We start from the raw sequence: 72,089 nt of genomic DNA, 5'->3' as shown, positions 1-72,089 counted from the left end.
ACTTTAAGCTGGAAAACTAGCATGTTATTATTACTCTCCAGAGTCGAAGTTAAGTATTCACTGTGCAAGATTTCTCACAGTGTGTTCTTGCCCCTGGTTGGGTGGGTGGGTGGGTGAGTCAGGTTGGAGGACACAGGAGGAGGAGATAAGTCATTTCCTCTGAGACCAGCAAAGGGAAGTTGAATGCCAAGTCCCTCATGTTCATCTGCTACTCATCAGGGGCTTACGTTGTCCCCTCAGTAACCTCTCTGCCCCACAAAAATATCTCAAAGCTATGAAAGGCTAAAGAATATCAAGAAAACACTAAATAAAATAGATGTTTAAGATGCATAAATGAACGAGCAAAGCACTGGGTAGGTTCTCCAATCATGGAACATTCATTGAATTGATTTTTCAGTTCTTGAGAGTCAAAAGCTGAAACCTCACTTCAATGAACTTTTCAATTGAATTGACCTACCTCAGGTCATCTCCCCTTCCTGGAGGTAAAAGGAATGGAAGGTTGAAATTCAAACCAGGCAGATTGACCCTGATTGGTCAAGGCATTGCCCTGAGGAATGAGTCAGCGGAGGGCTGTCACTTATTTTGTTTAGCTGAAGCAGGCGCAATGCGTGTACACACAACAACTGGTTTCTGCAGCTTTCTTTGTTAAATTTCAAATTTGGAGAAAAGGGCCAGAATTTTCCCATTGGCAATTTGGGGGCGGGGCCCGCTCGCTGATGGGAAAATGACGCGGGATAACGTCGGGAGGAACCCCCGACGTCATCCCGGTCCCTTTAAATATTCAGGAAGGCGGGCGGACAGCGAAATCAGCTGTCCGGCCGCCGACCTGTCAATGGCCAATTAAGGCCATTGACAGGCTAGTTAAGATAATTAAAGACCTGCCCGTCCAAGCTTAAGGCTGGCGGGCAGGCCAGGAGTCCCAGCGGGCTCCAGATTATTCATAAAACTTCATCCATTGGCGGGATGAGGTTTCTTGTCCATTTTTTAAAAATGTAATCAATTTTAAGTGTTTATTATTAACACGTCCCATCTCATGTGACATTGTCACATGAGGGGGACATGTTAATAATGTTAATATTTTTCCATTTTTAGACTTTACTTACCTGTCATGAACCTCCCCGAGACAGCACTTGGTCTCAGGGAGCAGTGCGCTATTTCGTGTGCATGTGTGGAAAGAGCGCACTCTGACAGTTGGGGATTCCCTCCAGCCCCCCACACACAGGATGTGCATAGCGCTACCCGTCGGGCAGGCCGCTGGGTGGGCCTTAATTGGCCCGCCCACTCAATATGGCGGCAGACCCCGTTTTAGTGGAAGGGGTCGGCTGTCTAGCCACTGCCAAGCTGGTGGGGCCCACACACCCACCATTGGCTAAATTCTGCCCGTGAAGTCTGGAAGTGCATTGATTTAGAGTTTTTGGTAAAACACAAAGAACAGCAGGTGTAAATTCCACAGGTGGGTTGCGTCTGGGTCTATATCCATTCAAGGGAGAGTCTTCCACCTCCCCCCCGCCATGCTCCCCTGCCCAGCTCCCCACCCGGTACATGGTTATTCAAATCAGGAACTTTCCAGACACTTGAGGCAGAAATTGCAAAAGTCACCTGACCTTCAGCAGTCATCGAAGCAGTTTTGTTGGTTTCCATTTTTAAGTAAAAGACAGTTCCAGAAAATTATATACTGAATGCAGTCCATGTTGAAAGTTCTGAATCGGACCTGCTTTCACTGGCAGGACAGTGAACAAAAAGCGTGATGAAACTCCAAAATGAAATAAAAGATTAAACAGAAAGATAGACTTTTAGAATGAATGGCTGCAATTATTTTGTGGATCTCTGCTGTCTTTTGGACCCAAATCTGTGCCAAGGTTAGCATAAGAAAGAAGGAAAGAAAGCAAGAAAGGGAAGAAGGGACGAAGGAAGAAGGAGAAGAAATGGAAGAAAGGGAAGGAAGGAAGCAAGGAGGAACTTAATAAAAAGCATGAGCACAGAATCACAGAATCACACAGTGCAGAAGAGGCCCTTCGGCCCATCAAGTCTGCACCGACATGTGAGAAACACCTGACCTACCTACCTAATCCCATTTACCAGCACTTGGCCCATAGCCTTGAATGTTATGACATGCCAAGTGCTCATCCAAATACTTTTTTAAAGGATGTGAGGCAACCCACCTCCACCACCCTCCCAGGCAGTGCATTCCAGACCGTCATCACCTTCTGGGTAAAAAAGTTTTTCACCACATCCCCCCTAAACCTCCTGCCCCTCACCTTGAACTTATGTCCCCTCGTGACTGACCCTTCAACTAAGGGGAACAGCTGCTCCCAATCCACCCTGTCCATGCCCCTCATAATCTTGTGCACCTCCATCAGGACGTCCCTCAGTCTTCTCTGCTCCAGCGAAAACAACCCAAGTCCATCCAACCTCTCTTCATAACTTAAATGTTTCATCCCAGGCAACATCCTGGTGAATCTCCTCTGCACCCCCTCCAGTGCAATCACATACTTCCTATAATGTGGCGACCAGAACTGCACACAGTACTCCAGCTGTAGCCTCACTAAGGTTCTATACAACTCTAACATGACCTCCCTACTTTTGTAATCTATGCCTCGATTGATAAAGGCAAGTGTCCCATATGCCTTTTTCACCACCCCACTAACATGCCCCTCCGCCTTCAGAGATCTATGGACACACACGTCAAGGTCCCTTTGTTCCTCAGAACTTCCTAGTGTCATGCCGTTCCGTGCACTTTGTTAAAACAAAGCAAATAGTTAGTCTTCGTTGACAGTAAACTGAATGATGGAACTCAAACATATCCTACTCCAGAGACGTGGGGCTGGATTTTTCCATGCGTTTTGGGACCTGACTTCAGGACCTACCTTCGGGATGAAATGCAGTTCCTGGTGAGCCTGCGCTAGTTAGGAATGGGACTGGCTTGATGATTTCACTGGAGGTGGCCTCCTAATTGGACCATCCACAGGGCCACCATCCAATTAAGGATGGCTGCGGGCTCCTGCTGCTGTTGGCCCAATCAGATGTTCCGGCAGCCTCAGCAGCATCACCAGGAGCAGTGGGCACTATTACACTCATCATGTCTACTGATACTTTATGACCCATCAAAAGAATTAATATTAACCTATGATGCATCTCCTTACGGAGCTGCATTGTCACACAGGATGGAAGATGGTTCCGAAAGGCCAATAGGATATGCCTCCAGAACCCTCTCTGCAGCTGAGAATGGTTACTCACAACTTGAAAAGGAAGGTCTATCCGTAATATTTGGAGTCATGAAATTCCATCAATATCTGCAGGTTGACATTTAATTATAGTGTCAGATCATAAGCCACTAACGGGTTTATTTAGTGAAGATAAAGCAACTCCACTGATAGCCTCGGCCAGAATTCAATGTTGGGCTTTGATTTTATCAGTGTGTGAGTACACCTTTATGCACCGTCTGGGTGTGAATATTGCAAATGCAGACACACTCAGTCATCTTCTATTACCAGATAACATTGTACATGCTCCAGTGCCACAAGAAATTGTGCTTGTATTGAATTTCTTGGACTTTTCACCGGTTTGTGTGAAGCAAATAAGGAATTGGACAAACCAGGTTATCAGAAGTCCGAGTCGAGGTATTGCAAGTATGTTCGAATGCACCAGTCTCTGAAGGGATAAGACCATTACATGTCTGTAAAACTGAGTTAAGTTGTCGAGATGGAATATTGCTGTGGGATCACGAGTAGTCCCTTTGCAAGGAAGAGAATCGCTTTTGACAGGGCTTCATAGTGCACATCCAGGCATTTCGAAGATGACGATGCCTGTGCGAAGCTATGTCTAGTGGCCAGATGTAGACAGTGATTTACAAAAAATGGTTAAGTGTCAGCAACAACAGAAGTTATCTGTTTCAGCTCCACTGTATCAGTGGCCTGGTCAACCCCGGGTTAGACCAGATATAGACTATGTAGGTCCATTTTTAGATACCATGTTTTTATTGATTGTAGATGCACATTCTAAGTGGATGGATGTGTATGAAGTTAGATCACCGACATCGTATGCAACTATTGAAAAGCTGAGCCAATGTTTTAGTCTACATGGTTTACCGGAAATCATTGTTTCGGATAATGGGCCTGCCTTCAATAGTTAGGAATACCAGAGATTCCTGAGTTTAAATGGAATTAAACATATTCAAACAACACCATATCATCCTTCATCCAATGTGTTAGCAGAAAGAGCAAACTTTCAAATCAGGAATGAAGAAGTTATCCGAAGGAACATTAGAAACTCAATTTTCACATTTTCTTCTCAATTATTGTACGACTGCTCATGCAACTATGTGTTCAACACCATCTGAATTTCAATAGTTGCACACGATGTCGGTGATCTAACTTCATACACATCCATCCACTTAGAATGTGCATCTACAATCAATACAATCAATTCACCATCTGAATTACTGATGAAACATCACCTTCATACAAGTTTACATCTGGTGTTTCCAAACTTAGAGGGGAAGGTAGAGACAACCAGAGTAGTCAGAAAGTGAATTATGATATTTATAGCAAAGCTCGATGAATTACTGTGGGAGATTCAGTTTTCATGCAAAATCTTGGAAATGGACCTAATTGAGTTCCTGCTGTAATTGTCTCTGAAACTGAACTTTTGTCATTCCAAGTGGAAGTAGAAGACCAGATTGTTTGAAATCTAATGAGTAGAGAGACATTCCAACAACCAGCTATTCCGCCTGTAATTGATGTTGATGATGAGGTGCCAGATCAACCTAAAATAGACATACCTGATGTCTCTGTTGAATGACCTAATTCTGAACTGCCATTGTCTAATGATGTCCCTGATACTGTAGTTCCTGATCATCTCAATCCAGTGGAAGAATCTCAAGTCATAGAGCTACGTCACTCTAACCAAATTAGAAAACCACCTCAGAGACTTAATCTATAATTGCATGACCTGTGTAGATGTCTATGTTGTGGATTAAGATATTCTTGTAAATAAGAAAAGTAAAAAAATTAAATGGGGAGGAATGTAGTGATTGTGGATGTAACCTTTCCTACTGCTTTTAGGGGGTGACATGATTGTACTGATGAATCATCCCTAACTGCAGGGCTGATCTTAGGGGTGGAGCTTCTATTCATGGGCCTGGTTCAAGCATGTAGCTTCTACAAGAGCTCTGCAGAAAAAGTTATCTGTTTCAAGTAAGAAACCTGACCAGTACATCAAGTTTGTTACACTTATCTATACCTTTTGATTTAATAATTTACAACCTTCTGGATTCAACATTGATTTCAATAAGATAAAAGCAAAATGCTGCAGATGCTGGAAATCTGAAATAAAAACAAAAACCGCTGGAAAAACTCAGCAGGTCCGACAGCCTCTGTGGAGAGAAAGACGGAATTAATGTTTCGAGTCCAGATGACTCTTCGTCAGAACTGATTGTTATTGATTTCATAATCGATGCTCTGATTTTTAAGACAGCATGGTGATACTAATAGTCCTGCTGCTGATCTTTCCAGCTAAGCCTAGACACAGCTTTGGTTTCTTTACTTGCACCATTACCACTCCCTTTTGCCTTTTACCATTATCCCTTTCTTTTCAATCACTTCCGCCCTATCACAGGCCTTCCCCTTCATCTTTCCTCCCCTTCTACATTTGTTTTTCCTGGTTCCGGATTGGTTTAAGACCTGTTAAAATCTATGACATCTCCCAGTTCTGCAAACATTGGGCAATATTTATTGCCCTGCCCCAAGGTGAGTTTGGTGGTGGGTGGGGGAATAAATTGGGCAGGAGGGCGTTGGGGCAAGGACCGGCTCACCTTCATAACTCTGCCTTAGGTCTGGGCAGGAAGGTTCATGGGCAGCCTCCATGCCAACGCTGCCAATTGAGACCCTTGAGAGGGCCGTTAATGCCCACATAAGGGCCTCAGCCTGCCACTGCCGGTTTCACCCAGCGGCGGTGATGGACTCCCCATGCAGGAATCTCGAAATGAAAACCCTGCCAGTGTTGCTTGCGCGCATCCGGGGGTGGGAGGGAGTGCTCCTTTGTTATCGGGCGCTCAGCGCCTGATTGAGGGGCCTGGCATTGGGAATTGGAGGGCCAGTTGAGAGCCACTGTCCTGCTGGCTCCCAGCTCCTCCCCATGCTAAACCCCTCCCGCCATCGCTTATCTGTGGCTCAGGATTCCTTGGTGATCCTGGGCCTTGGGTGGGTGCATTATTAGGATCAGCCACTGCCTACCCTGTGGCGCTGCCGAGCAATGCACAGCTGTCAACCTCTGATTGGTTAGCAGCTCTCTGGGGGCGGGTGCGTGGGAGAGGGCTGGAATTTCCAGCCCTGGTGTCCTGATTCTAGGGAAGGCCCGCTGCTGCCCAGCTAAATGCTTCATTGGTACTTAATTGGGCGGAATTCCCGAAAGTAGCAGATGTGGGGCTCTTGCCGGCTCTCCTGCCAGTAGGCAATAAATTCCGCCCTTTGACTCTGTTTCCCTCTCCACAGATACTGCCCAACCTGCTGAGTATTTCCAGCATTTTCTGCAGATAGACACCACCACAGGTAGGAACTAAGATAGAAAAGAGATGGACAAATAGACTGACAAACAGACAAGTTTGATACATTGCACCAAAAGGAAGGAACACAGCAATTGGAAAGGCTGATGTGAGGGTAGCTAGACATTCGATGAAACAATAAATTTTGCATTTCCCTCACATAACTTTTCAATCTAGTCTTCAGTTTCAGATAAGACTAGACAAGTTGGGACCGTTTTCATTGGAGAAAAGAACGTTGAGAGGAGGTTTGCTGGAGGTATTCACCTAGTGTCACTCCCTGCCTTCTCCCTCCGGCGCTTGCACATTCTTCCTTTTGAGACAGTAACCCAATTCCCTTTTGAATGCTGATTGAACCTGTCTCCACCACAGTCCCAGCCAGTGCATTTTAGATCATGAGGGGTCTGGACAGAGTAAATAGGGAAAAACTGTTCCCATGAGTGGAAGAATCAAGAATGAGAGGGCACAGATTTATGGTTATTGGCAAGAGAAGAAATGGAGACATGAGGAAAAGCTTTTTCACACAGCTAGTGGTTGGGGTCTGGAATTCACTGTCTGAGAGTGTTGTGGAGGCAGATTCAATTGAGGCATTCACAAGGGAATTGGATGATTATCAGAAAAGGAAGAATGTGCAGTGCTACAGGGAGAAGGCAGGGAAGTGACACCAGGTGAATTGCTCCTTCAGAGACCCAGTACACACATGACAGGCTGAATGGCCCCTTTCTGTGCTGAAAACATTATGTGATTTTGTGAATCTACCCAATACTGAACCAAAACATTTAGAAAGCATATTTGGACATTGTGTGCACCTCCAATTTATTTTTATCTGTTCTATCCCACAGGATCTGCAGAGTGTGGAAACAGTACATCCACCTGTAACACACCCTGAGAGCTGTTTCTCCTAGATTTACAAACTCATCACTCACATGATGATTACAGACCAACATACTCCGTTGATTTACAGGGTAGTTAACTAATTATTTTTCACCATGTTAACCTTGGTTTTGGATGTGACACTTTCAAAAGCTCTTGAGTCCAGCAAAAGTCTGTGAATAATGTAACAAATTACATTTAGTGCTGTAAGGAGTCAATTGACATTTTCAGCAATTTCATGAGAGTGTTTCGAGCATCCTTGGGGGAAGAGGAAGTCCAAACTCGAACCATATTTCACAATTATAACAGAATGTTAATTGAAGACGGGACACATTAACATTTATGAGTTAGCCCTCCTCAAAAGGAACTGAATCAGGAAAATGTTCACTGTAATCCTGTGAGAATACTCAGGGATCATAACAATTAGGATTTAGTCCTGGCTGCACTACAACTGGATGGTGAATGCTGATTAGTTACGAATTCACAGCTAGCTACTGCATCTTTTGATTTAATTTTTGCAAATTAGATTACTTTCCTTCCTCTTATCTATCCCAGTACTGCCTGCTGCCAGCATTTCCTTTATCACATAGGCAAGTATGAGTTGGATACTGTTTACTGAAGAGCCTGAACAGGCTACTGCAGTTATACAGGATTGTCACTCCAGCTTTCCTGGACACCTGCCAAAAGTTTCACCTAAATAGCTCGATACATTGCTGCAAGCACTGTAATCAATCAGCCACAACTCATGATTGACAAAGAAGTATTCAATGAACGGCATGACACTAGGAAGTTCGGAGAAACAAAGGGGCCTTGGCGTGTCTGTCCATAGATCTCTGAAGGCAGAGGGGCATGTTAGTGGGTTGGTGAAAAAGGCATATGGGACACGCCTTTATCAATCGAGGCATAGATTACAAAAGTAGGGAGTTCATGTTGGAGTTATATAGAACCTTGGTGAGGCCACAGCTGGAGTTCTGTGTGCAGTTCTGGTCGCCATGTTATAGGAAGGATGTGATTGCACTGGAGGGGGTGCAGAGGAGATTCACCAGGAAGTTGCCTGGGATGAAGCATTTAAGTTATGAAGAGAGGTTGGGCAGACTTGGATTGTTTTTGTTGGAGCAGAGAAGGCTGAGGGGGTGACCTGACCGAGGTGTACAAAATTATGAGGGGCATGGACAGGGTGGATAGGGAGCAGCTGTTCCCCTTAGTTGAAGGGTCAGTCACGAGGGGACACAAGTTCAAGGTGAGGGGCAGGAGGTTTAGGGGGGATGTGAGGAAAAACTTTTTTACCCAGAGGGTGATGACGGTCTGGAATGCGCTGCCTGGGAGGGTGGTGGAGGCGGGTTGCCTCACATCCTTTAAAAAATACCTGGATGAGCACTTGGCACATCATAATATTCAAGGCTATGGGCCAAGTGCTGGTAAATGGGATTAGGTAGGCAGGTCAGGTGTTTCTTATGTTGGTGCAGACTCAATGGGCCGAAGGGCCTCTTCTGTACTGTGTGATAAAAAGTAAATAAATAAAATTTAAAAATAAAAAAAAATTATCCAGCTGTCTAATAGTTGTCTCCATTCAATGTCAATGGAGTTTGTATAAATTGATCCACAGACTGTTCAGTGGGGACAGTGTGCTCAGTTCCCTGGAGGTCTAATGACCATGTATGTATCTGATTTTCTAGTCAACCAGTTTTATTTGGAAAGAAACAAAAACAGAAAATGCTGGAAAAGCTCACCAGATCTAACAGTATCTGTGGAGAGAGAAACAGAGTTAACGTTTTGAGTCCAATATGACTGTTCTCCGGAGCCTCTGTATAAATTCAAGTTGTTGCTGTTGTTGAATTGTTTGAACTACAGAGTTGGAATCCAAAAGTGGAATTGATTTCAACATTAGCCTCATATTCATGGCAACTCATTCTAGATCGAGTCTCCGTGCAAAGTGTTTCAAAAAACAAGGAATATTTCATTAATGAAATAACTCGATAAAATAACAGACACAAAGTGAAAATTATAGACACACTGGATGCTCTTATCATTGTGTGTATGTGTGTGATAGTTACTCTAAGGTGCAGGAAGCAGAAAACATTGAGATTATACTCAGAAGCACCTACTAAAAAAAAACAAATTAGAACAGATTGTTCTGCTATCACTTTACATCTGTACAAGGTCCCCCATCTTTGTCAGGCAGTAAGCTTCTTTTCAATGACACAGGGAATGTAGAGACTTGATTGAAAATAGGTCACGCATGGCACTGACCTGAAATGTCTGGCTATAACAGATGGCCAGTTAATCTGGGTGTCATTTTTATTATTTAGTGTTCATTAAAAAGATTTCAGAATAGCTGATCACTTTCAGCAGGTGGTTGGTAGCTTAAAATGTGCCAAAGAGTTAGATTCATCATTTTTGGTGCCACTTTATTCTCAATGCTTAGCTCTTCTCTTGGAAAGAACAGTTTTTAGAAACATGTGCTCGTGTTGCTACCTACTTTAAAATCTACACTGTTGCACAAAAACCATCCTCAACATTGGCAGGTGCATCGCATTTTCATTATGATTTGATTTAACATTTAGTGTCTTGATTGCTTTATTAAATTACTCCATAACTCAGAGACCACGGACTGGTTCAGGAACATTGCTGCTTCCCTAAACCAGTCAATATTTAAAAACTTTCATATTAATAAATGTATTTATCAAGAACAGCTTTATTCCTATAATTTATTATTTAAATCAACAGTTAAGAAGCCATTTTAAATAAATATAGGAAAAAGCCTCATTTCAGCTAGAATTCAGTATTCTCGCTCTCCAATTATTTATTTTTTGTTTCAATGCAGCTGTTCTATTTCATATGGGGTATAGTTTTTCATCGGCAGATCTGTTCTGACAACTCTTTTCCTTTAAAAGTTTTAAACTTTGCTTTTCAATTCTTGCCACAGTACCCATCTTGAAACTGAAGAGAAGTTGTTGAAAAAGTTATTCATTTGTTGAGCTCAATATCAGCGTAGACTATTGGGCGTCAGAATGACAATCGGTTTGATTTATATTTACAAGTTAAATCTGGAACAGCTCCTGATCTCCTTGATGATCCAGTGATCCAGCTAAATGAGATATCATTGCCAATGAACGAAGGCTTTTAAAAAAAATGCTGGCAAGATCAGTACCCAAAAAATGCATTTATATTGCACTATTCATGACCACCAGACATCTCAAAGTACTTCTCAGCCAATAAGAACATAAGAAATAGGAGCAGGTGTAGGCCATTTGGCCCCTCAAGCCTGCCCCACCATTCAATAAGATCATGGCCGATCTGCCCCAGGCCTCAACTCCTCTTTCGTGCCAGCTCCTCATAGCCCTCAACTCCTCCTGTTTAAATACTTTCAGTGATCCGGCCTCCACAACTCTCTGGGGAAGAGAATTCCAGACATTCACTACCCTCTGAGAGAAGGAATTCCTTCACTTCTCAGTTTTAAATGAGTGTCCCCTTATTCTGAAATTTTGGCCCCCAGATCGAGATTCCCCCACTAGTAGAAACATCTTCTCCACATCTACCCTGTCAAGCCCCCTCAGAATCTTGTATGTTTCAATAAGATCACCCCTCATTCTTCTAAACTCTAATGAATAAAGGCCTAATCTGTTTAGCCGTTCTTGATAAGTCAGCCCCTTTATCCTAGGAATCAGCTGAGTGAATCTCTTTTGAACCGCCTCCAATGCCAGTATATCCTTTCTTAAATACGGGGACCAATGAAGTAGCTTTGAAGTATAGTCAGCGTTGTAATGTAGGACACATTCAATTTGCGCACAGCAAGCTCCCACAAACAGTAATGTGGTAATGACCTGGCAATCCGATTTTTATGATGTTAATTGAGAGATAAATATTGGCAAGAATACCAGGGAGAGCCACCCTGCTCCTCTTCGAAATAATGCTGGGGCTCTTTTACATCCACCAGAGCAGGCAAAAAGGGGCCTTTGTTTGCAATCTCATCCAAAGAAGATAGCACTTCTCAAGGTACAGCACTCCCTCAGTACTAGGGTTACAAACCGTCCAGGTTGTCCTGGAGTATCCAGGAGTTGAAAGTCAATCCCCAGGACACTGCTGTGTGCAATCCTGGAGAAAAACCATTGCGACATTAAAAAGATAGTCTTTTTTAAAGTTATTTTTTGACAATTTCTCTTTACCAGATATAAAAATATTGAAAATGAGGGATAAAATGGCTGCTTGGCTGACAAGTCAAGTATCATCCAATTGGGTAATGAGTCCTTTTGCTCTCCAATTGGTGTAGGAAGGCAGTGTGTCACAAGGATGGATGTGTTGGCCGACTAATGGCTGGAGTGTGAGGACAAGGTGACGAACACATTTAATCAGAGTTGGCAGCCCTGTTCAGTACTGGAGTGTCAGCGTAGGTGAGACATGAACTTGAAGCCCTTGTGACTCAGAGTTAAGAGTGCGACCAACTGACCCCTCACAGCTGCCACACAAAATTGCCCCTTTAACATATTCAACTTAAATGAAAAACCTGCTGAGGTATCTGGCCTAAAGCATTCGTTTCTACTGATTTTAATTTAACTCCTTTGTAGATCCCTGTAACTCCTCAAAGCCAATTCCACCACTGATACCATCAGCACTCACTGTGCAAAGGGTGACTGTGTTCAGGAAAGACTGCCTGTCATTTTAACTTTGATCAACAGGGAAAAACACAAATTGCCAGCCATTTTACACCTCCTTCGATTTTTTTTCCCACTGAAGCCATGCAAGTTTTAATTCGATTTTTTTTCTTTGTACCCTATTCCAAAGCAAATTTCTTTTAAACGGTAAGAATTAAGTTGGACAATTTTGTTCAGTCTCGAGTGAGCTGAAGTCCCGGAGGCAAACAGTCCTAAAACCCGGCACAAACTGATCAAACCCACAAAAGTTCTGTAACTATTGTATCGTGTTAAGGGTATTTCTCTCAATTTTTGAGACATTAGATACCTTTCACATGCTTTTGCAGAAATTGTGGTATTTACCAATACGCTTTGCGCTCAACCAAAGCTCTGCTGCCTGTGTCCCAACTGGCAGCAAATCCCATTCGCACTTTGTCCCTCTGCTCACTGACCGACATGGGACCCTGGTTAAACAGCCCCTCAATTTTAAAATTCTCATCATGAGGCAGAATCGTCCCGGATTTGCCTGAAGTACAGGAGCAGGCAGGAAAAAGGACGTTTTACCCTTTGGCCACAATGGCAGCTGTTTGGGCTGTATCATCCCATTTCCATCTCACTAATTATATAGCCACAGGAAACGTGCTGTCTCGCTGGTGGGCAGCCTCCGATTTGCCCGCCATGCTGTTCCCTCACGTGGGACACCTTATTTAAACTGCAGCCGTGCGCACACTTCTCAAAGCTTACAGCCCAGGATTGCTCCGGTGAAGACATGGCCCCAAAAGCCAAGAAGATTGCAGACCCCCCCCCCCCCCCGATTCAGTGGCGCATCCCTGGGATGCCTTCTGGACATTTGGGAGGCCCCCCTGCGATGTCCTCTACCCCTTGCTCTGGCTGCAAGAGGCTCATCAGTCTCACCATTCCAGCCTGGGAGGCAATGGCAGAGATGGTCAGTGCCAACGCTGCACACAAGAGGTCAGCCAGAGCAGAAAGAGGATGAATGATCTCAGCTGTGCTGCCAGGGTAAGGCAACCATCTCATCACTCTAAACTCACACACTCACAAGCCCATCACACATTCACTGGCGTCTCACTCACTGCCAGCTCAAGGGACATCACCACTCACTCTCTCACACACACACACCCTCACATCTCCATCTGGCCTCATCTCCTTTGGAGACTGTCTATTCAGCCCTCACCATCTTGAGGCCACTTGCACAGATCAACATGTGCCCCCCACACACACACACACCCTGGGATACCCCGCTTCACCAGTACAGCCCTCGCCCTGAGGCCTCTTCCCTTGCCTGAGGCCACTTCTTCCCCCTTCCCCAGGCAAGCCCTAGCCCTGGAGCCGTTGAAAAGCCGCCCCCGCATTACGGCTGGTCTGGTAGGTAGAGACCTGCCCCCTAAAAGTGATGTGGTGTTGCCTGTGAAGCCTGGTGTTCAGACCGCGAGTGCTGACTGAAGCAAGGTAGGCAAACAAACCTCATAGTCCTGAGCAAAGTGCCAGATGCATGTCGCTTATAGACAGCTGTGAAGCCAAGCGGCATGGCCTGGATGATCCAATGTGGGGGGCTGATCCCAGCCTCAGGGCCTATAATGGGACACTAAGGTATTGAAATTAGGTTCCCAATGTGCGGTAGCGGGAAACATGGCCCACCATTGACTGCTGGTTCAAGGGACATCATCATTCACTCTCTCACACACACCTTCGTTGTCCTCATCCCATCCATGGGACGACTCACCACCCACACAGGCCAGGCATACTTATCATCTGTCCTGGCAGGCATCCTGCTTACATTCTCTCCATTTCTATTCATGCAGGACAAGTTGGCACACAACAAGAGGGAGAGGTCTCAAACCGTGGACGGAATTAAGGTCCTCAAGGACTAGAAAACAGAGCCATCCAACTGGTCGGTGACATTCTGGACTGTTCCTGTCCTGACAGTGAGGTTGGTGTTGCTCTACTAAGTGAAGATCCAGCAGTGCAACATCCATCAGACAACGATGCTCTGAGTGATGTGTCCTCTTTCACAGGCCACTGCCAGGCACTAATTATCCCTCCTTGCTTTCACAGGCACATCTGGGAGAGAGTCGACAGAGTCCATGACTCAGGGCCTCCAATCAAGTCCTGAGGAAACCTCTGAAGAGGAATCTGGAGACATCCTCCCTGAAGTCCTGTCACAGTGCTCACCCACACCCTCCACCAGCGCAGAGACACATACCTCACTGGGCCCTGACTTTAGAGTAGCTTCGGGGTCACAATCTGGTGAGCACATCGCACTGTCTGATCCACAGCAGGCAGAGGCAGGGACTTCCCAGGTCCCCGGCACTCGGAGGACTGCTGGAGGCCAGAAATCTGCAGAGTCTGAGTCAGATGAGGAGCCTCTGGACTCTGTCATGTCACAATTTCTAGAACGGCAAAGGCAAGCTCAGGAATATCCGGAAGGGATCTCTCTTGCACTCATCAAGTTGCAAGGCGCCTTGGAGGAATCTGTCCACCTTCAGGCTGAGGTGATAGCGCCAGCATGCCAACACACCGAGGTCAACACTGGTGGGATGGCGGTCGCCATGGAGACCCTAGTTGAATTCAAAGCGAGTTTTCTTAACTTCAGTTCTTTGAAGACAGCGGCCTGAGGCTTAGATGTTGGAGGCTTTTCAGGACGTGGCTCCTGCACTGCTGTGCGGGCTGAACTCCATCGCTGCTGCCATAGTTGGCCTCTAACAGTGCGTACGCAAGAGGGGCGCAGGGCAGCCCAATCTCAATCCAGCCACCCCTCCTCCTCAAGGAGTCAGCTAGAAGCCGTCAGGCACCCATAGGGATGAGGATCAGCAGGTGTACCCTCCCCCCGCCCCCTCCCCACCTCCCCCACCACCCCCCCCCACCCCCCGGGACTATCCATCCAGGTGACTTCAGGAATGTCCAGCCCATCCAAACCCCTTTTCCTGTGACCTCAAGTCAGGAAGATATAATAATTTTCATAGTGTTATTGGAATTTATTGTAAAATAGTGGTATCTGTGTGTGTATGTGTGAGTGTGTGTGTGTGTGTGTGTGAGAGAGAGAGACTTAGTTGGATTAAAGGCAGCTGGTTTGAAGACTTTAATGTGGTAGAAGGTGAGCTAGGTTTGAAATGTTAAGTAGGTAAACATAGGTGTCAAGGGAACATTTGCGTTTTTAAATCCTTCATAGCGCACCCGCCTTCTGAAATATCGTGATGGTGAGCAGTGATGTCAGAGCGCACGCCCGATGTCATCGCGCATCATTTTACAAGTCGGCGTGTTGGACCCGCCCCCACGCGCTGACTGTAAATTCCTGGCTGTAGATTTTAAAAGATCCAGGCAAGGTGACAGCGTAAGGGAAGGCATTTTAAGATCTAACAAGTGTGAAAAGCCTTCAGCATCTAAGCCGCAAGCTGCTGTCTTCAAGGGACTGAAGTTAAGAAAACTCACTTTGAGTTCAACTGGTTCAGGATAATTGTGTTTCACTTTTATGTTTTCGGTTATCAGGTTCACTTTGTCCAGCGGACACTAGCTGCCCCCTTGATATTAACACATTAGTTAGTGCTTGAAATAATATAGTGATGGTTTATTAGAACAATGCCACAATGTGTCCTTCTTCAATCACCTCCAGCTCTAGTCTTCCAGTTATCCAAGTAGCCCCTGCTGTATAGCGATTGGCTAATACAGTTTACTACATTCTCTTAAAGGTACATAGAACTACACTTTATCACAGCCATGGCAGGCATTCCCTCATGTATCTCCACCAGATCCTCCCACATTCCCTGCTGGACATCCAGCATCTGCTGCCTCAGGGACGACTCCAGAGGCCCATCATCAGCCACCGACTGAGCATGTTCCTAGTCTCCAGCACTTCCAGCGCCCTGGGCACTCTCTGCCTCCGCCTGCACCTCAAGCGAGTGTGAAATGCCCTCACCCCTGTGTGCCGAGGTACTAGCTGCCGATCTAATGCCCACCGAGGTGCTGGTATCTGCGCTGGTGCCTGCCTGGCTGAGAGGGTGTGACACGGGTGCGTTTCTATCATCTGTGTCCTCTGGGGTCAGCGGTGGGTCTTCAGGCTCCTGACCCCAATGGGCTTCTGGTAAGCCTGAAAGGAAGGACAAGGATGTGTGATTAGTTGAAGCCATTACACTGTTACTGTGCATTGCCTGGCACCCGGATCAGGGTACCCTTGTCTTTCCATTATCAATGGGGATTCCATGTTCAAGCCTCACATCAATATAGAGACTACAGTGGAATGGTTGCTATGACAGACATTCTGACCTCAGTGCGCTGCACTCTTACCTCCCTGTGGCACCCCAACCTCACCGCAGCCGGTTGACCTAGGCACATGGCACCTCTCCAGCTCCAGCACCTCCTGTACGTACCTGGTCAAGATTAGAAGGTGGGATGGTCCTTCGCTAGTCTGCAACCTCTCGGCATTGTTATGGGATGTCTCCTCCTGAAAGGGGAGAGGAGCATTGATGAGTCCACCCTGTACCTGCAGCCCCATTACAGCCTGGCCTACCCCACCTGAGGAACACCTCGCAGGGCTCAGCACATTCGTGACCCTGGAGCCACAAGACACTCAGTCCAAGCAGCCAGGGCTCACCCCCCTCGGCTAGATGCTGCATCTTTGACATTTGCCCCTCACACTCTAATAGCTCTGAGGTCCAGAGGGGTGGGTGGGCTCCTAACTGCTGTGCTAAGTGACCCTCATGTCAACACATTACTCACCCTTCCCGATCACAGGAGATCATTGAAGCGCTTACGGCGCTGCACCCATGTGCACCTCACCACATCATGGGAGCTCACCCTGGATGCCACCTCCTCCCAGGCATTTTTGGTGAGGTTGGGGTGGGCAGGGGGGGGGGCCTCCTCCTCCTGTCCCTGGGGACCAGTGTATCTCTGCGTCCTGCCACCTCCTCCAGGAGGGCAGCGAGACTCTCGTTGGAAAACTGCCTGTCCCACCGACCTGCCCTCCCGCCTGCCGTGTTCAGCACTGACGTTCTCCATAACGAGGCTCCTCTGAGTCACCGGCAGCCTTCGCATGGCTCCCGCGGGCCACTTTTAAATACACTGCCGGGTCGCCATTGGACCCAGCGGGCATTGAGCACCCACCCCCTGCCCGGCCCTTCACGCTGACCCCAGAGGTGCGCATTGCGCTGGGCAGGTTGTGTAAAATGGCGGTCCGCACCTGAGCCCCCCAACGCGGGAGACATTCTGCCCCATGTACCTTAACCGAGGTGTAACTGAGAGTTAGATTGCTTAGGGGATTTAGAAGTTTTTGTAGTAGTAATTTATAGATCTATGTGTGTGTTTAAAAACCACTTTTCTTGTTAATAAATGTTTAATCTAGTTTCGTAAGAACTTATAAGACTTGGTGGTCTTATTACTATTGAATTCAAAGCACTTATCTCGAAATTTATACAAATTGCAAAACAAGTGTGACAGTTGTTTCAAGTTTCTCTTTAGGATTTGAACAACTCAGCATTTACCATCAGCTGTGCCATAACACCTCAGCAGCTCCAGCTCCATAGGCCAAGGAGGCTGCCACTGCCACATAGCAGTGTCTTGAACGCAGGCTGGGTCCCTCCAGAGAACGCCCACCAAGGTCATCACAGACAGGGCGTAGCAGTCAGCAGCTGCCTCCACCCCCACTGTGGATGTCTGGGGAGCACCAAGACATAACCCAGGGTTAGGAAAGTTAAGAAGATGTAGTTGTACAGTCTGGGCAAGGGTTACTCAATTGTACATATTGTTCACTATTCTCAATAAACTCCCAAGAATGTCTCTCTGTCTATGGATCCTTGTTCTGATGAGCAGTGTTCTTGTCACTCAGATGTGAAACCTTTCTGCACAAGATTAAGGCAGGTGTCTTAGTCCAGGGCCTCTTCCCTGTGCTTTATGCAGCCTTCATACCAAAGTGATAATTGGGCCTCGCACTCCCTGGACATATTAGTGATGCCTGCACATCAGTGGTGCTTGTCATTGCTGCCAGAATATTGTGGGCAGATGTTACAGAGTTTTGTCATTCTCTCTCTGTGTTCTCAGCACCTTTAAGGTAGGGCTGGCCCCCATCTCTTCAGCATCTGTGACCAGTGACGCTGTGCTCCTGAAAAGGGGACAAAGGCTTTTAATATTTCATGGCTGCGTCTCCATGAAATGACCCTGAGCACAGAGCGCAAGTGAACTGCCCTCGGCCAAACAGGAGTCAGACGTTCTCAGAGGCTATGTGAAGATCTATGAAGTGTCCTCACTGCATGACAGCAGCATTATCACAGAGGGCAATCGCTCTGCCATAAGCGAGATTGCACTCAAACAGTCATGGATGTAATATGAGGACCCACTGTGTCTCCTCACTGCATGTCATCTTCCTCTACAAATCTAGCAGCTATGAGGACCTCCCGAGTGCACCTAACTTGTCTGGCCAGTGCGAGGGCCTCATCGCCATCATTGTCACCTTCGAGGACTTCCTCACCCTCATAACTGTCCATGTGTTCCTCATTGAAGGAGACGTGCATCTCCTCCATCTCCTCCTCAGCCAGCTACTCTCCCTGTTGCAGCACCAGATTGTAAAAAGCACAGCAGATGGTAACGATGTGTGACACCCCTCTGGGGATTACATTGCAGACTGGTCCAGGCACCGGATCCTCATTTTGAGCATCCTGATGGTTTGCTCCACTGCAGTGCGAGTTGCAGCATGAGCCTCATAACAGCGTCGTTCTGCTGCAGTCTGAGGCTGCTGCATGGGTGTCATCTGCCACATCCTCTGCGGGTAGCCCTTGTCCTAGAGGAGCCAACCCTGCAGTTTCTGTGGACCCTGCAAGATATCAGGGATCTATGACCGACTGAGAACGTAGATGTGATGGACGATTCCTGGAACCCGTGCGCAGACCTGCAGGATGCATTTGTGGTGGTCACACACCAGTTGTACTTTCAGAGAATGTTGCGGTTGATCTAGTTGACCCTTTGTTGCGATGTACATCTGAGCACCACATGAGTGCAGTCAGTTGCACCCCTGCACCTGCGGGAAATCCAATCACTCTCGCATCCTGGCTGTCTTGGTCCTGGGCAAAATGCACAAAGTTGTGTGCCCTTGCAAAGATGGCATCCATGACCTCATGGATGCATTTGTGGGTAGAGGCTTGTGATATCCCAGAGTCACCTGTGGAGCCCTGAGTGAGTGTCTCTGGCACTTTCATGGCCACTGGCAGTGGATGCCCTCCGTGTCCCCATGGCTCCAAATCCTGCATTAGCTGGCAGGTGTGACTGACCAGTTCCCTAGAGTGCACAGTCTTCCGTGACACTGATTGTCGGTCATCTGTAGGAATGGGAGGCGGCGACTATACACCCTGGGTCTGGCTAGACACCGACAAATGATGGCTTGGTCTGGCTCTTCAGCGGCGTGTGTGGGAGCCCCAGCCGCCAGTTCTTCCTGAGGGTGCTGATCCTGCATCTGCCCAGCCAGACGCCTCAGTGTCTCTCTTCTCCATCGTCCCTGTTCTCTGTACGCCACAAGGCAGCTATCTCACCAGGCTCCGTGCTCCTGATGTACAGGATGAGAGAGAGAGGTGCGTGGGTGTTCTAAGAACCTTTCTTGGTTAAGTCTGAAGGCCTCTTAATGTATCCCAGGGAGTGTTGGCCACCGCTTTGATGGTCAGAGTTTAGTGCGCTGCATGGCTGTCCAAAACCCCACCCACCTCTGACCCATTGCACCTGACCGATTGGCAGCAACTTTGCCCATTGGACTGCAGGCTGTGCTCTCAGCTCAGGCACAGGCATTCTCCTAACCCGCACTGCAAGGCTGCCCTGTTAGCTTGAACCATGGGGGAGACTGGTCCAAACCGGGATGGTGGCGTCACAAGGGACTGTGAGCACCTCCAGCAGTGCCAGCTCCACGGCCAGCTTTAGCGAGGAGATTGTACAATGCGCCCAGTCGTCCAACTGTTCTGCAGTTCATTTAAATGCTCATTCGTTTGCAGTCTGTGCCCAAGGGGTGAAAAGCTCTGGAACACTTGGTGGTAATTTCATGCCTCTGTGTTGCTTGAGTGGGCAGATAAGCCAGAGGTCCCCAACTCCAATCATATCAGTGTGGCTGTGCCTGAACTGTCTCAACTGTAGAGAAATGATCACTTGATACAAGGTTTCTCTGATGCATGGCCACATCCCTCCCCCCACCCCGACCCCGCAAGTGCTTGTGCACTACCTTCAACTTGCCCCACCCCACACCCCACCCCACACGCCTCAAACTTGAAGTCCACCAGGTGACCTGGGTGAGCACTACACAACGTTACTCTGCATCCACCTCCGAGTTCCCCTGAAAGTGCAGCCCACCAAGTGCGCACCTTATGTATGCTGTTGTGAAACATGTTGGCGGGCAGACGATCCAGTGGAGGGGGGAGGGGACCATTCCAGTCGACTGGCCTTATAGGGATATGCCGATGTATTCCAATCAGGTTCCCGACGTCCGATGGTGGGAAACGCGGCCCGCCACCGATGGGCTGAGAGGACGATGGCGAGCTGGTCTCGCGACGTCGCGAAACTGATTTCTGGCCTTCTCGCCATATTGTCCACTCCCGCCCCCGGAGCACACGTGACGCCAGCGGGCATGAAAAAGTCCGCCCTTGGGAGTCATATTTTGTTTTATATCATGACTCTGTGAAGCACCATGGGGCACATCACTCTCTTAAAGTGGCTTTATAAATCCAAGTTGATGATGTTGTTGCATATTGTGCAGCTAGTGGGTTCCTGAATGGAAATGAAGCACATAGGCAAAAAAAAAATAAAGTTCACCACAAGCAGATGGGGGGGCATGAGTAAGTACATAAATAAGTCATTTCGTAGCTACCTTTGTCTGAAATTGGAGTTTGCATGAATATCATTCCACAGAAACATCACTGCCATTCTAACAAACTAAAGTTTGGCGGGAACCCATTGGAATCGGAATCAATTCCTAACAGATGTACTCTGGAAACGAGGGGTTGCTGGCAAACTGACCTTAGACATAAAATAAGAAGTCTTCAAAAAAAAAAAAACACGGTGCAGTTTTACAGCCAGTTTAAACACACAGTGTACTTGAGGGGTTGTACAGCTTCGCCTTGTCAATACAAGATCAAGCCATTGGTAAAACACGTCCCACGGGAAGGTTAAACTGTACTTTCTAAACTCTGACATTCACAAATATCTATCGTTCAACGAGTTCGACATCCAATATCTATATGTGGCTTACTGCCCAAGTTAAATTAATACATTATAACCAAATGTTCCACTGGACAATACTTAATTGAATAGATAGCGCAAAGGACATGGCTGAAATTCAACTTATGATATCATCATCTTGACATAAGGAAGACTCATTACATTTACCAAAAAGAGAACCACATCTAGGTATGGCAGCATTCTGATTATGTTTTACTGGATTAGTGATCCAGAGGCCTGGAATAATAGTCTGGAGACTTTAATTCAAATCGCAGTTGAGGAACTTCAATTCAGTTAATTAAATAAATCTGGAATAATGAGCAAGCTTCAGTATTGATGACCACGAAGCTATCAGATTGTTTTAAAAACACATTTGGTTCACTTCCTTTCTTTACAGAGGGAAACCTACCGCCCTTACCCAGCAGTCTGGCCTATGTGTGGTTCCAGACCAACTGCAATGTGATTGACTCTTAACTGCCCTCTGAAATGGGCTAGCCACTCAGTTGTCACACAATGACAATTTGCAGTAGTTCAAGAGGTGGTTCTCTATTGCTCCTGGAAAACAGTTAGAGATGAGCAATGAACACTGGCCTTGCCCGTGACACCCACATCCTGTGAATATTTTTTTAAAATCCACTAAAGGCTGCAAACATATATACCCTACTTCTTTTAAACAGAGCAACATTACAGGAGGGAATTGATTCTAAGAAAAGTGAACATCCAAAGCCACTCGGCGAAATTAAGGCTCTTGCTTCACTGGCTGAAACAACAGTAAACTGAAGTTAATTTCAATCAGCCGCAGTACACTCTATTCATAGTGCTGATTTAACTGTTTTCACTGTAGTTTGTGGAGTGTAAACAGTAATAGAAAAAAAATGTAAAAGAAACAAACAAACTAAGCCCCAAAGTATCAGATTGGCTCAGTTGTAAGTGTGTTTGTGTTTGATTTAGAAGGTTGGGGGTTCAAGCCCAATTCCAGATATTGAGTTTGTAATTATTGGGCAGTCTTGGTGCAGTACTGAGTGTTGTGTTAGAACTCAGATAGCCAGGTGGTGAAGTATAGAACTAGAGCCTACCTTTGTGCACTTATAAGCTTTTATTTGTAGAGATGCACATTACATACCATGCACTTTCAACCATCAATCAGACTTGAAGCCTACAATTATGTATATGATATAACATCTTTGTAGCAGCAAGTATTCTCATTTTTCTGCCAAAAATAAAAGCAGTAACAAATTGAGCTTTCAGTGTCACATCCTTTAAGTAGAAATTAATCACAGTGAACTGATTCCAAGACTAGATTTGGGTAGAAGCTTTTTTTTTAAAAAGTACACAACTAGCCTCTGGTGTTGAACTGTATCACCTCTTCATGGGGCTGGGTTTATAGCAGTATTGAGGTTATTCATGACCTGTTCCAACAAATATGTTTATCTATAAAAGCATAAGATTGGAATGAGAAAAACATATTTAGCCCTTCAAGCATGTTCATTTCCCAGAACATGCACAATCTCCTTTAATACGGACTGCACCACACCCATTTAATTGCCTAAGAAATATTCTGAAAAGTATCGTTGTCACAGAAACAGACCCAGAGAAACTCCAGAGTATGTTTATGTAACCTACATTGTCCATCCTTGACTAACAACTGATTCCACAGTTCCAGGAGGATCAGTCAGGGAATATTATACATGACTGTACATTCAATTTTAGTTGTTTACCCTTTCATGAGGCAATCCTCAGAAATGGCCACCAATGAGAGACTTGAGGCATGGTGAGTTGCTGCAGTGAATCTTGTCTATGATACACACAGCAGCCACTCTGTGTCATCGTGAAGGGATTGAATGATTAAGGTGGTGGATGAGGTGCCGAACAAACAGGCTGCTTTGTCCTGGATAGTGTCGAGTTTCTTGTGTGCCATTGAAGCTGCACTCATCCAAGCTTGAGGGAGATATTCCATCAAACTCCTGTCATGTACCTTGTAGATGGTGGACATGCTTTGGGGAGTCAGGAGATGAGAATTACTCTCTGCAGAATTCCCAACCCCTGACCTGCTCTTGCAGACAGGTCTACAATATGGCTGTTCCAGTTCGGTTCTGGTCAAAGGTAATCTCCAGAATGTTAATAGAGGGGTGGGGGTTCAGTGCTGATAATGCCAATGAAAGTCAAGGGGAGATGGTTAGATTCTCTCTTGTTGAAGATGGTCATTGCCTGGCACTTGTATTATGGAAATGTCACTTGCCACTTATCAGCCCAAGCTTGAATGTTGTGTCCAGATATTGCTGCATGCGAGCATGGACTGTTTCATTATCTAAGAAGTTGTGAGTGCAATTGAACACCATGCAATCATCAGGGAACATTCCCGCTTCTATCCTTATGATAGAGGCAAGGTCATTGATGAGGTAGTTAAAGATGATTGGGGCTGAGGAACTCCTGCAGCCAATGTCCTGGGGCTGAGATGATTGGCCTTCAACAACCCCAGCCATTTCACTTGTGCTAGGTATGAATCCAGCCAGTGGAGAGAGAGTTTTCCCCCTGATTCCCATTGACTTCAATTTTAGTTCAACATGGAAAAGAATTCCTTTCAGAATCATTTTCTTGGAGGCTGGTAAATGTCCCTTTCCTCTGGTTCTCCAGCCACAGTCGAAATTTAAACAGCGCTCTTGAATCTACAGCATCAATTGCACGCACAATTTAAAAACCGGATCGTGTCCCACCTCAATTTTCTCCAATGAAAGCCCATCAAGTTCTGAAGCTCTTCATAACTTACGACCATATTTCCTTCTATATGTTCAATCAGAATTTTAATATGGGCAGTGAAATGCCAATATATATTGTCATAGCTATTTTTTTATATCTGAGAGGATAGCTTAAGCAAAATATCAACTCCACAAGAAAATTTACCAAAACATACAAAAATGCAGAGAAGTAGGAATGGAAAGCTTGCTCTGGATTTACCTCTCAATATTTACTCCTTATCCATATCTCTGTACTGCTTTTTCAGCTTGTACAAAATGTTTGAATGAACCTGTTCCCACTAGTTTCCTTGGCTACTGAAGAAATCGAATTCAGTGTTTGTAGCTTGCTGTTTTGTGATGTTTGTCTTCTCAACCACCCTGTGCTCCCTTTGGCTTTGATCTCACTCTCCTTCTCTCATGGGGTAGATATCAGACACTTTCACACAGGAGAGAGAGAATTGGTTAAGGAATTGTACTTATAGTGAAAGGGAAACAAAGGGGGTAAGAGAATAAGAAATGTAAGACTAGTATGGAGTTCCAATGACAGTGTTTCATTTCATTTCATTTTCATTTTCAAACCTTCTGTTGGCAGGAATTGATTTGACTGTGTTTTAAATTCATTCAGGGTAACCAAAGTCAGTATTATAGTTGATTTTACATTGCTTATTTTTCTGTAAACTGCCAAAGATGTGGCATTCTACAAATGAAGTTGATTAGCTCAACCAAACTCTTCAACCCCCAACTACACAGCCGTTGATCCTGTCACATCGCGATCGATTACTCTTCAAAATTCAGCACCAGTGCACAACTGATGATAAACTTGTGCAGTGCAACCTGTGTAACCCAAGCCCAAACTAAATCCTAAGCAAAAGGTGCAAGGGCTGCTCCTATCTGGGAGTCTCACAAAGCAAAGCTGTTTCAGACTCCAGTTGTAGTTTGAATATGTCGGTACAGTGGAATTGCTGCTATTCAGTTTATTCCCAAGTAGACAAGGAAAGCTCTTAGGTAGCATTTAAAGCAAGCCTTACTTAAGATCAGTAATAGCCGTGAAGCTCAAAAATATGTCATTATAATCCAAGGCTATGATTTTTATTCGAATGTTGAGCTCATATCTGACTGACAAATATTTCAGGTCCATTTCAACATTCAAACTTCTCTCAAAGAAGGTCAGTTATTCTCCACAGAAAGCACAGCCATTCGATGAAATGAAATTCAGGCCATTTGCCCCACTTACTGGCTGAAGGAAATTTGCTCAGTTTTTGCTATTTTTCTCCAGCAAGTGAGAAACCTGGAAGTGGATCCATTCCTGCCTGCAATCTACCTCTTTATTTCAGGAACTGCCGATCACAGCAGCCCTTCCTATTCCACATTTCTTGGCTTTATCATAACAGTAAAATCGTCTTGTTCCTTTCAAGGCTGCAAAAATGCAGATGTGCATATTTTAGCCTTGGATGGCACTTTCACTGAAAGGGATTGAACAGGAAGATGTCAAGCAGATTTGTAGCTCATCAGATACAGCTGATAAAGTACATCGATTGCGGAGACGCGGGGAGGGTGAGGTTTGGGTGAAATGATAAAACCTGGCATTTTTTTTTTTGCTAACACATGGTGCTTAATGGATCATCCCCATTTCACCTTGTTTGAAAGAAAAGATGCACGAGAGGATGGGGCCTGCTGTGCAGCAGCTTGCCACAGTGGTGTACAGATGTGCTTCTGGCTCATTTATTAAAAGGAGGTCTTCAGGTTACTGAGCTGGCAACAGAATGTAATCTTTATGCTTTCAGGTCCAGTGAGTGCAGTAAATGGTATTGGCCAGCTGCCAATCACTGCACATAGACAACAGCTGCAGTGACATTGTAACTGGAATGGCTGTGGCACTATCGCAAGCTTAACTCGTTAGGGGCTGCGGCAAGTGTGGTGCACGTAAGAATACAGTAGCATTGACAATCAAACTTGTATCTATGAGATCTTGCAACTGAAACCTACCCTACCACCTGCACGTTCATAAGGATCTTCAGCCAATTTCCCCTTCCCATACCCCTCACCCAGGACCCAATATGGTTAAAAATTTCCATCACTGATTCACGCAATTCGCAAAGCGTTGTTTTGTTCTCCCAGTTGACACACTTCCAAGTAATGGTTAGAGGATAACTAATGTCGTTCATCAATCCCCAACAACGCTTTAGTACCAGATGATGAGGGTATTAAAACACCTCAGGGGCATCCCAGAATTGGTTTTAAAGTGCAACATATCAGGAGGTTACACAAAATCTATTCATATGGCAACATGGCTTATGCATGACTTGCCTTTGAAACATCAGCACAAATGATCAGAGTACTTGCCAAGCTACCAGCAAGTAAACCTTTGACTATTATTTTTGTTTAAAGTACTTACGTCTGCTAATCCAATTATGATTAACTGCTTATGAATCATGACTATAAAGCACTAATTCCAAACGATCCCTATAAACCAGCAGTGTTTCAAAGTGGAAGGTACAAGAATTCAGACAAGTAACTGTTTCCATTAACAGGATACTCATTTGTTGACATGCAAGATGCAGCTCCTTATATAGCTCACCACCAGCGCTGTCCCTGCCTGAATCCAAGCTAAAATCTTAATATTTTCTGCCCCAGTAATGTGCGGGTTAAGTTCCAGCCATTTCATTTATTTTCTGGTGGAAGCGTTTCTCACGGTGTGCAAAACTAGCTCAAAACTTCTTGAAAGTCCGTCTGTTACTCTGTAATGAAAAAAAAAATAACCCTACAGCCCATGGGCTGTGGACACATGCGTGCGCTTGCAAGTGGCACTGATGGAGGTTATTTTACAATTTGCTCTATTTTTAGAATTAATTTTGAGGCACTCAAAGCATATGTAGTGCATTAAGTGAGATGGTGACAATAAATCTGCAAATTTCATTCTGCTCAGTTACCATTTTGGATGCTATTTGCTGTAAAAGTCACTGCCAGTTCAATCTTCCCACAAATTTCCACTTCTCCAGTTAGTTGTGATGTGATGGCCTGTTGAAGTCATGAATTGTTGATGTCAGCACATATTTAAGAATGCCTGCCAGTATTGGAGTTATCTTGTGAGGAGTTCGGTGTAAACTGGGTAAGTTATTGAGCCTGGAATGCAACACTTGTGGATTGGTGGGTGGGAGAAATAAAATTGTACATGGGAGGGGCTGGTAAACAGATGATATCGCTTGTTATGCACCCTGCACAATATTCAGCGTGTTGTTTAATGGTCAGCACATGCACTTCTGTAGTATAAGGGTCTGGCACATATAGGGTTCACATGGAACTGAGTATGTAAGTCCCAGAGAGAGACCTGCACCAAGAAGTCAGTCTAGTGTTGGGACTAGCTGTGTGCACAAGCATGGAAGCAGCTCCAGCTTGAACCCTTTACTGTATACATGTACATAGATCTTGTAGTTAATAAATACATATGGTTAACCTATGTAAGACCATGAAGACTTCAGTTAAGACCAATGAAATGGTATCCAACACCCTACAACATGGTGGCAGCTAATGGAAAATTCCAAAACCTTACAAAAAATGCAGAGAAAAACCAAAACCCTACTTGGCTAAAGAAAAATTCAAAGGAGCATTCTGACCTGAAGAGAAAGCTCTGCCAGAAAAGCCAGATTCCCGAGCTGGCACCAGAACTCGTCCAAGTCTGAGCTCGTTCCAAAAGGGAAAAAAAAGCTAATTAATTCAGAAGAATCATGATGAAAGCATCACCTTTAAGGACCAGCAAAGGCCGGGATTCAGCACTTTCATGATCCTAAAGCATGGCACTGAAACAGGGAAGTCTGCAGCAAGTCCATCCAAGCAGCTGTAATTTAAAACATCTGCAAGATACAGCAGCGACTACCATTGCAGTGGCAGCCCACCAAAACCACCAGCGCTGGTAAACCCTTTGTCTTCAAATGAACGGCAACTTCTTAAAGCTGAACCTACACTTTAAAAAATCTTTAACCGTTAATCAAAAACACAACTTACCAGATCAGTTTGGACTCATCCAAGGGCCAAATCTAATGGAAAATTGGGCACACTGAAGAAGAGAATTTTTAAACTACATCAGGTCTAAGTAGAAAGTCAGAAGGAGCCCAGATTAATACCTTTTTATATTGCTTTTGTGAACTTGCTGGCAAAGTAACCCTAATGGATGAATCCTTAACCAGCTTTGATGAAATATGCAAAGCCTTTGACAAATATTTTAATCTTCAAGTTGTGGAGCGCATGGAGCCTAAAAAGAAGCACAGAAGACCTCCAGTAAAGTGCCAAAAGGGAAAAAGGCAATACTCAGGGAAACAACACAAGGGCACCAGGGAGGCAGGGAAATTTCTGGAATTCTCAAAAATATGTCTTTTTGGAAATACTGCCACACAACCTGAACAGCAACAGCAGGTGACAATGCAAATTGAGCAGCTGGCTGTGGATGAAGGAAAGCTATCTGTTGAAATCCAGATTGAACAAATGTTGCAAAAGGAAAATTAAATAAGGCCGGAAAATGGCTGCATCAGGACTGAATTGGAAAATTTGAAACTAAAGTTTCAAGCTAAGTATATACCCTTGGAAAAGCATGACACACTAAAGTTGCTAAAGTGAACCAAAACTGTTCATGATCTGAACAAGCACATTTTTGAGGTGTTACAGAGGAGAAGGAAGAGACTACAGAGCTGAAGAAAATGGTTGGGCACTTGGAAGAAAACTTGGAAAAATATTATGTTTCCAAGGAGATATATGAAGAAATGAAAATCAAGAACTTAGAAGGGCAAGAAAAAGTAGAAGCTCTCACAAAAGATAATGAGTAGTCCTGCAAACAATTAGTAGAAGCAGAGTTACAGAATTGAACAATAGCACAGTGAAATTATACTCTGCCAAGGAAAAACTGACTAGTGTAGAGAATCAACTTTCACATACAAAAGATGCATTTGATAAGGAAAAATGAGAACTAGTGAGAACACTGGAATGTTGCTCACAGGAAGTAGAACACTTGAAGGAGGACTTGAAATGCTTAAATGATGAGCTCGTAGAAACAAATTCAATGAAAAATGATCTTTGATTAAAACTTGATGAACTTAAAGCATCGTAAGTCTCTAGTCGGCATTGTACAAGATGACGGGAACAAGAGATGATGAATCAGAACAGTTGCTTGAAAGCAGAATTTAACAACCAAACTGATGAATTTCTTGAACTTCGGTCCAAACTGAGCAACAGGAAGGGTGAGATGCGCAGTATGGAAGAGTAAATCCAGACTTTAAAAGCAGAACAGGTGAATTCTATGGAACAGATTGAAGATCTAATGAATGAATTAAAAGAGCCTAAGGAGCTTTTATTAGCTATGGAGGAAAGATTCCAAAAAGACTGAATGCCCAGGTGAAGTTGTTAAACATATGTAAGAGTTCCACAGATAACGCCGAAACAAAAATATCTCAACTTACCGGAGTTGTTGCTGAGCTGAACAAAAGATTCATCAGCTTGACAAACAACTGCAAAAGTAAAAGTAATCAAAAATTTTGGCTAAAAATTCTGAAACAAGTGGAAATAAAGGTTCCATTGTTGAAACAATGTGTCGTGGCGAGTCACACGACGAAGAAGGAAGAAGAAAAAAATGGCACGGAGACGAGCACAACATTCGTCCGCCCCGAATGAGAAGAAACAGATGAAACTACAGCCACCTATCACCAGAACTGCCAAACTGACCAGAAACCGGAACAACCTCCAAATCGACAGAGACAACCTGCAATGACAAAGCCTACCGCTCCTCCAACAGTAGTGTGAACAAGAATTGGAAGGTTATAAGGCCTCCAGACTGCCTGAACCTATGAAGTCAGGCTTGAAGGGGAGAGATGGGGTAATAATAATGGTTAAATACATGGGGTAAACTAGAATAACTTGAAATACATTGGATAGAAACTTGGGGGACGAGTGGTATAAAGGTTTGGCACATGTAGGGTTAATGTGGGACTGAGTACAGTGCCATCCACACAGTGATGTAAGACAATACATGACCCACACCTAGGGTCTGTCTACTGTTGGACAGAGTTGTGTGCACAAGCAAGCATGGAGACAGCTCCTAGCTTCAACCCTTTACTGTATATAGTTTTTGTAGTTAATAAATGCGTAAGTTAACCTACGTAAGACTACGGAGACTTCACTAAGACCAACCGAATGGTATCCTACACCCTACAATAAAATCCACCTGATTTGCACCCTGACCATGTTCAATTTCACCCCCTGGGTTTCAGCACAAACAATACATTAAAGCTCAGGCAACCCAAAAATTCCAAATGATGCTGTATTTTCAAACTGATCAAATTTACATTGACATCTGTCTTTTTCTTTCTGTCTCTGTCCATTTAGCTTAGACTCAGTATATTGCTGTCATTATCTTTCATTATGTTTGTGTCTATGCTGCCTCGCTATGTTTATTGACCTGTACGTCACTAACAACAGCAAAACCTTACAATTATTTAGCACCTTTAACAGAGTAAAATGACCAAAAGTACTTCACAAAAGTGTTATTTGACAATGAGTCATGTAAGGCGATGTTAGGACAGATGGCCAAAAGAGATGTTTAAAGGAGAGGTGGAGGAGCAGAGAGGTTTGGGGTGGACATTCCAGAGCTTAGGGTCTTGATATCTGAGGGCATCGGAATCTGAGCGATTAAAATCAGGGAGATCAGAATTTTAGAGAAGCGCAGAGATCTCGGAGGGGATTACAGAGATACGAAGAGGTGAGGCCATGGAGGATTTAAAAACAAGGATGAGAATTTTAAAATAGGCCCTGGGTGTTGCTAGGCGCTGGCCTGCGATGGCTCACTGTGGCTCGTGGGTGGCATGTGCAGGACCCCCAGCCGCCCCTTTTTTCCTGAGGTTGCCTCTGTGTAGCCAGGAGCCTCAGTCGCTCTCTCCTCCATCATCTTCGCTCTCAGACATACACTTGTTCACCAGGATCCATGATCCTGACGTACTCCTCCTGCAGGTTGAAAGAAGAGAGACACGCGGTTAGCATGGGTGTACTAAGAACCCGTCCTGATTAAGTGTGACAGCCCCTTAATGCTCCCCAGGAGAGTGCTGGCCACCACTTGGACGGCCAGAGACTAGTGCACTGCAAGGCTGCCCTGTTAGCTTGAACCATGGAGGAGACTGGTCCAAACCGGGATGCTGACATTGCAAGAGGCTGTGAGTGCCTCCAGCAGTGACTGTTCCATGGCCAGCTTCAGCGAGGAGATTGTACAATGTGTGCAGTCCAACTGCTCTGCAGTCCACTAAAATGCTTATGAATTTGCAGTCTGTGCCGCGGGGAGGCGGGGGGTGGACAGTTGGGGAGGAGCTCTGGAGAACCTGGTGGCACTGCGTTGCTTGAGGTGGGCAGATAAGCTAGGAGCTGAGCCCCAATCATATCAATGTGGCTGTGCCTGAACTGTCTCAGTTGCAGAGGAATGGCCACTTTAAGGGAAGGTGGTGGCATGGTGGAATTATCACTGACTTGTATTCCAGAGACCCGGGGTAATGCTCTGGGGGACCCAGGTTTGATTCCTGCCACACCAGACGGTGAAATTTGAATTCAATAAATATCTGGGATTAAAAGTCTGATTATGACCCTGAAGCTATTGCTGATTGCAGTAAAAACCCATCTGGTTCACTAATGTCCTTTAGAGAAGGAAATCTGCTGTCCTTACCTGGTTTGGCTTACATGTGGCTCCAGACCCACAGCAATGTGATTAACCCTAAAATGCCTCCTATACAAGGGCAATTAGGAATGGGCAATAAACGCTGGCCTAGCCAGCAACACCCGTGCCCTATGAACGAATATAAAAAAAACTTTCTACAGGTTACCTGAATGCGTGGCCATATCCCTCACTCACCCAACCCCTCCCCCACCCCCAAATACCTGTGCGTTATATTCATTGGCAGGGCTGCCCTTGCCCACCATCAGTCACCTCAACGGCGAGGCTCCCCCTCACCCTCAAAGCTTGGCTCTGAGCCGGGGTGGCACTTAACCCCGACCCCCAGCGCCCCTGAAGCTTGCAAAGCAACAGGTGACCCTGGCGAGCTCTGCAGAACGTTGCTGTTCACCCAACGTGCAGGCCCCCAAGTGCATGTTGCCTCTGTGCTGTTGTGAAACACGTCAGCGTGCTTTCCCGCCAACATGGGCAGACGATACAGCGGGGGGTGCAAGAGCCTGGCGGGGTGACCTGATAATGATATGTTGATGTATTACAGTGAGGTTCCTGACGACCAATGGCGGGAAATGCAGCCCACCGTCGGCAAGCTGAGTGGGCAATTGCAGCCTGCCTTCCCATCATTGTGGAACCGATCGCGCCATATTGTCCTATCACACCCGCTGCCAGTGGGCACAGAAAACTCTGCCCCAGATCTTTGTGTGTTTATTATTTTGCTCCTCTCCCTCACTCTATATATGTTATCACTTCTCTGCATCTCATTATTGGATTGGCAGACACAGTACTTAGTCAAAGATACTAGTTAGAGTTTTATTTGCACCTTGTCCATTTCTGCTGATGTTTCAGTGGCAGAAGAAGTATAAGGTTGTCCAGATTTATGAATTGACTCTGTGAACCTCATGATCCTGATGCACTTTAAAAACAGTTCTGAGGTGACACTGAACCATTTTCATATCCTCTTATCACTTGGCGCCAAAGTGTTGTTGGAGATGCAGAGAAGCACCAAGGATACACATCTACCTCTGAGCAGAATGGCTCAGACAGAAACTCTTCTACATTTTCCTTGGAGCAAGAGCTGGGGTCCACAAGCCCCATGGATGGATCTTTGACCTTCTTCCAAATCACAAGGTTTGAGGTATTAGTCAATGCTGAGTGAGCACCAACACCATTCATGGTGCAATTGCTGGGAATAGAGCGCTGGGAGTTGGGGGAGGAAGCGAAAGAGGTGCTCCTTTGCTTTTGCTTTTGGCATTTGATAACGCAAGAGGAGCAGAGATCTTAAAGAGTGAGGAGAATCAGGACTGAAACCAGAGTGGGACCAGGAGCCAGCATGGAAAAAAATGGCAGCCTTGCTATGTAGGACCTGGTGAGTATTTCTACTGTCCTGTTTTTCAAGTAAAAATTGGTCTTTAGTTTAGATTAAGTAGTGCTTAAAGTATAAGAAGTAAGGACCCTAACATATATTTAATATTCCTTAAACTATAGGAAGTAAAAGTAAAGGGAGTAACTTAAGGGTAAGTCATGGCAAGGCCGCTCGACCACATGGAATGCTCCTCCTGTGAAATGTGGGAAATCAGGGACACTTCCAGTGTCCAGGGTGACCACGTGTCTCCAGTGCAGTTACTTGAAATCTGTGTATCGGAGCTGGAGCTGCGGCTGGAGTCACTGTTTAGCATCCACAAGGCTGAGATCTTCATGGATAGCACAGATATTGAGGTGGTCACATTGCAGGTAAAGGGTGCACAGGCAGAAAGGGAATGGGTGACCTCCAGACGGAGCAAAAGCACCAGGCAGGTAGTGTGAGGGCCTCCTGCGTCCATCTCCCCCTCTAACAGATTTTCCATTTTGGATACTGCTGAGGGAGATGGTTTCTCAAAGGAAGGCAACAAGAGCCACGTCTGTGGCACAATGAATGGCTCAGCTGCACAGCGAGGGAGAAAAAGCAGAGTGGGAGAGCAATAATGATAGGGGGTTCTATTGGAAGTCCTCACCAACTGGTTTCAGCTTTGCGAGTCTCAATGCAGACTGGTCACACTCAGATGAGGGTTCTCTGGTTCCAGGTTGATAGCCACATACAATTTTAGGCAAGGTAGAGAGAGGGAGCCAGTCAAGGTAACCTTCCTTCCTCAACTTGGTCTCCAACAAAGCTGCCTCCAAAACAAGCAGGTTCAAACTTAACTTTTCTTCCTCTCACCCTTTTGTCTCCCAGCTTTTCATTAATTAAAGCTCTTTGCAGTTCAACACAAACAAAGAATTCCTTCTCAAGTACCATATAGGTCAGGTGATTTCTTGGAAGAGGCCTGCTTGTTTACAGTTCCAAAGTTCAATTATGATCTTCATTTAAAAAAAAAAATCCCAGGTTAGCATCCATATGTCCAGATCATGCCAAATCCTTCCATTTTGTTAAACAGAACTGCAGTATTGAGAGATATGATTCTAACAGTGCAAAATTAAAGCATTTGGGATTGGGGGTAATATATTGCCATGGATTGAGGACCGGTTAACAGACAGGAAACAGACTGTAGGAATAAATGGGTCTTTTTTGGAATGGCAAGTGGTGACTAGTAGGGTACCGCAGGAATCAGTGCTTGGGACCCAACTATTCACAATATATAGCAAGGATTTGGATGATGGGACCAAATATAATATTTCCAAGTTTGCTGTTGATGCAAAACTAGGTGGGATTGAGTGGTGAGGAGGGCATTAGAAGGCTTCAAGGCAACTTAGACAAGTTGAGTGAATGGGCACATACATGGCAGATATGTGTAAGTGAGAAGTTATCTGCTTCAGTAGGAAAAACAGAATGGCAGAGTATTATTTAAATGGTGATAGATTGGGAAGTGTTGATGGACCTGGGTGCCCTTGTATACCAGTCACTGAAGGCAAGCATGCAGGTGCAGCAAGCAGTTGGGAAGGCAAATTATATGTTGGCCTTCATTGCAAGAGGATTTGAGTATCACAGAATCACAGAATTTTAACAGCACAGAAGGAGGCCATTCGGCGCATCATGTCTGCACCGGCTCTCCAATGAGCATTATGACCTAGTGCTATTGCCATTGTCCGTACCCCTGCATGTTGTTTCTATTCAAATAATCATCCAATGCCCTCTTGAATGCCTTGATTGAACCTGCGTCCACCACACTTCCAGGCAGTACTTTCCAAAGCCTAACTACTCGTTGTGTGAAAAAATTTTTCTCACGTCACTTATGCTTCTTTTGCAAATCACTTTAAATCTGTGTCCTCTGGTTCTTGATCCTTTTATGAGCAGGAACAGCTTCCCCCTATCTACTCTGTCCAGCCCCCTCATGATTTTGAACATCTCTTTCAAATGTCCTCTTAGTCTTCTTCTCTTCAAAGGGAACAGTCCCAACCTCTCCGATCTATTCTCATAGCTGAGGTTTCTCATCCCTGGAACCATTCTTGTAAACCTCTTCTGCACTCTCTCCAATGTGTTCACATCCTTCCTATAATGTGGCACCCAGAACTACAGACAATACTCCAGCTGAGGTCTAATGAGTGTCTTATATAAATTCAGCATAACCTCCCTGCTCTTATACTCTATGCCCCTATTAATAAAGCTCAGGATACTATATGCTTTATTAGCTGCTCTCCCCACCTGTCCTGCAATCTTCAATGATTTATATACATAAACATCCAGGTCTTTCTGCTCCTAAATCCACTTCAAAATTTCACCACTTATTTTATTTGTCTGTCCATGTTCTTCCTGCCAAAATGCATCATCTCACACTTCTCCGTGTTGCCACCTAACTGCCCACTCCACCAACTTGTCCATGTCCTTTTGAAGTTCTACACATCCTCCTCACCGTTTACAACACTCCCAAGCATCTGCAAACTTTGAAATTGTCCCCTGCACACCAAGATCTAGATCATTAATATATACCAGGAAAAGCAAGGGTCCCAATACCGACCCCTGGGAAACCTTCCACTACAAACCTTCCTCCAACCCAAAAAATATCCATTGACCATTACTCTCTGTTTCCTCTTGTTTAGCCAATTTTGTATCCATATTGCTACTGTCCCTTTTATTCCATGAACAATGACTTTTCTCACAAATCTGTTGTGTGGCACTGTATCAAATGCCTTTTGAAAGTCCAACTACACCACATCAACAGAATTACCCTCATTGACCTTTTCTGTTACCTCTTCAAAAAACTCCAGCAAGCTAGTTAAACACAATTTGCCCTCAAGAAATCTATGCTGGTTCTTCCTTATCATCCCATATTTTTCCATGTGACTACTAATTCTATTCTGAATAATTGTTTCTAGAATCTTGCCCACCATCAAAGTTAAACTGACCGGTCTGTATTTTCTGAGCTTATCCTTACAACCTTTTTTGAACAAGGGCGTAATGTTTGCAATTCTCCAGTCCTCTGGCAACTTTGCTGAGTCTAGAGAAGACTGAAAAATTATGGCCAGTGTCCCTGCAGTTTCTACTATCACTTGCTTCAATATTCTTGGATGCATCTCATCTGGTCCCGGTTCATTGTCAAATTTAAGTACCAACAGTCTATTCAACATTTCCTCCTTATCAATTTTGAACCCTTCTAGTGACAGAGTTTCCCCATCTGTCACCATGGCCCGGGTAGCATCTACCTCCATGGTAAAGACAGATGCAAAGTATTCATTTAACACCTCAGCCATGGCCCCTTTGTCCATGTGTAAATTCCCTTTTAGGTCCCTAATCGGTCCTACTCCTCCTTTTACCACCCTTTTACTATTTATATGCCTAGAGAAGACTTTGGGATTCCCCTTTATCTTTTCTCATAATCCCTCTTCGCTTCACTAATATGCTTTCTCACCTCCCCTCTGCACCTTCAGTATTCCTCTTGATTCTCAATTGTATTTTCTTCCTGACACCTGTAATAAGCACACTTTTTCTCCTTTACCTTAAATTCTATCTCCTTTTTCATCCAGGGAGCTCTGGATGTATTTGCCCTACCTTTTCTTTTCAATGGAATATACCTTGACTGTGCCCGAACCAATTCTTTTTTGAAGTTAGCCCATAGTTCAGCTACAGTTTTACCCGCTAATCTTTCATTCCAGTCTATCTGGCCCAGCTCCATTCTTGCCCCATCGAAGTCGGCTCTCGTCCAGTTAATTATTCTTACTCTGGATTGCCTATCGTCCTTTTCTATCACCATCCTAAAACGTACAATACAATGATCACTGTCTCCTAAATGTTCCCCATCTGGCGCTTGATCTACTTGGTCCATCTCGGGCAGAAATTGTCGCCCGGCAAGTGGATGTGTAGCCAACCCTTTCGAGCGTGAAATGACGCGCGTTGACGTCAGCCAAGTGTGCCGATGTTGACGCGTAGTCACATGATCATTCAGTCAGCAGGTGCGCGCTGGAGCCTGCCAACAGTTAAAAGGCCCGTTAAGGTCATTAAGTTATCAATTAAATTAAATTGTCCACTGCCCGTCCAACCTAACAGTTAGCGGGCAGGCAAACAGGCCAAGCGGCCATTGCGTTCTTTTGGAACTCTCACCCACGGGCGAGATGAGGTTTCCCGAAGCAAATAAAAATAAAATAAAAACTTTAATTTTTAGTAATAAGAGTCATATGACAGACCATGTTTCATTACATTCTTTTTTAAATTATTTTTTCATATCTCTTCATCTCCCTGAAGCAGCGCTGTGCCTCAGGGAGGTTATGAAGCGCTCACTCGTGCGCATGCATGAAGTTCGCGCTCGGCCTGCTCATCCTCCTACCCCCCCCCCCCCCCACCACCCTGCACAGGGAGCGCTCAGCGCTGCCGCTCGCGTTTCATGTTGGGCCCGCCCGCGTGAAATCACGGTGCAATGCCGATCGCGGGCAGAGGTCAGCTTCCTGATTGCCCCCGCCAAGCATGTCCGCCAAGTGCAAAATTCTGTCCCTCATTTCCAATAACCAGGGGTTCAACAGTGCATCTTTTCTTGTTGGATTGGACACATATTGCTGTAGAAAAGTTTCCTGAAAAACAACCTAGGAACTTTTGCCCCTCTCCACTCTTCACACTACCACTGTCCCAGTCTACATTTGGCTAATTAAAGTCCCCCATTATAACCACTCTATAATGCTGTCTGTAATTTCCCTGCAGATTTGCTCTTCTACATCCTTCTCACTAGTTGGTGGTCTATTTTGTTCCTTTTTTGTTCCTTAGTTCTAGACAAATTGATTCTGTCCTTGAACCCTCTGGGACATCCTCTTTCTCCAGCACTGCGATGCTCTCCTTAAACAGTACGGCCACCCCTCCTCCTTTCCTTCTTTTCCTATCTTTTCTGAATACCTTGCATCTGGGAATATTTAACATCCATTTCTGCCCTTCCTTGAGCCAGGTCTCTGTTATCAACACAACATCGTATTTCCACATGGCAATCTGCACCTATAACTCCCCAATCTTATTTACTATACTCCATGCATTCACATACATGAATAGTAACCCTGATTTAGATTTTGTTACTTTCTTTCACACCCTGACTTCACCTGTTAAATTATTATTCTCTATACTAGTGCTATCTGTCCCTGTGCATCCTGGTATTCCTCTTTAATGTTTTCTCTTGGTTCCCACACCCCTGACAAGTTAGTTTAAAGCCCTCCCAAATGCACTAGCAAAACACCCGCAAGGAACACAGTCCCAGCTCTGGTCAGGTGCAACCCACCTGTCTTGTACAGGTGCCATCTCCCCCAGAGCCAGTCCCGGTCTCCCAGGAATCTAAAGCCCTCCCTCCTGCACCATCTTTCCAGCCATTGTTATGATGTGGCAGATGATGGTGCCAGACAGACCAAATCCACAAGGGAAACTTAGTCACGCTATCACAACGGTTTTGGAATTTGTATTTATTATGAGATGCCTGCACTGAATTCAGAAGTAATAAGTCCACCAAGACTTTTAGTGATTTTTTAAAAATTAAATTAAAATATTTATTTACAAAAGAATAGATTTCAAGCACATACATAAGACTACAAGTTACTACTGTAATAACTCCTAAAATTCCTACCTAACTTGATCCCAAGTAACACTCTCTTTAAGGCAACAGTCCAAAAATAGATTTTAGATTTTAAACAGATCCAGCAAATTAACGCAATACCCTGGATAGTGGAATTTCAAGTGGCTTTTCTCCAGCTTCAGTTTCGGTATTCAGCAGATTTATAAACAAATACACAGCGGCTTCATTAAGGCTATTTCATGCACTTCTGTTAGATCTCACATGGCCTCCTCCTCACACATAGCCCTTCATTCTCCTTTATACATGTTTCTCTCTTTTTAATATGTAAATTCTATTGTTTCATATGTTCTTGAAATTTTATCTTCCTCACAATATAAAAATTTTCATGTTGTTACCATTTATTGTCAGTAACCTTTGGAAAAATAAACACCTCCTTTAGCCTTGCTTATCTGGCTGGTTGTAAACAGACTGAGGTCTCTTTGAAATCCAAATCTCTCTTCATCTATCTAAAAATGCAAATTCCCTTCACACCTTACATGCTAAGCCAGCATCCATGTTTACTCATTAGGATGTCAAGCACCTAGTTTCCTTTGATGAGTTAAAGCTTGCAGTCTGCTGGACTACAAATGTAATTAAATCACACACACACAGACCCAACTATATTTGCCCCCATAAATCTACTTCACAATAAACCAGAAAAATATGATGAAAATTACTATACTTTCATGACAGCCATACATTCATCTACCTGATCCTTCCATTTCTGTGTTCGTGGCACAGGGAGTAAACTGGAGATTACTACATTTGAGGTCCTGCTTGCTAGTTTTCTACCTAGCTCCCTAAATGCTGATTGCAGGACAACATCCCCTTCCTACCCAAGTCATTGGTACCAATGTGAACCACGACCTCTCTCTGTTCACCCTCCCCCAGAAGAAGGTCCTGCAGCCGCTCTGGATCATCTTTGACCCTAGCAGCAGGGAGGCAACATACCATCCTGGAGTCCCGGCTACAGCCAGAGAAACGCCTGTCTTTTGCCCTAACCAGGGAATCCCTTATCACTATCGTTCTTTCTCTCTTCCTCCTCCCCTCCTGTACAGCCGAGCCGCTCATGGTACCACAAATTTGGCTCTGACTGCGCTCCTCTGAGGAACCAACGCACTCACCAGTTTCCAAAATGGAAAACCAATTTGTGAGTGGGACCCCAGGAGACCCCTGCACTACCTACCTACTTCTCTTGGACTGCCTGGTGGTCACCCATTCCCTCTACGTCCCCAGGCCCTTAAGCTGTGGTGTGACCACCTCTCTGAACGTGTTATCTACATAGTTCTCAGCCTCACGGATGCACCACTGTGACTCCAGCCGCCACTTGAGCTCTGAAACCTGGAGCTCACGTTTCTGCAGCTGACAGCACTTCCTGCACATGTGGTCGTCTAGGACACTGGTAGTGTCCATGACTTTGCAATATTACAGGACACGCATTCCACTCAAGTGAGCTGCCCTGCCTTGTCTTAACTCTACTTCCTTATGTTAACTTTATTCTACTTTGGATTATTTATATTACTTTATTATATTGGCCCTAAATTTCCCTTATCCCTGGCACATCTCAGTTAAATCCAAGTATAGCTACTTGTTTAAAAATATTACACTTTTCTAATTCACTCGTCAGGTCCTACTTACCAAGGGCACTGCTCTTCTTTCTGAAAAAAGGTAGAAAAGGAAAGGAGCACCTCCTTCCTCCTCACCAAACTCCCTGAGTGACCTCTGCCCTCGAACTCTTGCTGCTTCTAATGCTGTTTTTGTAGCTCCTCTGCTTTCCTCTAGGTGCTGCTGACTGCCTGTCTCAGAGTCCTCCTCTCACACTCTCCTCTAGGTGCTGCTGACTGCCTGTCCCAGGGTTCTGTTCTCACACTTACGGCCACTACCATCTAGAAGGACAAGGACAGCAGATAGATGGGAATATTGCCACCTGGAAGTTCCCCTCCAAATCACTCACCATCCTGACTTGGAAATATATCTCCATTCCCTCAATGTTGCTGGGTCAAAATCCTGGAACTCCCTTCCTAACAGCACTGTGGGTGTACCTACACCACATGAACTGCAGCAGTTCAAGAAGGCAGCTCACCACCACCTTCCCAAGAGTGACTAGGGATGGGCAATAAATGTTGGCCCAACCATCGAAGCCCACATCCCATGAATGAATAAAAAAAACCTCTCCTCTAGGTGCTGCTGGCTGCCTGTCACAGGGTCCGCCTCTCGCACTCTCCTCTAGGTGCTGCTGGCTGCCTGTCACAGGGTCCTCCTCTCACACTCCCCACAGGATTGGTTCCATAAAGATCCATCAGATTGAGGGAAATTCAAAGCTGATGTACAAGTTTGGTGCTAGCTTTATAAATAAGCTTTTTTTTTGAACAACTTCCAAGATTCAGACTCCAATAATTGTTCAAACACAAGGTTGTTGTATAATCACAGCAGGACTACTCGGAACTGACCTGCGCTTGCAGGGTGAAATTTCTCACTTGCAACCAAATAAATTCTGGTGACAATGTGTCTTTAATTTACAACAGCTAGGAAAACTCTGGCAGTGCTTTGCATTAGCAGATTAGGGATAGTTACTGATCCTAAACGCAAAGAAACATAATTTTGCCATTATTTCCTAGGAGTTGTCTTGGCATTTTAAAATGCGCCGGAAATTCTGTTGTAGAAAGATTGCTAAACTCTTCAAATGGAAAAATCCTTGAAGAATAATCTTTCACTTTTCCATGTTTTCTCTATAATTAAACACTTGCAGAAATTTGGTAAATGACAGAGCTTTTCAATAAGATAGTCGCTTGTAAATTTTTAAGAAGTTTATAAAATTATGAGGGTATAGACAGAGTAAATGTGAGTAGGCTCTTTCCACTTAGATTAGGAGAGATAAACACGAGAGGACATGGCTTTAGGGTGAAAGGGGAAAGGTTTGGGGGAACATTAGGGGGAACTTCTTCACTCAGAGAGTGGTGAGAGTGTGGAACGAGCTACCATCTGACGTGATAAATGCAGGCTCACTCTTAAGTTTTAAGAATAAATTGGATAGATACATGGATGGGAGAGGTCGGGAGGGTTATGGACTGGGTGCAGGTCAATGGGACTAGTGGAATAATATTTCTGCACAGACTAGAAGGGCTGAATGGCCTGTTTTCTGTGCTGTAGTGTTCTATGGTTCTATGGTTCTATATGGGATGGGACTGGGAACATTGGTGGGGTTTTTACCTGGTGGTAGAGGATTATATATCCCACCTGGTGTATAATTGGCGAGCAGTCTGATTATGCGAATTTTGTGCTCCAACCGGTGTTCAATGTTCCACCAATGATGTAGAACGCGGGTAATGTGAAATTCCACTTTGGCTCCTTTGCCGTTGCTGAAGGCTATGGCAGAATCTCCAGACATAAGAAGTTCAAAGCCTCTCGGGTCAGAGTTGCCACTGATCCTCAATTAAAGGCAAAATGGCTAGAATTTTACCCCAAGGTGTTGCCCCTGCCCTCGGCTTAATATTTGCGGGTGGAAAAACTCAGGTGGGATATATAATCCTCTACCACCAGGTAAAAACCCCACCAATGTTCCCAGTCCCATCCCATATAGAACCATAGAACCATAGAACACTACAGCACAGAAAACAGGCCATTCAGCCCTTCTAGTCTGTGCAGAAATATTATTCCGCTAGTCCCATTGACCTGCACCCAGTCCATGGCTGGAATCCCCCAACTGAATTTCAAGGCTCAAACAAAAACAAAAATGCCTGGAAAAACTCAGCAGGTCTGACAGCATCTGCGGAGAGGGACACAGTTAACGCTTCGAGTCCATGTGACCCTTCAACAGAACTAAGGAAATAGAGAAATGAAGTGAACTATAAGCTGGTAGAGGGTGGAGTGGGTAGGACAGGTAGAGCTCAATAGGGGGCCAGTGATAGGTGGAGGCAAAGAGGAGATTGCCAAAGATGTCATAGACAAAAGGACAAAGGGGTGTTGACGGTGGTGATATTATCTAAGGAATGTGCTAATGGGGACATTAAGGGTAGCAAGCAGGACAAGCTAGTGGCAGATGGCCCTAGTGGGGGTGAGGTTGGGGGAAGGGATCGAAATGGGCTAAAAGGTGGAGATAAAACAATAGATCGAAATAAATTTAAAAATAGGTGAGAAAAGAAATTTTTTTTTTAAATTATAAATTATTGGGAAAAGGGGAATTGGAAAGGGGGTGGGGATGGAGGCGAGAGTTCAAGATCTGAAATTGTTGAACTCAATATTAAGTCCGGAAGGCTGTAAAGGGCCTAATCAGAAGATGAGGTGCTGTTCCTCCAGTTTGTGTTGAGCTTCACTGGAACAATGCAGCAGGCCAAGGATGGACATGTGGGCATGAGAGCAGGGTGGTGTGTTGCAATGGCAAGCGACAGGGAGGTCTGGGTCATGCTTACGGACAGACTGCAGGTGTTGCACAAAGCAGTCACCCAGTGTGCATTTGGTCTCTCCTAGCTTGTCCTGCTTGCTACCCTTAATGTCCCCATTAGCACATTCCTTAGATAATATCACCACCGTCAACACCCCTTTGTCCTTTTGTCTACGACATCTTTGGCAATTTCTTCTTTGCCTCCACCTATCACTGGCCCCCTATCCAGCTCCACCTGTCCTACTCCCCTCTACCAGGTTATATTTCACCTCATTTCTCTATTCCTTAGTTCTGATGAAGAGTCACACGGACTCAAAATGTTAACTGTATTCCTCTCTGCAGATGCTGTCAGATCTGCTGAGTTTTTCCAGGTATATTTGCTTTTGTTTCAGATTTCCAGCATCTGCAGTATTTTGCTTTTCTCTTAGAATTTTAAGGCTGTTGGGCTGTTAATTGGCTCTGCCCCCACCTGGAAGGAAATCCCACGTCCCACTACTGAGAGCTGCCAGCCAATCAAGTGACTGGCAGCTCTCCAGTCCCAGCAGCACCACTGGGAGCAGTGGCCACTGCTGGAACTGCAGCCAATCCACCATGAGGATTGTCACTGGAGCTGGATACAAAGGTAAGTAGGGGGTTCCACCCAAGCCAATCAGGCAGACCCCAGCAATAGGGGTGGATGGCTGCTACTGGGAGGACAGTGGGTGGGAAACAAGCAGGGGCAACATGTACCATGGTGGAGGGTGGCTCCGTTGGGCACAGGTTGCCTAAACAAGGGGGAAGCCCCTCCCCCGGCATTTAGCTGGGCTGCTGAGGTTCACATGGTGGCCTTGTCATGTCACGAGGGCAAAACCTGCCACTGGCAAAATGCCAGCGGTGGCAGGAGTAGGCCCTTAAGTGGATTAAAGGCCTCAATTAGCTCAAGGGCAGGCAGGTGGGCTGCTGCCTCCCTCACCACTGGGTAGACCACAGGCACGGCCCCTTTCCAAGCTATGCCAAGCAATTTTACACCACAACACCCACCACCCACCACCCCCCAACCCAGGCCTATCAGTCTGTGCCCAGGTGGGAATGGGTAGCAAAATGCTTTTTTTAAATTCATTCAAGGGATGTGGGCATCACTGGCTGGGCCAGCATTTATTGCCCATCCCTAATTGCCCTTGAGAAGGTGGTGGCAAGCTGCCTTCATCGTGAGGGGACACAAGTGAGGGGCAGGAGGTTTAGGGGGGATGTGAGGACAAACTTTTTTACCCAGAGGGTGGTGACGGACTGGAATGCGCTGCCTGGGAGGGTGGTGGAGGCGGGTTGCCTCACATCCTTTAAAAAGTACCTGGATGAGCACTTGGCACCTCATAACATTCAAGGCTATGGGCCAAGTGCTGGTAAATGGGATTAGGTAGGTAGGTCAGGTGTTTCTCACGTGTCGGTGCAGACTCGATGGGCTGAAGGGCCTCTTCTGCACTGTGTGATTCTGTCATTCATAAACTGCTGCAGTCCACATGGTGTAGGTACACCCACTGTGCTGTTAGGGAGAGAGTTCCAGGATTTTGACCCAATGAAAGTGAAGGAACGACAATATATTTCAAGTCAGGATGGTCTGTGGCTTGAGAACATCCAGGTGGTGGTGTTCCCATGTGTCTGCTGCCCTTCTGGGTGGTAGTGGTCGTGGGTTGGGAAGGTTCTGTCGAAGGAGCCTTGGTGAATTCTACAGTGCATCTTGTAGATGGCACACACTGCTGCTACTGTGTGTCGGTGGTGGAGGGAGTGAATGTTTGTGGATGAGGTGCCAATCAAGTGGGGCTGCTATGTCCTGGATGGTGTCAAACTTCCTGAGTGTTGTTGGAGCTGCACTCATCCAGGCAAGTGGAGAGTATTCCATCACCATTCTGGCCAATGTTGTAAATTATTCTATGAATACTAATCACCTGGTTTAAAGGGATCTGTTAATTCATTGATACAATTCAAACAGTAAATTGAACAAGGTTTCCATATTCAAACAAACCTCCAGAACAACCAACTCGGCCTGGCCCCATAGTCAATTTATCACATACTTTCATTCTGTATTTTGATAAGGAAGGACAGTTTCTACTGTAACTCTACCTTTACAGCAGTATAATGAAGACACATAGAAATCTCCCTACTATCACTGGCATTTTTGTGCACATGAATCACACAGTGCAGAAGAGGCCCTTCAGCCCATCGAGTCTGCACCGACACGTGAGAAACACCTGACCTACCTACCTAATCCCATTTACCACAAGAAGAGTTATAAATAAACAAAAGTTATTTGCATGATTTTTTGCCATATGTTGCAGTCAGCTTTAGCTCCATTTAATTTGTTACTAATGCATGTATGGAGCATCCACCTGTTTCCAAACTGCAAATCACCTCAGCTCCAGTGTCTAATCCATGTAATTTTTAAAAACCATATGTGATCGCTTGTTTTGTTTGTATTGTTATCACAATTCAGTACCTGCCGCCATGATGATTTTTCAAGGAACTAATTATCTTTCTCTCAATCAACGCTTAGGCAATATTCTTCCATCCACCAAAAAGGTCAAGGTACAAAAAAAAATTGCTGATAAAACTCAAAGGAAGCTTGGTCTCCTGTCCATCCAAAGGGAGGGAATTTACCACACCAAGAAACTGGAATGTATATCAGCAGCTTCATGCAGCAGAATGGGGCCCAATTTTAACTCATTCAAATCCCATTAACTTTGTATGAAGGTCAGGCCCCATATTTTTATCCACATGGTGAAGTGTGACCTTTGTTCCCTGTGGGAGTTTCCCAGATCAGACAGATATGCAAATCTGAAAGCATATCTCTCACCAATGGGTATGACACTGGTCTCAGCTATAAGTGCGCATGTTATTTCTGAATGTCTTCAAAGGAAGTTGTTCAAGCACAGCCAATACCATGGAGAATTTTCTTACAGAAGTTAATCTTCAACCACTTGAATGATGATTTTTAAAAAATCAACTTTTCCCCAAAGAAGTATTTCTAATGCATAAATTTAAAAAGTTCATTTAGCAAGTTTATGGCCAGACTATCATTCAAAAAGAATTGAAACTTCTGCAGTGGAGATTATTGCTATCATAGACATAAGAGCATGAGTAGGTAATCACCCACTTGTGTATATGTAATATATATCACATATACGCATATACACACATATATATACATTCACATAATATATTAACTATTTCAGTACCTATTTGGTTCTCTTTTCATTCTCCTTTCTGAAGATACTGCTCATTCCTGATAGATTATTCCATGGGTACAATCACCTTGTGAATCTACACCATAATACCTAGTCCACAATTGGATCTGAGGGGGAATTCAACATCAAACACATCACTGGGAGCAATGAAAACATGATGGACAGGATTTTGGGGCAGGAATAATGTTGAGGTGAGCAGCATTAACCATTATTATGGGTAAGTTGGAGGCAACTTCTGGCATCTGCACATGTTCAATAAAATGTGGAAATATGGAAGGTGCTGTAAAATTTTCCCTTCCCCTTCACAATTTTCTGGTACCTCATTGAATGTTTCTGCAGTAAAACATATAAAGGACATGAAGTTGCCAGACATACCCACTGGATACCCACTAAATACACCAGATAAAGTTAAAGCTGATCCATTCAAGTGTAAGCGAAAATTTAATGGCATGATAAGTCTTAATTATTAGCAAGCAAACTCTCTGGTCCTGAAAGTTTTCTTTTAGAAGCCTGGAGTCTCATTTACTTGGAACTTAAGTGCTATTGGAAATTTTGTTAAAAGTTTTTTTTTACTTTTCCTTCCTGTCTTTTACCTCACTTTCTCTGTCCTCCCTTTATTTCACTTTCTGCACATGAGTTTGCCTTGAATTAAATGTTATAATTTAGATTTCCATGTTTAGAGTTTGTGTGGCTGTGAGTATTCTTTAATCTGATTGCTGTGAGAAACAAGTTGTTGCCTGCCCTGCCGTTGATACCCTGTGGTGGGAACTGGGCAGAAAAGGATCTCTACACGCCATTAATCACCACCTCAAAAGCTGACAAAAAGTCTGTAGGCAGCTATCAGCACAATAAATGGTGAGCAATGTTTTTCACTGCTGACTGCAAAATCCAGGCCAATGTTATAGTATGTCAGAAGTCCAGTGGTAATTTCTCTATAATTATATATACTTAAATATGTAGAATATAGCTGGCAGGATATCTAAGACTATTTGCCATATTGATGCATAGTGCTTACCAAGGCAAAATATATTTATTGGATTAAGTTTAGCACTGAAATACTCCTTTAGTATTTAAAGAACAAGAAAAGGTTCTTCAGCCAATACTCAACTTGCAGTACTGCATGTACTTGCATACAAGACTAGAAACACACACAGCTGCCTGGGTTTGAAAGTAGGGGTGTCGATTTATATCTGTGTCAAATCATCCTGCAGGTTTCTCTGCTGGTCTGTTTCTCCAGGAGAGAGTGCACCTGGCAGCAGTACCACACCAAGCACATTCAAACCAGCTATTCCTGTCAGCTGATACTCTGCTCCCCCAGTTCTGTGATCTTTAATGCCAACTTTCCCTCTCAACCCCAGACTTCAGTCCAAACTTCCACTGCTGATTTTGACACAGAGACAGGCCAGCAGGATAGCTACAGTGAATGGATGTTTAAAAGTCAGCAGTGGACCCCAGGCTGGTTGGCTGGCGGAAGAGGTAAATATCGACTGTGCTGGAGGATTGAGGAACAGTGGATTCGAATGTATTAGTTGAGATGAGAAAGGCCAGAATGAGAATTGGTGCCTGGAATCCGGTCAACACATAAGGTGATTTTTTTTTAAACATTGACACCAACTGTTATAGACTTGATTTTCCAGACAGGTTTCCCATTAGAAATATCAAACTTTATTTACAAGCTGCATCAGCAGTTACACACTTCCATCAAGTTCCACAACTAGAAGGAGAACTCCCATCTAAGGTTTCCCGTGTTTAGAGCTGATTCATTCACACTATACTATGCAACACAATAAGTTTTAAAGCTACATTCCTTAAAGAACATAAGAACATAAGAACTAGGAGCAGGAGTAGGAAATTCAGCCCCTCAAGCCTGCCCCACCATTCATTATGATCATGGCTGATCTCATTTCAGCCTCAACTCCAATTTCCCATTTCCCGCCTTTTCCCTATAACCTTTCAACCCATTACTAATTAAAAATCTGTCTATCTCCTCCTTAAATTTATTCAGTGTCCCGGCATTCACTGCACTCTGAGGTAGTGAATTCCACAGATTCACCACCCTTTGAGAAAATTAATTCTTCCTCATCTCTGATTTAAATCTCCCATCCCTTAGCCTAAAACTATGGCCTCTCATTCTAGAATGCCCCACAAGGGGAAACATCTGCTCCACGGCTGCTTTGTCTATCCCCTTTAGCATCTTATATACCTCAATTAGATCTCCTCTCATCCTTCTAAACTCTAGTGAATATAGGCCTAAACTGCTCAATCTCTCCTCATAAGACAAGCCCCACATCTATGGAATCAATCTAGTGAACCTCCTCTGAACAGCCTCCAATGCAACTACATCCTTCCTCAAGCAAGGGGACCAAAACCGTGCACAATACTCCAGGTGCGGTCTCACCAATGCCTTGTACAGTTGCAACAACACTTCCCTATTTTTATACTCTATTCCTTTAGCAATAAATCCCAAAATTCCATTTGCCTTCCTTATTACCTGCTGTACCTGCATACTAGCTTTCAGTGATTCATGCACGAGGACACCCAGATCCCTCTGCACTGAAGCATTCTTAAGTTTCTCTCCATTTAAATATTAAGTCGCCTTTTTATTCTTCCGACAAAAATGGATAACCTCACACTTATCCACATTAAACTCCATCCGCCAAATTTTGGCCCATTCACCTAACCTGTCCATGTCCATTTGTAAATTTCTTATTTCTTCCTTGCAATTTACTTTCCCAACTATTTTGATGTCATCTACAAATTTAGCTATAGTATCATCTATCCCTGAATCCAAGTCATTAATATAGATTATAAATAGTTGGGGCCCAAGGACCAAACCCTGTGGTACCCCACTAGTTACAGCCTGCCATCCAGAAAAAGACCCATTTATCCTGAATCTCTGCTTTCTGTTGGTTAGCCAATCCTCTATCCAAGCTAATATATTACCCCTAACTCCGTGTGATCTTATCTTGTGTATTAATCTTTTGTGCGGCACCTTATCAAAGGCCTTCTGGAAGTCCAGATATACTAATCTACAGGATCCCCATTTTGCTTGTCACATCTTCAAAGAACTCTAGCAAATCAGTCAAACACGACTTACTCTTCATAAAACCATGCTGACTCTGATGGATTGCATTTTGACTTTCCAAATGCTCCATTACTACTTCCTTAATAATGGATTCCAACAATTTCTCAATGACAGACGTTAAACTAACTGGTCTATAGTTCCCTACTTTCTGCCTCCCCCACCCCTTTTTGAATAAGGGCGTTATATTAGCATTTTTCCAATCCACTGGAACCTTTCCAGAGTCCAGGGAGTTTTGGAATATTACAGCCAATGCATCCACTATCTCCGCTGCCACTTCTTTTAAGCTACAATTACTACACTAACCCTAATCTTATACGAGGCATTGGTATTTGTGTTTTTGGGATGGAATTTTGGAGGGTCTGAATATTTCCCTTTAAGTGAAAGAAACATTCACCCTCCTACATTAAAAGCAACCTGGTTCCTTTTTTACATCAGGTGAAACTCAGCATTTTACTGTTTTGTTTCAATAAAGATGTTTCTCTGTGATTATATTAATTTGTTTTCATTTAAGTAATTTCCGTTTCTGTGCTCTGGTCTGACTTTCCCCAGTAACTATGAAGTAATAATCTGCTTTCCTTTATCAGGAAGTACAACCACTTGATCAAGGCACCAGAGAGCATTCTATCGCCATGGAACCATACCCTCAGAAGGCGGGGTCAAATTCCACACAAAACAACTCCTCACATGACAGGCAAAGCACTTTAAAATAAAATGACAGATGAAATGATACTGAATTGTAATTAATTGTTATTACAGCAGGCACGGCCAGCAACACAATGTTCCAGCTGTGCTAACATCCAAGATCAAAAATTTCAGACCAACGACTTGTTGTTGCTGCTGAAGAACATTCCTTAATAATGAAGAAAATCTTATAAGAAGAGAAGGCTTTGAGCAAGGATGTTCATGATTTTAACGTGACATAAGAAATAAATACAAAAGTGAAACACTGCAGATGCAGGAAATCTTGACATTGAAATTGAAAATGCTGGAAATACCCCCTGTGTAGGTGGTGAATGATCCCATGGATGGGATGAGGACAATGATGGTGAGTGTGAGAGAATGAATGATGATGTCCTTTGCACTGGCAGTAAGTGAGGGCCCTGTGGATGTGTGTGTAAGGTCATGTTGCATCTTTGGGGAAAAAAATCAAGAGTTAACATTTCAGGTCAATGACCTTTCATCAGAAAAATCCTGAGAGGGTAAGAGGTCAGAGAGAGGGGTCCAGGTGGAGGGAGAACACTGAGCTGGGTAAAGGGTCCACTGAGGTAGACTCCTGGCCAAGGAAGTGCGTGCGGAGGCAAGAGTGATGAAATTAGACCTCAGCATGATGCCGAGTTTAACAGTTTTTAAGGTAGGGGCATAATGGGATGAAGCTTAGGCCTTCAAATAGGGCGTGTCATTCACAGTCAGAGAGCAGAAGGCCCCAGTTCTGATGAAAGGTCATCAATGTGAAGCGACGCTGCCAAACCTGCTGAGTATTTCCAGCATTTTGTTGATTTCAGATTTACAGCATCTGCAGTAATTTGCTTTTATGTCAGTTTTACATTGGGTGGAATTTTCCCAGGATTGCACTAAGTGCGGTAGTGGGCGGGTAAAATGGAGTCCTACCCGTCGATGAAAATGGTGGGTTTTCACGTTGTATTTTCCCGAGCCCGCCTTATTAGACGTTCACTCACATGAAACCTGTCGTTTCCATGGTGAGCGGGTTGTCATTCGCCCGCTCACCATCACCCCACTGTTGCATCACGCTGGCCGCCATCTTTAAAAAGCAGCCACTGGCACAGCGCTCATCACCACCAGCTCACCACCGCTGTCCGGGAGACACGGCCAGCAAAGGCAAAAAGACTGCAGCCCCCTGTGGGTCGCTCGAGGGACTGCCGGATGCCGTGGAGGCCCCAGGATGTGCCCAACCCCCGCTCGGGCCGCAGGATGGGCAGAAAAGTCACCAACCTGACCTGGGAGACGGGGGCAGCGGTGGTCAGTGCGAATGCCCTGCAGAGGAAGACAGCCACCCAGTGCTGCAAAAGGATGAAAGATCTCCTCTGTTCCACCAGGATAAGTCAATCTTTCATCACTCCCAACTCACACACTCACAAACCCCAGCACACATCCACAGGGCCCTCATTCACTGCTGGTTCAAGGAACATCACCGTTCACTCTCTCACACACACCGTCATTGTCCTCATCCTGCCCGTGGGACCACTCACCACCCACACAGGCCAGGCATACTTAACATCTGCACTGACAGGCGTCCTGATAAACTCTCCCCATCTCTATCCATGCAGGATAAACTGGCTCACAACAGGAGGGAAAGTTTTGCAGACAGGTGGAGGGATGCCGGAGATCAAAGTTTTGACAGAATTTGAAATCAGAGCCATCCAGCTGCCCGGTGAGGGTCTGGACTGGTCCTGTGCTGACAGTGAGGTGGGCGCTGCTCTACCAAGTGAGGATCCAGCAGTGCAACATCCATCTGATACCCATGCTGTGAGTGATGTGTCCTCTTTCACAGGCCACTGACTGACACTAATGATCTCCCCTTGCTTTCACAGGCACATCTGGAAAGCAGCTGATGAAGTCCACAACTCAGAACCTCCAAGCAAGCTCCGAGCAAACCTCTGAAGAGGAATCTGGAGGCACCCTCCCTGAAGTCCCATCACAGCGCTCACCCACACCCTCCACCAGCGCAGAGACACACACCTCAGTGGGACCCAGCTTTAGAGTAGCCTAGAGATCACAATCTGGTGAGCACATCGCGCTGTCTGATCCACAGCAGGAGGAGGCAGGGACTTCCCAGGTCCCCGGCACTCGGAGGGCTGCTGGAGGCCAGAATGTTGCTGAGTCCGAGTCAGATGAGGAGCCTCTGGACTCGGTGATGTCACAGTTGCTGGAGCTGCAAAGACAAGCTCGGGAACATCAGGAAGGGATGTCCGCTGCACTCCTCAGATTGAAGGCACGATGGAGGAGTCCGTCTGCCTTCAGGCTGAGGTGATAGCGCCGACATTGCAATGCACCGAGGTCAACACTGGCAGGATGGCGGCTGTCATGGAGACCTTGGCCCAGGACATCGCTCCTGCACTGCTGCGCGGGCTGAACTCCATCGCTGATGCCTTCAACAGTGTGTACATGAGAGGGGTGCTGGGCAGCTCAATCTCACTCCAGCTGCCCCTTCCGCTTATGGAGTCAGCCTGGGGCCCTTGGGCACCCACCAGTAGGAGGATCAGCAGGTACACGCTCCGGGGCCATCCACCCAGGTGACTCTGGGAGTGACCGGCCCATCCAAATCCCCTCTTCTTGTGACCTCCGCAGCTCCAGCTCCACAGGCTGAGGAGGGTGTCACTGCCACACAGCAGGACCCCGAAAGCATGCTGGGACCCTCCAAGTCTGGACCTCCAGAGGACTCCTGCCAAAGTCATCACAGACAGAGCGTCACAGTCAGCAGGCTGCCTCCACCTCCACTGTGGATGTCCAGAGAGCACCAGAACATAGCGGCAGGGTTAGGAATGTTAGGTAAAAGTAGTTGCACAGTCTGGGCACAGGCATTGATCACTTGTACATACTGTTCATTATTGTCAATAAATTCCTAAGAATGTCTCCCTGTCTGTGGATTCTTGTTCTGATGAGCAGTGTTTGTGTCACTCAGATGTGAAACCTTTCTACACAAGATAAAGGCAGGTGTCTCAGTCCAGTGCCTCTTCCCTGTGTCTGTGCAGCCTTCAGACCACAGTGATGGTCCAGCCTCACACTCCCCAGACACATTACTGATGCCTGCACCTCGATGGTGCTGGTCATTGCTGCCAGAACGTAGTGGGCAGGCACCACAGAGTTCCCTCATTCTCTCTGTGTTCTCTCAGCACCTTTAAGGTGGGGCTGGCCCCCATCACACCAGCATCTGTGACCAGTGATGCTGTGCACCAGCTCCTGAAGGGCTGAGGTGCTGAAGGTGGACACAGCATCAGATGCATCTGAAGTTTCATGGCTGCCTCTCTGAGATGACCCTGATCATGGAGCGCAAGCGAGCAGCCCTCGGCCAGTCAGGAGTCAGACATTCTCAGAGAGTATTTGAAGATAAATGGAGTGTCCTCACTTCATGTTGTCATCATCCTCCTGTGATCGAGCGATTATCAGGGCCTCCACTGCATCTCCATGACAGGACCATTCTCACAGAGGGTATTGGCGCTGCCATAAGCCAGACTGGAGTCAAACGTTCACAACTGCGATGTGAGGATCTACAGGGACACCTCACTGCATGTTGTCATCATCCTCCACAAATCTGGCAGTTATGAGGGCCTCCCGAGTGCACCTGCCTCATCTAGACAGTGCGAGGGCCTCATCCCCATTGTCATCCTCCTCATCTGAGGAGATGCGCAGCTCCTCCATCTCCTCCTCAATCAGCTCATCACCTAGATGCAGCGCCAGTTGGTAAAGGGCACAGCAGACAATGACGATGTGCGACACCCTCTTAGGACTGTATTGCAGGGCTTCACCAGACCGGCCCAGGCACTGGAACTGCATTTTCAGCATCCTGATGGTCTGCTCCACCAAGTTGAGAGCTGCAGCATGAGCCTCATTATAGCGTCGCTCTGCTGCAGTCTGAGGCTGCTGTATGGGTGTCATCAGCCACGGCCTCAGTGGGTAGCCCTGGTACCTGAGGAGCCAACCCTACAGCCTCTGTGGACCCTGGAAGACTGCAGAGATCTGTGAGCGTCTCAGGATGTAGGCATTGAGCACCGTCCCTGGAAACTGGGGACATACCTATGTTTCTGGTGGTTGCACACCAGCTGTATGTTCAGTGAGTGGAAGCCCTTGTGGTTGATGAAGTTCACCGAGTGTAGCGGTGGAGACCTGAGCGCCACATGAGTGCAGTCAATCGCACCCTGCACCTGTGGGAATCCTGAGATCAGGGCGAATCCAATGGCCCTTGTACCCTGGCTGTCCCAGTCCCGGGCGAAATGCACAAACTTGTTGCCATGGAGAAGGTGGCATCCATCATCTCATGGATGGATTTGTGGGAGGTGGATTGTGAAATCTCACAGAGGTTTCCTGTGGAGCCCTGAAAGGAGCCACTGGCATAGAAATTGAGCCCCATGGTCACTTTCACAGCCACTGGCAGTGGATGCCCTCCATGTCCCTTTGGGGCCAAGTCCTGCAGTAAGTGGCAGATGTGAGCCAACAGGACCCTAGACATAAGCAGTCATCAGCGACACTGGTTCTCAGTCATCTGCAGGAATGGCAGGCGGTGTCTATAGACCCTGGGTGTTGCTAGGCACCAACCAGCCATGGCTCACTGTCACTCCTGAGCAGTGTGTGTGCGGGAGCCCCTGCTGCCCCTTCATGAGGTTGCTGCTCCTGCCTTTGTGCGGCCTGGTGCCTCAGTCACTCTCTCCTCCATCTCCGCTCTCTGTGGGCCATCAGGCATACAGCTAGGTCACCAGGATCCATGATCCTGACGTGGTCCTCCTGCAGCATGAAAGAGAGAGAGACGTGGTTATCATGGCTGTACTTAGCACCTTTCCTGGCCCTGTGTGACTGCCCCTTAGCACTTCCCGGAGAGAGCTGGTCACCCCTCGGATGGCCAGAGATGAGTGCGCAGCATGGCTGCCCTGTCAACCTGCGGCATGGGGGACACTGGTCCAAACCAGGAAGCTGAGATTGCAAAGGGGCTGTGAGAGCCTCCAGCAGTGACTGCTACATGGCCAGCATTGGCGAGGAGATTGTACAACACGTGCAGTCCAACTGCTCTGCGGTCCAATAAAGTGGTGGCGGGCTTGAAGTCTGTGCTGGGTGTGTGGGGGGATGGTGGGGGGAGTAAGATATGGAGTGCCTGGTGGCCCTTTGGTGCCTCTGCGTTGCTTGCATGGGTGGGCAGGCTAGGAGCCTGACCCCAATCATATCACTGTGGCTGTGCCTGATCTGCCTTAGTTGCTGAGACATGGTCAGTTTATATAGGTGTCCCTAATGCGTGACCACTTCCCTCGCTTAACCTGACCACCCCCCCCCCCTCCCCCCCACCCCCCCCCCCCCCCAACCCCCAGCATCTCAATTGCATGTGTGTAGGATGCAGCGCCAGGGCAGCACTTGACCCCCCCCACCCCCCATTCAGCAGTTGCCTCTGGGCTGGCCAGCACTTGTCCCCAGACAGCCCCCACCCTTCAGCACTCTGCTCCACGGCCAGTCATCAGTTGCCCCCACCTCCCCCGGTGCCCCGAGGCCTGTAAACAATGGGTGAGCCGTGGAGAACGCTGCTGCTCAGTTCCCCCAAAATGAAGGCCGCCAGGTGCACGTCTCCTGCGCGCTGTTGTGAAACATGTCACCGTGCTTTCCCGCCAATGTGGACGGACGATACAGCGGGGCTCCAAGATCCTGGCAGGATGGCCTTTTAATGATATGCTAATGAATTCCAATTAGCTCCCCACTGACCGGGGACTAGCCTTGTGCTTTTACAGAGCGTCCAGAGGACTGATGACCAGATTCAAATGCAAGATTCAAGGTGAGGTCTGATTCGTGCATTATACAGTATTGGAGCAATGTTTCAGGCTCATACTCCACCGACTTTGTACTTCATATAGTGGCAATTGCTTTATACCTGGTCTGTAACCACACAGTGTGAATGTTTATAGACATTCTCTGTTTTCAGTAAGTGTTAATATACCCTATCAGTTTGAGTACACACAATTCTAGGCAGTCGCTTACTAATCAGTGGCTGACAATACATCAGTTAACCAGTGCCATACCAGAACAAGCTGGCAACAGTCAGTCAAACTGCAAGATAGACTTTGTAAACATCTCAAAGCAACTCCATACAAAGTTGTCTTAAAATTTGTATTATATACAGCACCAATCAGCAGCTTGTTAAATCTACTCCCTCATCATTCAATTTTGGAAATTTAAGAAACCATAAAACAACTCCAGCAGAAGAACTCTGCAAGGTCAGGTTTACAAACCATGAAAATACTGTACTGCATAATAGTCACGGGGATACTACAATGTTGATACAATAAGGTGCAGAAAAAGATCAGCAGTCCTTTGAATAAAAGATAAATGAGAATAGTTCTTCCATGGAAAAATATGGCATGTTTCTTGTTTGTTTCTGTCGAGAGGAATTACTAAGAAAAAATAAAGTTTTGCATTTATATAGAACGCTTTGTGACCATTGCATTTCCCCAAGGTGCTTTACAGCCAATGATGCACTTTTGAAGCGTAATCACTGGTTGTAATGTAGGAAACGTGGCACTCAGTTTGTACACAGCAAGCTCCCAAAAACAGCAATGATGACTAGATGACCTGTTTTTGTGAGCTTAGTTGAGGAATAAATGTTGGTCAGGAGACCAGTGATAACCCTCCTCTCCTTAGAAACAATGGAAGCTTTTATGCCCACCTGAGAGAGCAGATGAGGCCTCAGTTTAACATCTCATCAGAAAGACTACCAATTACCAACTACTCACCATTAACATGGTTCATTGCTCAATTTCTCTGTGAGGCATGTTGCAATGCACCATTAGTACCCCTCTAGTCATGTGTTGTCCTTCACTGTATAATCCACATTTAATTTTGGATGCATTTTAAATGTCCCTTGACTTCACCTGTGCCCTTTAAATCCGCCAAGTAGTAAGGTGGATGAATATAATCAGCATCATTTCAGGACAACTGGTTAACATAAGATGCATAAGATAGAGCCAAAGATGCAAAAGAACCTGTACAGTGTCTAAGAAGTAGCAAATGACCTTATTATTCATAAACCTGTTAGATAATTCAAGTTCTGTCGAAGGGTCATGAGGACTCGAAACGTCAACTCTTTTCTTCTCCGCCGATGCTGCCAGACCTGCTGAGTTTTTCCAGGTAATTCTGTTTTTGTTTTAGATAATTCATTCTGAGTAATGCTTTGAAATGTCTCTTTGCAGTGCCAAATTTAAAGGAGAGCACACAAATTGTTTGGTAGCTTGACAGTTAACCTCGACTGCAGAATAAATCAATGCTTGTCTGAACCAAGTCCCAGAGCTGCCAGAGACTGCGGTGCCTCACAGCACAAAGACCCCCATCCTTGCAGACAGTTTTCTGTCTATAAAACTTGGCAGCGGTGTTTTGTGGTTTCAGAAGCAATCAAGGACTGACAGGCTGAGCTGTGGGACAAAGCACGCCAGCAGGGAGGGCAGAAGCAATTTTCCCCACAGGCGCTCACTACTCCCTTAAGACGCCAATGGCTTAAAAGCTCGAAATGTGTAAAGTCTCGATAATCTCACAAAGTGTTTGTGATTCAGTGAATCTAGCGCTGTGAGATTCTTAGTTTGTTAGTCAGCAACAGATGGAACCAAATGACAAAGGGAATATTTTTCTTTCCCAGTGCTTGAAATGTCTTTATTTCTGATTAAGATCGTGTTGGACTTTACGCAGACTGAGAAGAGTTTACCTTCCTTGCACTTCTTCGAAAGCCTCGTAGGTAAATGCAGCCGACAGCCCTGGGGATGGTGAGCGGTTGGGGGGGGGGGGGCGGGGGGGGTGGTCTCAGCTTGTTTGAAATTAAAAAAATAGACTAAGGTGGTTGAATTATTTGATATTCGCACTCAACACATTTCATCCTTAATAAGTACCAATGACAATAGGAAAAATTGTAAACAAAATTGACCAACTTCATTCAGAGCCACAAGCCTAATGGATACATTTCCCTGCTCTCAGCTTTTGAACTATTCTCTTTGGGAAACAATTTGGTTACTTTCCAAGGGTGCTGATTTTCAGCAATGTGGTATATGTGCAAAGTCTATTCTAACCTTCTTGTTGTGATACATTGTTACTGAAATCCCTCTCATTACTTCAGTGTTTTTCACTCTGTGCTCCCCAGGTTACATTCAACATCCGGCTAATGTAACATCTTCCAAACCATTCAGCTCTTGCAACTTTATCTGGGTCATGTTATCAGCACCATGGAGAACTGTTAACTGGATATGAGCCTCCTAAATTGTCTTTTTCACATCACATTGCACCAATTTCCCCCTTGCTAACAGCCAGAGTATCTGTTCACCTTTTCCTTGCCTCCCCTTTTGTCTGGCATATTTTGTAGCTGTACAACTTGACTAACATTTTCACTGTCAATGTCCTCCAGCTTACCTCTTCTTTCATCTTCTTTTGCTCTACCCAATAGCTTGGGCATAATCTTGTTGTGTTTGAAGCCAATGCTTAGTCCTGACTGTTCCCCCTTATTGGCCAACTCTTTGTTTCTAAAAAAGGAAGGCCTAAAATGAAACGCTCGACCCGAATCATTCATATCTTGGACGTGCATGGCATCTACCAGCATGTGACTGACTCACATGCACCCCATGGAGGACTCAGGTTTGGCCCTGTGACTTATGTAAGTTTAACTTTTATATACTTAATTAAACTATCTGTATTGGCTTGAACTACTCTCTAGCGACATGGAGTGCTTTGTTCCACATCCTGTGCGTTAACTGCACAAAATAGGTGGCTTTGGGGCTATTGGCTGGTTTACTGCTTCCTAATCATGATTCCCCTACACAGGAAGTTCATTCTTCCAGGGTGGCCACCATGGACATTTCAAACTGAGGGCACACATCAAACAAATCAAGTGCTTTTGTATCCCTCCAAACAGTTGGTTTGCAGAGGCCACCGGTTGATGGCTGCTTTCCAAGGCAGTATAGTGAGAGATCTAAAAGATAGAAAAACAATACATAGTTCTAAAACATGGAAGAAAAATGTATACTCCTGAATGAATCAGCGAAGCTTGCCCATTAGCAATCACATGGTTGAAATCATATGCAAAACATAATTACAAACTGTACACCAGATTCCATGATTTCCAAAATGCATTGACTCGGAATACTTATTTTTAATTAACGTTTTTAATCAAATAATTCTCAAATGCTATTAGCTTTTACTGTAGGTTAGTATGGCTTTTCTAAGTGTAAATGAGAAATAATGTAACTGGGTTCAAATAACATCTGGGAGACACCATTCAAAGGGGATTAAGAACATAAGGACACAAGAAATAGGAGCTGAAGAAGACCATTTGGTCCTTCTAAACTGCCCACTATATTAAATAAGAGCATGGCTGATTTTCTACCTCAATTTCACCTTGCCACACTATCCACAATCAATTAATTCTGTTAAAGTCCAAAAATCTTTCAACCATTGGCTTGAATATACTCAACAATTGAGCATCCACAGCTCCGAGTGGAGAATCCCAAAGATTCACAATCCTCTGAGTGATGGATTTTGACCTCACCTCAGTCTGAAATGGCCGACCCCTAACTCCGAGACCATGATCCTTTGTTCTAGACACCCCAGCCAGGGGGAAACATTTTCTCAATATCCACCTGTCAAGTTCCTTAAGAATTTTATATATTTCAATGAGATAGCCTTCCATTCTTCCAAATTCCAGGGAAGTTAACCCAACTGACCCGGCAGGAACTAGCAGAACGTTGGGCAGTTAAAATGCCCCAAGTTTTTACAAAGACTGGAGGCTGCAGGGTATGAATGTCTGTGATTTTAAACTGTTCTCCTGATCAGACTACAAGGCCACACCAAAAGCCAGCCGGGTCTTTCATTGCATCAAGAATGAACAGAAATTTGAATGCAGGCCGGGGTGAGGGAACCTCCTTGGCTTACCCAAAATACTAATGTAAGATGGAACAAGATCAGCCTCTGAAGAGCCCAGGTAAGGCTTTGTGCTTTTATTTGTTCCATGGGGCCAGAGGGAGCAGATGTGTTTCAACAAACCCGACAAGGAAAGTTACAGTCACCCTGCCCCAGGTGTCCCTTCATCTCAAACGCAAGTCTCCCCAGCGAGACGCCCGCAGAACCTAATTCCACCACTTCCCTCGTGACAGGCTGTGCAACTTGTGCAATTTTCCACCACTTAGCGCTGGCATACATCCCACTGCATGGGAAATGGACCAGCGGCAGCAGCAAGTTAATGAGGGCCAGGAGTTAAAATAGCCAGCACCTGATTTCAGCAAAACCAGGTCGCATCACTCACCTACCCCTGCCCACCCAAAACCCGACCAGAGTTAAAATGGGGGCTTTGTGTGTCCCAATCATTCCTTGTCCAGCATGTGATCGTCTTAAGCACTACGCTGTCAACACAGCAACAAGTTTCATATATATAGTGCCTTTAGTGTTGTAAACTATTCCAAGGTACTTCAAGGAGCAAAACAGTGTCCCCTACTTCTAGATTCCTCCACAAAGGGAAACAACTGACTGGATTTTCACCCTCGAGGTAGGTAGCGGGAGTCGGGAAAATTTCCAGCTCAGTACACCCACCTTGGGAGAAAGCGCCCACTAAGGGAGGGTCTTCATTACCAGGGGTGTGAACAGGTGTAGGCTGGAGTCAGGCCAGCCAAGCTGGGAAGAAGTTTGGAGGCAGCATACATAATAAGACTTGGCTGAGAGCCCAGCAGCCATTTTAAAAAATTCATTCATGAGATGTGGACATCATGGGCTAGGCCAGCATTTATTGCCCATCCCTAATTGCCCTTGTTTAGATGGCAGTTAAGAGTCAACCACATTGTTGTGGGTCTAGAGTCAGATGCAGGCCAGACCAGGTAAGGACAGCAGATTTCCTTCCCTAAAGGACATTAGTGAGCCAGATGGGTTTTTACAACAATTGACAATGATTTAATGGTCATCATCAGGCTTTTAATTCCAGATTTTTACTGAACTCATATTTCACCATCTGCAGTGGTGGGATTCAAATGCTGGTACCCCAGAACATTACCCTGAGTCTATGGAATACCAGCACCCAGTGATAATACCACTATGCTACTGCCTCCCCCCAAAAACTTGAACCATTAATCTTGTTGGAACAGCTGCTCTCCAGAGAACACATTGTTTGATTGACAGCTCAGGTCTCTGATTTCTGCTGTCAATTTCATAATGCTTATTTACACAAGTTACATGGTTTCAAGGGTTTGTGGGTTTTTGTTATCAATACTTTAAAGGACCTGGATGATTGATACTTTTATTAGCTTGTAGTGAAATTACTTCTTTTTCAACACAGGTAAAAGTTATGAATGAATTGCTTTTTTAAAGCTATTTTTACACATCCCACTATAAATTATTGGGTTAATTGGCTCTAGACAGTGCAGTGGGTCAATGGGCATGGAAGTACCATAGCTTGGTTTGGGGCAAGAGGGACCATGGGAGTGGGTGGAAGGGCAGGGCTTGGCATAGGGGACATGAAGGGGACCTTTTGAACTAACCTTTTAAAAGGTCCCCTCGTGGACAGTAGGGTTCAGGACTCCTCTAAGGGACTCTTCAAGCCTTGCCTGACTCCATGGAAATGCCTATCTCTGCAATGGAGCCAGCCAGTTTGGGAATGCTGGATGCCGGCTTTTGATAGGAAGCAGCCCACACCCTTTAAAGGCACTCCCGAAAATCAGACAGCCCAGGAATAAGGTCGGGATTTCCAGAAATCAGTACCCACCCACCACTTTTAAAGGGCTACCGAGTCATCCTGACTCGGTGAAAATCCAGTCCATCCTCTTGGCATCTACCCCATCAAGTCCTTCTTAATCTTATATGTTTCAATAAGATCACCTCTCATTCTTACAGTCATAGAGACATAGAGTCATAGAGGTCTACAGCACAGAAAGAAGGCCCTTCAGCCCATCGAGTCTGCGCTGGCCAAACAAGTACCCAACTATTCTAATCCCATTTTCCAGCACTAGGCCCATACCCTTGTATGCCATGGCATCACACGTGCACATCCAAATACTTCTTAAATGTTATGAGGGTATCTGCCTCTACCACCCTTTCAGGCAGTGAGTTCCAGATTCCCACCACCCTCTGGGTGAAAAGAATTCCTCCTCACATCCCCTCTAAACCTGCCCCTTACCTTAAATCTATGCCCCTGATTATTGATCCCTCCACCAAGGGGAAACGTTCCTTCCTGTCTTCCCTTTCTATGCCCCTCATTATTTTTAGATTCCTCACTCATGTCCCCCTGAATCTCTTCTGCTCCAGGGAAAATAACCCCAGTCTATCCAATCTCTCCCGTGCCTTATTTGTCCTGCCCTAATGCATCACCTCACACTTATCCGGGTTAAATTCCATTTGCCACTGATCAGCCTATTTGACCAGCCCGTCTCTATCCTCCTGTAATCTAAGGTTATCCTCCTCACTATTTACCACCCCACCAATTTTCGGATCATCCGTGAACTTACTGATCAACCCTCCTACATTCAAGTCTAAATCATTTATATATACCACAAACACCAAGGGACCCACCACTGATCCCTGTGGAACCCCACTGGACACAGGCATCCAGTCACAAAAACACCCCTCGACCATCACCCTCTGCTTCCTGCCACTCACCCAATTCTGGATCCAATTTGCCAAATTGCCTTGGATCCTATGGGATCTTACCTTTGTTATCAGTCTCCCATGCAGGATCTTATCAAAAGCCTTGTTGAAGTCCAAGTAGACTACGTCAAATGCATTGTCCTCATCTACACACCTGGCCACCTCTTTGAAAAATTCAATCAAATTGGTCAGACATGACCTCCTCTTAACAAAACCATGCTGACTGTCCTTGATTAATTCCTGCCTCTCCAAGTGTAGATTAATTCTGCCCCTCAGAATTGCTTCCAATAGTTTCCCCACCATTGAGGTTAGACTGACTGGCCTGTAGTTCCCTGGCTTATCCCTTCCTCCCTTCTTGAATAAGGGTACCACATTGGCTGTCCTCCAGTCCTCTGGCACCTTACCTGTGGCCAGAGAGTTATTGAAAATTATTGCCAGCACTCCTGCTAGCTCCTACCTTGCCTCATTCAACAGCCTGGGATGCATTTCATCCAGGCCTGGAGATTTATCTACTTTTAAGCCTCCCAGAACACATAGAACCTCCTCCCTTTCTATGTTAATGTTTAAAATTATATCACGGTCCTTCTGCCTGATTTCCATACCCACATTGTCCTTCTCACTTGTGAACACCGACACACAGTATTCATTTAGAACCCTACCCATGTCTTCCAGTTCCACACACAAATTACCACTATGGTCCTTAATAGGCCCTACTCTTTCTCTAGTTGTCCTCTTACTCTTAATGTACTTGTAAAATAACTTTGGATTTTCCTTTATTTTACCTGCCTATGTTTTTTCATGCCCCCTTTTTGCCCTCCTTATTTCCTTTACTCCAAGCAGTATTGGCCCAATCTGCTCAACCTTTCCTCACAAGCTGGCTGAGTGAACCTTCTCTGAGCTGCTTCCAATGCAAGTATATCCTTCCTTATGGAGACCAAAACTGGACACACTACACCGGTTGAGGTCTCAGCAATGCCCTGTACAGTTGTATCAAGATTTCCCTACTTTTATACTCCATCCACTTTGCAATGAGGGACAACATTCCATTTGCCTTCCTAATTACTTGCTGTATCAGCATGTTAACTTTTTGCAATTCATGTACAAGGACACCCAGATCCTTCTGTACTGCAGTATTCTGTAATATATCGCCATTTAAAAATACGCTGCTTTTCTATTCTTCCTGCCAATGTGGAAAGCCTCTCCTTTTCTCACATTATTCTCCATCTGCCAAATTTTTGCCCATTCATTTAACCTCTTCAGAGCTTGCTTCCCTACCTAACTTTATATCATCTGCAAATTTGGCTACAAGTCAGTCCCTTCATCCAAGTCATTCACCCTCCTCCTCTTTCTTCAGCTATCATGTACTAAGAGGGCATTGGCAACCAAGGTCCATGATAATGCTTGGTTTGCCATTGCCTTCTGCAGTATGGCTGACCAGGAACTCTCCTGAGCTTACCACCTGCCATCAGGTATATTGGAAGGATTTACAGGCTGACAATCAACATAATGTGTGACTACATTCTGAATGCACTTTCAGAAGTGGGATTTGAACCTGGAACTATCTGGGCTAGAGCTAGGGACACTACCACTGCACCACAAGACCACCCACATTATTAATACAGATTGTAAATAGTTGAGGCCGCAGCACTGATCCCTGTGGCCCTCCACTTGTTACAGTTTGTCAACCTGAAAATGATCTATTGATCCCAACTCTTTGTTTCCTGTTCATTAGCCAGTCCTCTATCCATGCTAAAAGGGAATGTTTCAGGGGCTGCCCTGAAAACTTCCCTAAGGAATACAATGTCCCCACTGATTTATAGGAATCTCTTGCTCAAGTCCGTCAAGCTGGAGAGGAAGCACCCACGAAGGTGCCAACGACTTCAAACATCTCCGACAGGCACAGGTGGAGGCCAAGCGCAAACAGTGGAAGGAGCATATCAAAATCCAAGCGTCCCAAACAGCCGCCTCATCAATCACTACCTGCCCCACGTGTGGCAGGAGTGGATCCAAGTAATGGACAGTTTAGTCACCTTAGGCCCACAATCTCAGAGTGGATGAAAGTCATCCTTGGTCCTGAATGACTGTCTAAGAAAAAGATGTATCCATCCTATCATTCCCCCAACACCATCAGCATCTTGTAAGGTCCACATTGCACATTATTCTTTTATGTGACACCTTATCAAATGCCTTTTGGAAATACAAATACACCACATCTACTAGTTCCCCTTTATCCACCCTGCTTGTTAAATCCTCAAAGAACTCTAATAAATTTGTCAAAATAAATTTGCTTTTCAGAAAACCACGTTGACTCTACCCAACTGAATTATGATTTTCTAAATGTCCTGCAGCTACCTCATTAACAATGGATTCCAACATTTTCCTAATTGATGTTAGGCTAATTAGTCTATAGTTTCCTGCTTTCTGTCTCCTTCCTTTCTTGAATAGAGGTGTTACATTTGCAGTTTTCCAATCGGTTTGGATATTTCCAGAATCTTGGAAATTTTGAAAGATTACAAGCAATGTATCCACTATCTCTGCAGCTCCTACAAAATACTTGTACAAAGTCATTGCCATTTCCTTGTTTCCCATTATTAATTCCTCAGTCTAACCCTCTAAGGGGCCAGTGTTCACTTTAGGTAAAAACAAAAAACTACAGATGCTGGAAATCCAAAACAGAAACAGAAATACCTGGAAAAACTCAGCAGGTCTGGCAGCATCAGCAGAGAAGAACAGAGTTGACATTTTGAGTCCTCATGACCCTTCAATAGAACTAAGTAAAAATAGGAGAGGGGTGAAATATAAGCTGGTTTAAGGTGGGGGGTTGGGGGGAGAAGTGGGGGGGGGGTGGTTCTAGGGACAAGCAAGCAGTGATAGGAGCATATAACCAAAAGATGTCACAGACAAAAGAACAAAGAGGTGTTGAAGGTGGTGATATTATCTAAAAGAATGTGCTAATTAAGAATGGATAGCAGGACATGCAAGGTACAGATAGCTCTAGTGGGGATGGGGTAAAATAAGACTAAAAGGGCATAAAAGGTATAGATTTAAAAATAATGAAAATAGGTGGGAAAAGAAAAATCTATATAAATTATTGGAAAAAACAAAAAGGAGGGGGAAGAAACGGAAAGGGGTTGGGGATGGAGGAGGGAGTTCAAGATCTAAAATTGTTGAACTCAATATTCAGTCCGGAAGGCTGTAAAGTGCCTAGTCGGAAGATGAGGTGCTGTTCCTCCAGTTTGTGTTGAGCTTCACTGGAACAATGCAGCAAGCCAAGGACGGACATGTGGGCAAGAGAGCAGGGTGGAGTGTTAAAATGGCAAGCAACAGGGAGGTCTGGGTCATTCTTGTGGACAGACCGAAGGTGATCTGCAAAGAGGTCGCCCAGTCTGCGTTTGGTCTCTCCAATGTAGAGGAAACTGCATTGGGAGCAACGAATGCAGTAGACTAAGTTGGGGGAAATGCAAGTGAAATTCTTGTAGAATCTTTCATTCACAATGGAATATATCTTTAATGAGAGACACAGATAGATGGACAGATAGATAGGCTGGCACATAGATAGATGGGTAGATGGAGATAGGCAGACTGACACAGACAGATGAATAGACAGAGATAGACAGATAGACAGACACAAATAGATGGATGGATGAAGGTAGACAGATAGGCATTCACATAGATAGAGGATGGATGGAGGTAGACAGACAGATAGACAGACGGACAGATGGAGGACAGACAGATAGACGGACGGACAGATGGAGGACAGACAGATAGACGGACGGACAGATGGAGGACAGACAGATAGATGGACGGACAGATGGAGGACAGACAGATAGATGGACGGACAGATGGAGGTAGACAGACAGATAGACGGACGGACAGATGGAGGACAGACAGATAGACGGATGGACAGATGGAGGTAGAGAGACAGATAGATGGACAGACAGATGGAGGACAGACAGATAGACGGACGGACAGATGGAGGTAGACAGACAGATAGACGGACGGACAGATGGAGGACAGACAGATAGACGGACGGACAGATGGAGGACAGACAGATAGACGGACGGACGGATGGATAGGATTTCTTTCCTCCAATGGCATCAAACTAATGAAACAACCTGTGTAATTACTGAGGCTATCTGAATTGGAATAGCCTAAAGGTATGAAACAGTGCTTCAGAATACCCATGCACAGGAAGAATACCATGTTAACCAGTTGCAAGGGCCTGCCTTAAAGTGTTTTTTGAGATGATTGTGTATCTGTCATCAACAGGGTTCTTTGTAATTGAATAAAGTTTTCCACAAAATGTCACCACAATAAGGCACCAGCTGATTGAATTGTATTTGGCGAATGGTACAAACAAAGCGAATTAGTTCAACATTTACCGAGTAAAGATAATACTTTACTCAAGGCAGCCAAAGAGAAAAGTGAACGAGAAGGATTACATCTTACACAGAGTGAAATGAATGTCCGGTCTTCAGAAACAATGCTGCAACAAATATAAAAAAGCAGGAGGAACTACAGGACAAATAAAACAACATTTTATAGAATAGGAAGATTGAACTTCTGAACATAATTTCAAAATATAAGTCATGAGTAGAGATTTAGCAATTGAGAATAGCTTCTTCCAACTAGGTTACGACATTGTCCTTATGTTTGAAACTGATCGAGGCTGATGGCAGGGAAATCTACTTACTGCACCAGTTCAAAGTCCAGAGGTGCCCATTCCTCAATATTAGTAATGCAATCGCATTTATAGATCTTATTGATGGTTAATATGTGTGAAATAAGCACTCTATGCTGGTGCAGTGGATGGTGTGAAGTTGAGGATTAAGGCACACTACCAGACACTGTAGAAAAAGAAAGACTGGCATCTTTTTTGCACTTTTCACAACCACTGGATGTTCCAAAGCATTTTACTGCCGAGGAGGTGCCTTTGAAGTCTAGTCACTGTTGTAATGTAGGAAACACAGCAGCAAACCTGTGCACAGCAAACTCCCACAAACAGCAATGTAAACAGATAATCTGTTTGTGTATTGTTAATTGAGGGACAAATATTGGCACGGACACTGCTGGGAAGAATACTCCTCCCTTCTTCAAAATAATACCATGGGATCTTACATTCAGCTGAGAGTGCAGTGGTTTAACATTTCATACAAAAGTCAGCACCTCTGACAGTGCAGCGCTCCCACAGTATTGCACTGGAGTTTAAACCTTGGTTCTTGTCCTCAAGACCCAGAGTGGGACTTGAACCCAAAGCCTTGTAATTCCAAGACCAGAGTATGACCAACTGAGATGAAGCTTTACTCTGTCCCCCACCCCAGGTTGAAGGGCTTCAGATGCATTCTGGATTCAGGAAGAAGAAATATTTTCCATTTGCCAGCACGAGCATCTTTCACCATGATGCATTCCCGGTTCACCAAAAAGGGACCTGAATCAAACCTCACAGAGGATATGCAAAGATAGGCTAAACTTTTTCTACACCAAAGCGTTCCTGTTATGTAACTCTAAGAAAACTCCAGTAAAATATTGAGATGAAATTTCTCCAACTAATTAGAAATAAAGAAACTTCTTCCCTCAGTGTTCCCCTCAGAGGGGAAGAGGTGCTCTTTGCATTTTTCTTTGCTATCCAATTTCTTAAATCATCAGAGTGTGGCCTTGTCCTGCTGCAGCAGTAAAGGCTACAAGGGACAGAAGTGACTGGTAAGTAGTGGGTAAGGACGGGTAAGCATTTACTACTTTTACCGCTTATAGTTTAAGGTCTTTTTGTGGTTTATAGTTTGTATATTCTGTAGTAACGAGGATCAGGAAAGAAGGGCCCTGGATTAATTGATTTAAAAGGTTTAATTTAAAGGGATTAGTCATGACAGGAGAGCTAAAAGCCGTGGTGTGCTCCTCGTGCTCCATGTGGGAAGCCGGGAACATTTCCAGTGCCCGGGACCAGCATGTGTGCAGGAGGTGTGTCCAGCTGCAGCTCCTGGAAGCTCGGGTTTCAGAGCTGGAACAGCGGCTGGGGACACTGTGGAGCATCCGCGAGTCTGAGAGCATTGTGGGTAGCACGTTTAGAGAGGTGGTCACACCGCAGCTGAAGGAACTTGAGGAAGGAAGGGAATGGGTGACCACCAGGCAGTCCAAGAGAAACAGGCAGGTAGTTCAGGAGTCCTCTCGGGTCCCGCTCGCAAATCAATATTCAATTTTGGAGTCTGATGAGGGTGCTGGTTCCTCCAGGGAGTGCGGACAGAGCCAAGCTTCTGGCACCACAAGCAGCCTGTCTGTACAGGAGGGGAGGAAGAGAGGAAGAGCAATAGTAATGGGGGATTCTATAGTCAAGGAAATGGATAGGCGCTACTGTGGCCGTCAAGGTGACTCTAGGATGGTGTGTTGCCTCCCTGGTGACAGAGTCCAGGATGCCACTGAATGGCTGCAGGGCATCCTGAAGGAGGAGGGTGATAAGGCAGAGGTCATGGTAAATGTTGGTACCAATGACATAGGTAGAAAGCAGGATAAGGACTTGCATCAAGAATTCAGGGAGTTAGGCAGTAGACTAAAAAGCAGGACGTTTTGGGTTGTAATCTCTGGATTACTCCCAGTGCCAAGTGCTAGCTAACACAGAAATAGCAGAATAACACAGATGAATACGTGGCTTCAGGGTTGGTGCAGGAAGGAGGGTTTTAGATTCCTGGGTCACTGGGACCGTTTCTGGGGAATGTGGGACCTGTACAAGCGGGACGGTCTACATCTGAACCAGAATGGGACTAACATCCTTGCAGGTGGGTTTCTAGTGCTGTTGGGAGGAGTTTGAAGCAATTCAGCAGGGGGAGGGACACAGAATGTTAGCAGAATAGGTACACATCATAATACAATAAAACAATCAAGTCAGAGGGAGTACAGCTGCAATAAGTTTCAAGGGAGTAAGGCAAGGCTAGATGGCCTCTACTTTAATGCCAGGAGTATTACAGGCAAAACGGATGAGCTAAGGATGAGGATTGACACGTGGAATTGTGATATAGTAGCCATCACTGAGACGTGGTTGAGGAAGAGGCAGGATTGGCAGCTCAACATTTCGGGATATAGAATCTTCAGGCGAGGCAGGGGAGGGGGTAAAAGAGGAGGAGGAATTGCATTATTAGTTAAGGAGTCAGTTACTGCAGTAAGGGGTGATGATATCTTGGAGGGGACATCGAATGAAGCTTTGTGGGTAGAGCTTAGGAATTAAAAAAGTGGCAGCCACATTGTTAAATATTTATCATAGACCCCAGATAGTCAGCAGGAAATTGAGGGACAAATATGTGCACAATTTGTGGAGGTGTGTAAAAGCAATAACAATAGGGTAACTATATTAGGTGATTTCAACTTTCCCAACATTAATTGGGATAGACATAGTGTTAAGGGCTTGGATGGAGTGGATTTCTTGAAATGCGTACAGGAGAACTATTTAGGTCAATATGTAGAGGGTCCAACAAGGGATGGCGCAGTGCTGGACCTAATTCTGGGGAATGAAGCTGGACAGGTGGCTGAGGTGGTGGTGGAGCATTTTAGTGATAGCGACCACAACATGGTACAGTTTAAGCTTGTTATAGACAAAGAAATAGACAAGTTGCAAAAAAATGCTTGGGATTGGGGGAGAGTGGATTTTAGTAAAATAAGGCAGGATCTGGCCAAGGTAGACTGGGATCAGCCCCCCACTGCTCTTCTGTAGATTCCTGGATCACTGGGGCCGTTTCTGGGGAAGGTGGGACTTGTATAAGCGGGACGGTCTACATCTGAACCTGAATGGGTCTAACATCCTTGCGGGCGGGTTTGCTCATGCTGTTGGGAGGAGTTTAAACCAATTTGGCAGGGGGAGGGAACACAGAATGTTAGCAGAATAGGGACACATCATAATACAGTAAAACAATCAAGTCAGAGGGAATACAGCTGCATTAAGTATCAAGGGAGTAAGGCAAGGCTGGATGGCCTCTACTTTAATGCCAGGAGTATTACAGGTAAAACGGATGAGTTAAGGGTGAGGATTGACATGTGGAATTATGATATAGTAGCCATCACTGAGACGTGGGGTAATCTACAGAAGAGCGGTGGGGAGCGTTCAAAAAGGAAATGGGGAAGGTAGAGGCTCAACATGTTCCCTCTAGGGTGATAGGAAGGAGTAACAAGCCCAGAGAACCATGGATGACCAGAGATATTCAGGATACGATGAGAAGGAAAAGAGAGGCTTTTAGCAGGAGGCATTAGTGCAGTACAGACAGTGCAGGGTGGAGCTTAAGAAAGCAATTAGGGGAGAAAAGAGAGGATATGAGAAAGCTCTGGCTGGTAAAAGTAGGGAAAATCCCAAGATATTCTATAAGTATATTAATGGGAAGAGGATAACCAGGGAAAGAGTAGGCCCCATTAGGGACCAAGGGGGCAATATATGGATGGAGCCAGAGGACATCGGTAGAGTGTTGAACGAATACTTCACATCCATCTTCACCCAAGAGAATGAGGATGAAGGTACGGAACTCGGGGAGAGAGACTCCGTGGTTCTTGAGAAAATTGATATAGGGAGTGACAAGGCATTGGAGGTGTTGGCAGGCTTAAAAGTGGACAAATCTCCAGGTCCTGATGATTTGTGTCCAAGACTGCTGAGGGAGGCAAGGGAGGAGATCGCAGGGGCTCTGACCCAAATTTTTAATTCCTCTCTGGCCACGGGAGAGGTGCCAGAGGACTGGAGAACAGTTAATGTGGTTCCGCTATTTAAGAAGGGTTGTAGAGATAAGCCAGGGAACTACAGGCCAGTGAGTCTCACGTCAGTGGTAGGGAAACTATATGGAGAAAATTCTAAAGGAGAGAATCTATTTCCTCTTGGAGAGGCAAGGTTTGATCAGGGATAGCCAGCGTGGCTTTGTCAGAGGGAGGTCATGCCTAACAAATTTGATTGAATTTTTTGAGGGAGTGACCATGTGTGTAGATGAGGGTAGTGCAGTTGATGTAATTATATGGATTTCAGCAAAGCCTTTGACAAGGTCCCACATGGGAGACTTATAAAGAAGGCAAATGCACATGGGATACAGCGTAATTTGATAAGGTGGATTCAAAATTGGCTTAGCTGTAGGAGACAGATAGTGATGACAGAAGGATGCTTTAGTGACTGGAAGCCAGTGTCCAGTGGCGTACCACAGGGATCTGTGCTGGGTCCCCTATTATTTGTCATTTCTATAAACAACATAGATGACTATGTGGGTGGTAGGATTAGTAAGTTTGCGGATGACACAAAGATTGGCCGGGTGGTTAACAGTGAGGTTGAGTGTCTTGGGCTACAGTAAGATATAGATGAAATAGTCAAATGGGCAGATAAGTGGCAGATGGAATTTAACCCTGAAAAGTGTGAGGTGATACACTTTGGAAGGATAAGTTGACAAGGAAGTATTCAATGAATGGCATGACACTAAGTTCTGTGGAACAAA

The sequence above is a fragment of the Carcharodon carcharias genome, chromosome 19 (genome assembly GCF_017639515.1).
Source record: "Carcharodon carcharias isolate sCarCar2 chromosome 19, sCarCar2.pri, whole genome shotgun sequence".
Taxonomy (NCBI): Eukaryota; Metazoa; Chordata; class Chondrichthyes; order Lamniformes; family Lamnidae; genus Carcharodon; species Carcharodon carcharias.
The sequence above is the reverse complement of the archived record's forward strand: the minus strand, read 5'-3'. Positions refer to the sequence as shown.